The following is a 72,089-nucleotide window of genomic DNA, read 5'->3' on the forward strand; positions in this document are numbered from 1 at the left end:
ATCTGGAATTAAAGTCAATTAAACTACATTGCTTCTTCGGAAAGTGAAAAGGAAAACACACATAAGTAATAGAAATCAATTATTGTATATTCCCAGGCCTATTCTTATAAGCTGGAGAGGTAATCAATCACTCTAGAGATTTCTACAAGGTAATTACTGTTTATTCTTTAATGATACTACCGTCTTCCTCTTCTTCCTTCACACCAGCCCCCTGCAGCTGCCCCCTCACAGAAAGCAAATAAGCGGCAGTTTAAAAAAAAAAAAAAAAAAAGGCTGAAAGAAAGTTGGTGTTCTGCATAATGTGGACAATAAGCCTGCTGACCTTCATCCCTCTCTGTGACCTGAGGCTACAATACTTTATGGCCCATGCTGCATGTACACATCATAACTGCTTTTTAGTAATAAATGTGGCCATGGCTTTGAGAGAACACTGCTGCATGGGGGGAATTAGTGGGAAATATCCTTCTTGTGGATGTCTAGTCTCTCCAAAGAACGAAATGTGAAAATAATAAGCAGCTGAATAAGAACGTGGACCAATTAAGAATTTAAAACAACTAGCATCCAACTAAGAATCTTCCCCCCTCTTTAAAAAGAAGGGGAGAAAAATAAAGAGTAAAAATAAATGCTTCTCCTATTATCCAGAGCCAAAAGCACTAACCAAGAGATTTCACAGCACTTCAGTCAGAGCTAGGCTAATGAATATAAGTTACCTTAGCTGGTTTTAGCTGACTTTGAAATTAAAAGTTCCAAACCCTTGCATGCAGGGAGAGCTGGATTTGAGCAAAATGGACTTAATAAACTCCATTGTGCGGTTAGATCCCTAGTGAGATTTCCTGCCCATCCATGACCAATCGGTATTATTTTTCAGTGACTGGTACTTTTGTGAGCAAGATTGGGATTTCTGGGAGTGATTAGCACTTTTCACCATTGATTGACAGGTTCAAACAGAAATGAGACAATAGGAGGAGTCATTAGGAATTCAAATGTAAGGTTAGTGTTTGCAGGCTTTGCGATTGATTTTAATAGAAAAAAAAAACCTGTATATAAGGAAAGGAATTAATGTTTAAAATGTTAACTTAGGAAGTATAAATCAATCTCTTCAATTTCAAAAAAAATCAGAATTGAAATTAATCAAAACTTATAAGAAGATGAAATAGCAGTGTTTTAGGCATTCTTTCCAGAAATTTCTAATGTCGGCCATGGATATATTTAGTTTTTGCTTTGGATATTTAGGACCCAAAGATGTAAAATCTTAGAGACATCCTCAGTAGCAAAGATTTAGATTTGGTTTTCTCATAGATGGAAAATCTTGTAGAAAAAAATAAAAATTGTTTTGCTAAGAAAAGAAATATGATGAAACTTTCCATTATATCCAGGGAAGATTCCTTAGGGAAATAATTACGGTGAATGATTCTAGCATTGACCAGTAATTGATAATTGGCCACAAATAATTAGGGTAGAATATCTTTACTGGTGTAAATTATGCTAATAGCTCAGCCTTGTCCCTAGGTGCTGATGTTGGTTTCTTATAAGTAATTTTGTTTTAAATTCACATTATAAATTTAGCATACTATACTTGAAAATTTAATCTTGTTTGGCATCAAAGCAAAGGCAGATAATACAGAATTAAGCAAGCCTAATCAAAGAAGAAAAATAAGATGCACGCCATTTTTCAGGATGTTTTGCTAAGGGTTGACTTCTCGTGAGAAAAGAAGTTTTCTATGACAAAAATGCACACGAACTGTGTTTTTAAAAAAGCAAAACCAAAGCGGAGCAAACTCTGTGACTTGGAGTCACCTCACAAATTTGGATAGAAGCATTTCCAATACCTCATAAGTTGTTAATATTTAAAGGACGATGGCATAAATCCAATACCCGGTGAACAAAATAATCACTGCATCAGATTTTTATGCATATCCTGTGTGCAGCTCAGCATTCAACCTGCATTTTTTGAATATGTTGTGACTAATTTATGCCAAGTTTTCATCAACCTAGCATTTTTCATTTTTCAATTGACATACAAAGTTCTGTAATTTGTGTGCTCAGTATGTTAATATACTGAGATAGTAAGAGAAAATTCAATGCATCACGATAACAAAAATAAACTGTCAGGGAACCTCGGTAGAAGTGAGAGGTCAAGAAAACAAGCACAATCCAGTGAGTGGCTAGTGTTATGATGTGTGCGGGTCATTAATAACGCACACTTCCATATCACGAGATGATTTTGGTCATTCTTTTTTAACCAACTCACTCACCATCTGCTCTTCAAATTCCCTCCAAACGTTCAGGGCATGCTCTATAAATAAGTGGTTTTCACACTTTGCTGCAAATTGGAATCACCTGCCGATCTTTAAAAAAATGCAGAGGCGTGGCTCCTACCCCACACACTCTGATTTCTTGGTGTGGGGCGCAACGTAAGCATCAAGGGATTTCTCTAAGCTCTCCAGGAGATTCTAACATGCAGCCAAATTTGGGAAACACAGCTCTCAAGGGTTTCTGCCTCAGTTTTCTCTAATTTGGTCCAAAGAGACACCGATGTCTTCTCTTATACATGGTTAAAAAAAAAATGCTTCTCCATCTTGCTGTTGATTTCAGGCACACAGCTCCTTGATCTGCTGTCTTTTGAGAAGGATCACATCACAGTGCTCCATGCTTCTGGCAAACTCACTTACAGCCTCTCATCTGCTCTCAACTTCTTTCTTATTTTCCCTTTATACTTTTTCATCCCCCAAACTACTACAGATCAACTGTGATCCTTCTGAGTTTTCAGTTCTTATCCAATTTCCTATCTTTAGCTATCTTTGGTATCTCATTGCCAGTTTAAGCACGAAAACATTTCCTTTTCAGCGTTACCCATTTCTTTCTCGTTATCTGAAAACCCACAGGCAGGCTCTACTCCTTTCTTCAATCTTCACCCAAGACCGAAGTTAAGACTCTTCGTGATTTTTTATCTCATTAGAGTGGACTTCTCTGTTTCAGACTGCAGTTTTCTGTCTGTCTCGTCCCAAAATGCTCATTGTTTTCCTGTACAAAACGCTACTGTCAGACTTCTTGTTATTTCTTTGCTCATTTTGAACACCTCGTCAGTGTGTTTCTTAAACACATCCTATCCAATTGTCTCCCTATTCTCTTTCCCAGAGCCTCCTTTGGTTCCAAGCGAACCTCAGAATTATAGATCTGGAGGAGCGTCTGCCTTGGGAATTGATAGCGATACTTCCTAAATGCTTGTATACCAAATGGATGCGTGCAGAGGACTGTTCCACAATGGGGATGACCAAGAGCCTCTCTAGATTTCCTAGAATTACTGTAATCCTTAGAAACACAATTGGTCCTCACCCCTGTTCTTCTTCCTTTCCTCAACTCATTCCATCCAGACTCCCACTGGTAACACTGAGTCAGGATCATCCAAAGGGCTGCGAAGGAATACATCGAACTGAGAGTTATATATATCTACGTCTGGGCGAGGGGACTTAGCACGAAGCTGTAGCAAACCAGCCGCTGTAGCCACACTGTTCTGTCTCCAGCTTCAGGATGTTTCCCATGGCCAAAAATGCCCTAAGTTGTCTCTGACTTCAAAGCATTCAGCAAACAATGGCAAGGCAGAGCCACCAGAAACGGACTCCTGATTTCCATGACAAATATGGTAATGCTGTATTCGCTAGTGGAGACACTTTCTGTGTTGCTGTGTGGGCATATACAGCAACACAAACTGGAGTAGAATGGAACCTGTCCCCTATTAGCAGAGGCACCCCAAAGGAATGGAGAGACCAGTAATCTGCGCAGCTGGTGTAATACTGAATTGTTTCAAAACCAACCCATAATTGATGCCAAATAAAAGCACTGTGCACCCATTAAAATATGGCATGATTGAAGAAATAAAGTGCATTTGGATCCTTAATATATATATATATATATATGTACATCTATGTCTGTGTTCTATTCTCTGTCAGATTATGCAGATTATACACTTACATAAAAAACTGTAGAAGGAAGGGATGTCCTTTGCCTTCCACCTAAGGGCCTGTTTCCGACTTGAACTGAGCTTTGTAAAACCCATTGTTATCCCTCTTTCTGTCCCCCACCGCTGCCACCCACCATTTCCCGTCTCGTCAGATCCTACACTCAGCTTCTTCCTGGCCTCCCTCTGCCCTTTCTTGTCTCCATTACCCTCTTTCAAGTTCTGCATTCTCATTTAGCAGGTCACCACTACCTCGTATCTCTCAACTCCCTCCTCTAAATTTACTTCTTGCCATGACATTTTTCTATGACAGCTTTTCAAAGAAGTCTTCTTTCAGAGGAAAAGAAACAACTTTCTTAAGTCAAAGAATCTATACCAGTGAGAAGAAACCTATCTTCTTTCTGGATGCACTTCGTTTCAAAGTTATTCACTGCACACGTGTCACATGATTATGAACGTCAATGCCGGATGTAGAAACAAACTCAAAGTAACACTCAAGAATAATAATGGTTCAAGAATCAATAAGCACGATTCGGTTATCACAAAATCACAGAATGGGTTTTTTAAAAAGTGAGTTAAATGATTAATATGATTATTTTTAACTTGTTAATTTTAAAGGGAGTCATTAGCATGTAGAGTTGGGTATTAATAGAAGTGTGGTTTCTCTGAGTTTGGATTTGGGAAGCGGATAGATTGGTTTCAAATCCTGACTTCACTTGTGACTTCAGCAAGCAATTTAACCCCTCATGGTCTGTTTCCTCATTAGTAACATAGAGGTGTAAGATTTATCTCATTTGGAGGATATTTCCGAAATCTAAGTGAGAGAATACCTGTTAACCACATTGCAGGGCTGGGACATGGGAGGAGCTCTGTAACGGTTGTTGTTGTGCCTTAGTTGTTACTTAGGTGTTACTGTTGATGTGCCTTAGTACACCTATTACCAAGTATCTAGGTGTTTTTCCTATTTCTTGAGCAACTGTGATATGATTCTTTTTCAGACCATCCCGGATCCATCCCTGGCTTTTAACGTATCAACACAGATAAATTTTATACTTTCTTATCAATACCTCAGCATTATTCAGTATTAGGTATAGTTGGCCCATTTTTCATTTAAGAAAATTTTAAATGGAAAACATTAATACTCCATGTGCTTTTAATATAGTATATCTGTTATCAGCCTCTATAGCCACTAGATGTCAATACAATGTTTATCTCGGAAGTTTAATAAAGACTCATTAGTATCCTATTTAATGATTAAGTAATGTATTTCTTTTGCAAGATATGTTAATATTGAAGGGTTTCAGAACATTTCACTGTCATATTTATGGAAATCACTCCACCAACAAATGAAATGCTTCACCTCATCCAGTTGTAAATAGTTGTTGAATAGAAAGAGTTTTAAGCCTGAATCAAATTAAAATTGCTAAGAAAAATGTATATAGGCAGAATATAATTGCCCTAATTGGATGTTCTCCAGGTACTTTACTTGCAGCAACACAAGGAGATCTTTATTTTTCATAACTGGATAAGACCTACATTTTATATTGCATTTTAAAGGCAGCTTCTTAACTTTTCATAGTTAAAATAGTAATTCTGAGAGAAGAAATAATCTAAGGTATTTCTACAATCATGTCCTTCAGGATATTGGCTCTTTTACTATTTGGCTAAAGATCATTTAAATTCCTGTCAAAACTCAGCTTTGGAAGCCTTGAGTATTTACTCTTCAATCTTTAACCCTCAAATTATAGTCAATAACTTTTTCCTGAACATACTAAATAACTATTATTTTTTGAAGCCTCTTACTGATGTAGAGAAATGTAATTCAAATCTCCTTTACTTTGACATTAGAGTGTCATGACTTATATGTAAATTAGAAAAGGATCTCAAAACAAACAAAAAATAAAAATCAGATAAACAAAGAAGAAAAGAAACCATATTATTTTTATCTGGGAAAATTATTAGATGTCTTTTTTTTCCCCTCAACTTTCCATGTTTTTTCTTTCAATATGTCATATAACCTATCTGCTCATTTTAGGAAAAAAAAAAAGCTAACAAAAACTTGGAAAATCTATTAACCTAAGACAAATTTTGAGTCTAATCTTTAGTCTCAATATTTCTTGTTGTGTGTCCTGGTAGTTTCCTACATTGCTAACCCCCAACCCTAAACAAAATTGTACTGTAATAACATTTTAGGACAGGAAATGAAATTTTAGTACAATATTAGGAAGCTTTCATTTTTCTTTGCCTGTCTTTCCCCATCCACACTGCAAGTTGGCAATATTTTACTAAGCTTATAATTAACATAATAAATACTTTAGGAAGAAAGAGAGAGTAAAAACAGTAGGGAGGGAGGAAAGAAGGGAAATGAGGCCAAGGGGGTCCATCTGAGACCACTCATTAACTTCCCAGCCATTTTATGAAAATCCTCTTTACGATGAGGAGCCCAGTGCATGTGTTATGTGATCACTGTAGGCAGAGCAGACACAGGGAGAGTGGAGAAGGAGGAAATGGGGATGTGGAGCATGTGAGGAGTGGCAGAGGGAATGGCATGGTGGGCAAGAAAGATTTGTGTAGGTTCAGAATGCTCAATTGACCTATCTAATTGCCCCAGAGTATTGACGGCGATCCAAAAGGCAAGAACAAAAAATGGTACCCCACTTTCAAGGGAGGCACTAGCCCGTTGTTGTCCACCATGGTAGGTACTAGGTACATGAGCCTATGGAGCGCTTGGAATGTGGCTAGTTGAACTGAGATGTACCGTAAGTATAGAATACACACTAGTGTTCAAAGACATGGTATGGAAAAAAGAATAGGAACTATCTCATTAATATTTTTGTATTAATTATTCATTGAAATACAATTTTGGATCTATGTGGATAAATAAAATGTAATAGTAAAATTAATTTCACTTCTTCTTTTTTTATTTTTTAAATGTGGCTCCCAGAAGATTTAAAATTACGTATGTGGTTTGCACTGTATTTCCACTGGACAGCACCGCACTACACCATGCAGGAAGGCCTTGCTAACAGATAGCAAAAATGGTTCTATGACCTTTATACCATCACCCACCCCCACCTTAACATTGTAAGATTAATTAGAAAGCAAAAAATGCTTTGTAAAGGAAAGACTGAGGCCTGTCAGGAGTAGCACTGTGGCATCTTCCTTCCATTGAGCGAGGGCTGTGCTTTCTCCCCACTTCAAGTCAAGCAAAGAACTTCAGAAAACAAACCATTTGTTTAGATCCCCTCCTGAAGAGGAGACAGACACCTCTCTCTAGTGTTGCTGAAACGCTTAGGCAACTCTCCCCCCTGGTACATGGAACTGAAGGTGGTAAGAGGGCTCTGAGAAAAACCACCCAGGCTTCTTAGTTTGATGACGTAGTGATGGGAGGAGAAGGGAGAGCGAGGAGGTAGAAGGAAGAGGCTAGGTCTCCTGTCCCTTGTGGAGGTCCTGGCGTGGGCAGGCTTGAGCTGGGGAAGAGAAAGGAGCTTTGAATTGGATGTGAAAGAAACATTTTGGCTTGCGCAGAACTGTACTTTTTACTAGCTGAAAGTGACATGTCTAATACATGTAAAAGCAACAAACTATGGAATATGTCTGAGTTCTGAAGCAGGTAAAGATCTACTACATTTCTTGTCTGTCTCCCCTACTAAAATTTAAGCTCTGAGAAGGCAGGGTTACTGTGTCTGTTTTGTTTTATTTCCACTTGCATAATCTAAGGGGCCTAAAATAGTATTTGATCACATAGTAGATAGGCAATAAATAGTTTAAATGGATGAATAAATGAATCTGACATAATATGCTTAAAGGCAGTAATTGGAGAGAAAATGTTTCCTTTTGTACCTATAGAGTCTTGCACATTCAATAAACTTGACACTTTGTTAAGAAAAGCATGCCTATGCCATTTAATGAGCATGAAGTGGCTATTGGATAAGGGGAGGGATTGCTGGTCAGTTCAGCAAATGCAGTCCATTTTAGAAATTATAGAGTATAGTTAAATCACTGTGTGATGCTCTACTATCAAGAACTCTTTTAAATTTTCCTTACCAACAGTCTCACATTAAGGCTTGTGGTGCTTAAAATATTTCCAGTGTTTTAAAGTTATTGAACTTCTTTCAGTCAGTAAGATCCTTAGTGAAATTCCTTCCATCATTCATGGCCAATTACCTTTGTTTTTTCAATTACTGGTCATTTTGTTTGAGATTGAGTTTTGAGTATGATGAACACTTTTCATCATTATTTTATGTAGATTCAAGTAACAGTGAGAAAGATTGTAACTTTGACAAAGATAGATGCTGCCACCTGCACGGTTCCTAATCATCTCTAACAAAACACCTTGTTAGGTGGCATGTGATTGCTGCACTGAGGACCCGGGGCTTCAAACCAATCAAAGTAGGGGTGCTGGGTTCTTAGGTTTCTAAGACTTTAGTGTTCTATTTCTTTAGTTTTTTAGAACTCACTGACATCAGTGTTGTACTTCAAAGTCAATAAGGATATGATAAAATGTTAAACTTCTGTTTGAAAAAAGTTTGTGCCTGAAGAGTTTTGAAAAATATACTTATGTGCATAAAAATATACTCATGTCATATTCATCGCTATTATATTTCAAAGTATGTCTAAGATGGTTATGATTGTTTTACCTGGGTATGGGAACTTAGCTAAAAAATATGTGTGCATAATCAGCCCCTCCCCCGAGCACAGGTTGACCATCACGGTTTCCATGACTATGGTCCATGTCCTGACATCTCTTTCTCTTTCTTCATCGCCTAATATTTTTGTTGAAAGGTAACAACTGGCTTTTAAGCGATAAATATGTGATGTTTCTCCAAAGATTTTAAAAGCATTTATGCATATTTTAGAATATTTTATGAAAGGGAATTAGGAATCTCTATTTTTCTATTTATTGAAATAAAAATTTGGCCAATTTTAGTCTAATTGCCATCCTTTCGTGGACTGTGGGAAAAGAATGTTGTGATCTTTAATAATTCTGGAAATGATTTCATCTTTCTTAAGGAGAAAAACCACAGGGAGCTGTCACGCTGGAAAGGATAATCTATGAGAGGAGATGGGCAGAGATGTATAAAAGACCAGGACAGCAGTAAGGGGTAGAGACTGGGGCAAGGAGATCAAATGAATAGAAGAGGAAACAAGTGTAGGGATATCAAATTGTCATCAATTCAAGCATCAGCTTGCATTAAGAGTGGCTTTCCTGGAGCAGGTTGTTTAGAAAAATTTTAAGACTATTACAAGCTGTGTAGGGAAGAGAGTCTTGATCACAGTGTAGGAAGGGGGAGTTGGGTCACAAAAGCCATGTACTTCCAGACTCACCACCGATGTTAGAGAATCCTAGCTATGTCGACGTTGGAGAACTAGTTCCAAATGTACCTTGTTCACTGAGAAAAGTCTTCCCACTAGGCATTTAAATTTAAAACAAATCTATGGTTAGAAAGAACATAAACCAAAAAAGATGAAGAAGGAGGAGGAGGGAAAAGGGGGGAAGGAGGAGAAAGAGAGGAAGAGGAAGAAAAAAGTTCTCTCAACTACTGAGAGAACTTGAAGAGATGATTGGTGGGCCACTGGAAATAAAAAGAAGGAGAAAGAAAAGAAAGAAAGAAAGAAAGAAAGAGAAAGAAAGAAAGAAAGAAAGAAAGAAAGAAAGAAAGAAAGAAAGAAAGAAAGAAAGGAAGGAAGGAAGGAAGGAAGGAAGGAAGGAAGGAAGGAAGAAAGAAAGAAAGAAAGAAAGAAAGAAAGAAAGAAAGAAAGAAAGAAAGAAAGAAAGAAAGAAAGAAAAAGAAAGAGAAAGAAAGAAAGAAAGAAAGAAAGAAAGAAAGAAAGAAAGAAAGAAAGAAAGAAAGAAAGAAAGAAAGAAAGAAAGAAAAGAAAGAAAGAAAGAAAGAAAGAAAGAAAGAAAGAAAGAAAGAAAGAAAGAAAGAAAGAAAGAAAGAAAGAAAGAAAGAAAAAGAGAAAGGGGGAGAGAGAGAAAGAGATGAAGGAAGGAAAGAAAGGAAGAGAGAAAAAAGAATTATGGAGAGTAAGGAAAGTGCTACAAATCTAGGTATAAGGCAAATATTCTTCCAGTGCTCAAAAAGAGGAGAAAGAGATGAATTGTATTTACCATGGAAAAATGGCCTTTCTCCTCTCCAAAGTGAAAACTTCCACCTGTGTTTCCTCTTGTTGTGCCAAGATCCTTCCTTCTTCTCTAACTAGACAAATTTAGTGAAAGAATAGTTTGCCCAGTTACCTTCCTTAGATGAAAGATGGAAATCTTCTATGACCTCTTAATTCCTTACAGTGGATTCCATTTCATTCCACTGGAATCTCACAAAGTTCCTACTTAAAGAATTGCTAAATGTCCGGTTTGTAGTGCATCATTAAATATCTTTAATTACACTTTCTTTCAGGTAACAGTGTGTTACTTTAATGTATGAGACCATATGCTTGCCTGTAGTCACCCTCTACCTTTCTCAAGTTCCTCATCTGGCCTCTCCTATTCTGACTATAAGTATTCTCTTAGACTCTATCCTCATTCAAAAGTTTGACCTCAGAAACTATGTTCATGACAACCATGAATTAAACTATATTTTTATATCACCAACACTCAAGTCTACTGCTTAGTCCAGACCGCCTAAATGTTGACCTTGTGTTTCAGCTGCCCACCAGAAATATCCACGGTTGTCCCACACATACCTCAGTTCAACTTGTCCAAAATCAAATATATCTTCTGTGTTCACAGACCCGCTTTTCCTTTTGTTCTCTAGATTGGTTGACCATTTCTGGTGACCTACTCTTGAACCAGTACTCTGTACCCCATGTGCCCTTTGCTAAATTTGACTTGTGACATACCATAGAATAAGCACAACCACCCTGTGAGATGGATTATGATAACCATGTTATGGATAAGGAAATGGAGGCACTAACTGGGTAAGGAACTTGCCCGAGAAAACAGTAGGCTATTAGGTTGTAGTGTCAGAATTCCTACTGACAATTACTATCTCCAGAGACAATAACATTGTTGTGTGACCCCGAAGGAAACAAGTATGAGCAGAGGTGGGTTTATTCTGTTTCTACAGAGGGCAGAACTGGAACAATGAATAGAAATTATGTGATTACAGACTTCAACCAATTTATCAAAGAACTTCTTTAAAAGTGGCATTATAAAAAAAATAAATAAAAGTGGCATTATAACACAAAGAAAAAAAGTTTCTGGCAAAGTCCAGACTTAGGACTACTGCAAAAAAAAAAAAAAAAAAAAAAAAGTCTTTTGGATAGAGAAGAAATTTAGATCACACAAACTCCTAAAGTTCACAATAAAATAATGTTCCCTGCCTCATTTGGATAATAGTTTCAATAGTTTGTTTACTAGTCACATGAAAAACTAAACAGATGCACACGAACATTTAATGAAAAGAATGCATATTGGATAATCAATGTACTATGTACTCAACAATCTTAATAATTTTAAATAGGAAAAAAGTGGGTTTTTTTCTTTCTTATTTCAGTGGTTCAGCTGCTCTAGGTCATGTCCTGCTCTCTGTCTTTGAAAAGCAGCTCCCACGACTGCTGCAAATATTTCTAAATGCTCCATCCCTATAATGTAGTTCTGGCTGGAGCATCGCACTGTGTGGTTCCAACAGGAAGAGGGGTGAGCAGGGTGAGGGGAACAACCCTGAAACTGTGTTGGGAGATTGAAAAGAACATTCCTTATGTGTTTGGGTATGATGTTTTCCCCCCATAGGTGCAGTACATCTGCATTTTATGTAGTTTGGGTTTTCATTTGTTTGTTTTTGTTTTTTCAAGACTTTAATCTAGTTTTTATTGTTTTAATCTCTGCTTTCAGCAAGGGTCTATGCTTAACACTTTGCATCATGTGGATCATTATCACTCAGGAGAACCGGTAAATAGGGGCAAGGGGCGAGAGGAGTCATCGTTTCCAACTAAAACCACAGCGGGGAAAATATGAAAGGTGAGGTGCCGGATGAGAAATGCTGGAATTCATGCGTGGTTCCCGTGGCCCCGCAGGCAGGGCGAGATGCCCAGGGCTCTCGCTGATTCTGCGGAGGCCACTGGCAGGTGCCTACAATAAGACTGTTCATCCCCTTTAATTAGCACCTCATCACTTTCAGCTTGGTGTCACCCAGCTGGCTAGAGCACGGTGACACCTCCAGCTTGAACTGGGCTCCATTCCATTTTCTAGGGGCTTAGGGAGACATGTGGTGCTTTCTTCAAGTACAGCTGGTGCTGGCACTTTCATTGTAAATTTAAATCTCTGTTTGGAAAAAGGTGATAAGAACAGTTTGTTTCAAGTCCCTGGTGTTTAAGCCTTAAGCAATTCCCAGCAAATACATTCAAGGCTCCTTCTGGTTTAATCGGCTACAATTTGTAGTCTTATTAATAGTAGCAGTGTTCAGATCCTCCTTAAGGATATGCGCCCCAAAGGAAGTCTCTACACAGCCATCACTGTTTCTCTGTGGTTCAAAGTTTGTGCTGATTGCTTTTAGCATTTTTGGTGGTTCTCGTTGATCAGTGCAAGTTATGAGAAAAATGCTGGCATCTACATGCATTTATTTGAGAATTTTTTTTCTTGTTTCAACGGGACAAAAATAGGAGACTTACTAGGCACGCTCCATTTTATTGCAGTGCTTCTTCAATAACACAGGTGCTGATATCTAAGAAGGAACATGTAAGAACTTTAGGTCTTCTACTTTTCCAAACAGTATTGCACCATCAGCCTTTAACTCCTTTCTTATAAATTATCTTGATGTGTATTGTGCTCGAAAGTTATTACACAAATAGCATTTTTTATATATTTTATAATCAACTGTATATCTCTTGGCTTTGGTCCCCAAGATTGGAGTTGTTGATTAAAACATTTGTCTTTTCTTTGATTTCTTCATAAACCTCTTTATATGCTTTTTAGGCATCAGGTAACTGAACTTTGGAGATAAGGAATGAAATCGCCAAAATAAAGTTACTTCAATTTTTTATATAATATTCTAAGCCCCCTACCAGATGTCTTTATTTATTCTCTCAACTTCACGATCACTCCTTTAAAAAATTATCATTGCGTGTCATAATGATACCTTAAATTGTATGCATAGTGTTTTCTGGACACTATTTTATTTGGTTCTCATGACAGTTCTGAATGTTATGGGTAAGGAAACAGAAATTCCGACAAGCTAAGTTGTGGGCTGTGGTCACCCAGCGGATGACAGATTTGGCAGATCCCAAGCCCGGTGCCTGTTCTATAACACAAGGCTGAAACCCACTAAGTAGCTCTGAACGGACCTACTTACGTTCATCCAGAATCTCTTACCTAGTAAACCACCAAGGACAACTAATTAGAAGTCCTTACGCATCAGGAAGGGCCTCAGACAGTATCAACCATATTACTTTGGCCTAGTAATTGAAATTTTCAGACTCTAGTTGAGTATTTGTAAAATAGAGAAATGCTGTACTCACGTAACTATTATAAAGTCTAAATAAAGTAAAAGGGCAAATATTTAGCTTGCTAACTGTTAGTTAACTTCGTTTCTCTTTTATATCAAAAATCTAGATGCCCAACCTAATATTACTAGGTGAAACTGAAATTGTCTCAGTTGTTCAGCTAAGAACTGTATGATATTCAACTTGACAATTCGTCCTGAGGCAGCGTGAAACATATTTTATTTCAAATAGAAGATTTATTTTAGAACATATAGTGTAAGACTACCCTGCCTCTGTATAAAATAGATGAGAAATATTTTTCTAAAGAGTAGAAGGTATAGATAAACATACTGGAGAAAGGAAGTACATGGTTTTTAAAACTTTACATAATTAATAATAATAATGATAGACTAGTAGCAATAGCCAACATTTATTATGTAATCACGAAGTTTTTTATAAACTTATTTTATCCTCACAACAAAATTATCTAATGTATAGTTTTTATTAAACCCATTTTGCAGATAAGGAAACTGAGGCACAGAGGTAAGGCCTTCCAGTGCAGGAATTTACACCAGTCTGATGATCATGCCTACATCCAATCATTGTGATATATAACCTTAAAATAAACTATGACTTTTTAAGAGTAATAACTCTTTGTCAACATATAGATTACAGTAATGAAGAGATGCTGTGAACTCTTAAATTCCCAGATTAGAACTTTTGTGTATTTCAGCATTTATGTCATTTCTTTACTTGTTAACATCAGTCATTGTTAATAGAACTACTCATTTAAGTTGAAAATAGATACAAATTGAAGACATTTAATTTGAACTTTAGATAACACTAAAAATATTTGTTCATTAAGTATTCCCAGTTATTTCTATCAGTATCTGGTGGCAGTTATTTTAAACATACTAAAAATAACTGCAGGTATTAGAAAATAATTTGTGAAAATAATAAAGGAGCTAACTGAGATTTCTAAACTGAGAAACCCAATAAACTGTCAATAGGGAAATAATTTCACAAAATTCAAGCTTTAGGAAACACAACTTTCCTATTCAAATTTTCTGAGATGTAAAATCCCATGAGACATATTGTCCCCATGGAGGTTATGCATTAAGTCCATAGAGAGAAATTGGAAGAATGCAATATTCAACGTCACTTTCAATGTTCTAGTCATCATTTGTGGTTGTTTCCACTGTTATTGGTGAGGTTGCGGGGAGCAGTGTGGTCCTTAGCTCAGAAGCCCCTGGGCAAATGGGCAATTGCCCAGGGCTGAACCAGCTCTGTCAGCCAGGAGCCTTCCTTCCCCTGATTTGGAGGAGAACCAAGAGTTGTGTTTTGTCAATCTGGGTAACCTCATTTTCTTCTCATTTAACTAGTGGGAGTTAATTGCACTACCTGCTGAGATCTCTGGCACATAGCTAAATAAGGTGAAATGAGGTTACAATGTTCCCTAACCCACTTCTGGCCCCATTTACAGTATGGACTGGTTTTCAAAGAGGGTCAGAAAACACTTTGAAAAAGGCAGATCCCGTCCAACTACTTCATAGCTATGCCTATATAGACTCCTTGTTTTCCTCCTTAACTCCACCCTCCACCCGAAATATTTAGTCCTTCCCTGTTTCTTCCCCCCCCACCCCTATCCACTTCCCATCTTTCCAAGTCAATTACCAGCGAATCCTTAGGACCTTCTCACATCTCTGTGTCCCACTGATGTTTCCAGACACCCTGGGTCCACGGCTTCTGTTTTCTGCAGCTCTCTGTCCCCTGACAGTCCTTACTAACCCTTCCTTCAGCCTGCAAAGACTGTGTCCATACAAGGTTGAATGTTGCCTTGAGGAAAAAAAAAAATCTAACCCGTGTACTGCTTATATTATTTGAAATATCAAGCTGTTAGATATTTTAGCAGTGTTATGAGTGCATTCATCAATTATCAATTACTTGGGGTTCAGTAGAAAGAGATACTGGTTATTTCTGACATCAAGAACAGAATATAGTGTGTGGCCAAAAAAAAAAAAAATGTTTGAATAAAACATTGCATGTTTCTGCCTTGTTTTCCCTTGGGAAAGCGCTAATGGGGGATTCATTTCAGTATCTCCTTAAAAATGTATATTCTCCTTTTACTACCCAAGTAATGCACGTTTATCAGAAAAAATATTTAATTAAAAATACATAATCACTATCTTTTTTTCTTGTCTTGAACTTGCACATATAAACGGTAGAAAGAAGTGAGACAAATAGCCATTTATACCTTGTTTGATCTGTGTGATTCTGAAGATGAAGACAAAATGCCTGAAATTTCCAGAAATTTCCACCTCATACTGTAAGCATTCACTGAGTATTCTTCCTTTACTTAAAAAAATTATTGAAATATAGTTGACATACAATGTTATATTCATTTCAGTTCCTTTACTTTTAACTTGTGTTTCCAAGCACATCACTTGTGCTTTTTGCTAGTGGAATAGTAGCAATTATAAAACTGTTGAAATATATCACAGCATGAATATATCTTTACTTCATATTTATGAACCAGCTGATATTAGCTAGTGTTCTCTTTCTAGATGTGACATAAATAATTCCTTCTTATGAATGATAATTTTAAGCCTTACACCTACATTATACACATCCTTACCTTTTATATTAAGCACATAGAGACTTATTGTATACCATTCTATTTTTATTTAAATTGGTCACCATCTCCTCCTTGACTTCTGCTCCCTCCAAAATATATGTGTGCTTGAATTTACCCAAATTTGTGGGTTTATTTTGCTTATTTGGCTTGTCTCCAGACTTACCATAGAAAGTTGACTACCACATGACACCACAAAGGGAAACGAACTGTCATCCTCAGGACCTGGACTCGCCAATAAAACAACTCTCCATCAAGTGTTTTATGAAACCTGAACCCAAACTAATGGGAATGTCATAGAATTGTTCCTAAAACTATGTCTGTTTTATGCAGCCTCCCATGGAACAATCTTTAGACCTTTAAGTTCAAGTTAGGAGTGATCAGTGCCTTGCATATTGAATGCTATTTAACCCATTCAAAAAACATTCATGGTTGTTACATCCTAACAAGATAGGACAGATGAAGCCATCAGGAAGAGTAAAGAGCAGCCAAGATGAATGCTCAAGCACCTTTGTGCATTTAGAAACAGAGAAATATATTGACAAATAACAATATTCCTGGGGTAAATTTAAAAGGCGAAGGGTGGAGGGAGGGAGAAGTGGGAGCAGAACAGTGTATATGGAGCCAACCATAATCTGATAAATAGCTATTTCTATTTCAGGGTAATTCACTCTTTCACTGATAACCCTAAGTAAAACCCAAGCCTGCACAGGAATAGATATTCTTCTCCAGAAGAAAAAAATAAGTCTTAGCAATGTGTAAACAGAATCAAGAAGCCAGGCATAGTGGTCTTACTCACATTTCCACACATACTGTTAGGCACAGAATGATTAGAGTATAAAAATAAGAGAGATGTTGACCAGGTTATTTTTCACATTGGATGTGACTTGAAGTTTGAGCTTAAACAAGGTATTTTCAAGCGTATTTCCTTTCATAAAACTTTTTAAAGACATATGGAAAGACACACGTTTAACAATTACAAGATAAGTTCACTTGAAACTCTTTAGAATAAGACTGAACTTCTCTAAATCATGGTGTCTCTGATTTTCAAAAGACTAAATCAAATCCCTAAAAGAAAGCAATTGTGATGGACTTAATTAAGACAACTTTGTGGCTATATTTGATCATTTTTAAAGAGTGTAAGTTTCTAAAGGGTATAGATTTTCATGTTTTAAATTGTGTGGGTCTTCAGTATAAAAGGGCCAGTTCCCTCACCAGATGTTTGTGTATCCCTGCCGGGGGCTACTTATACACGCATAATGTGGGGGGACTAAATCCCCTGATGATCTGGCTTTAATAAATTTAAATTTAAAAATAAATTTAAAGATTAATTGATCAAAATCACACAACAAAATAAAAAAATGCATCTACATCTCCTTGTTAAATCTGATTCTTTAAAGAGCTTTTTTTTTTAAAGAATACATTCTTAAATCTTAATCTCTTTTCTAGTTCAAAAGACTGATTGGACTACAGAGGAATGAGACAGCTTGTCCATGTCATCAGATCATTTTATTTGGGCTCCAGGTTTCTGAATGAACTTCCACACATGCCCTTGTAGACATTTGAACTCCATAAATCCACAGGTGTTTAAGGAGCCCTAAAGCCTGGGTCAGATAGCAGACATGCTCCACTATGACTCAGTAAGGATTTCATACTGTGTAAACAGCACTTGCAAGGATTTCTCTTTACTGCTGGATAAAATCAGTAGCAGGAAGAGCCACGTTTAGTTTTTCTTCCTTAACTATGATGTGGTTCGGTTGAATTTCCATTATGAACTCTGTAGAGTAGGTTATCTTGTCCACAGTGCAGACACCATTTTCATTCTTTACTTCACAAAGAGGACAGCCTGGCACAAAACCTCTTAAAAGGAAAAAAAATAGCCATCTTAGAAGAGAAAATGTATTCTGTTGCCATGATTTTCCATCTTTCCACGTACTATACTAAGAAAACAATTTTGAAATGCCCAAATAGCATTTATTTGTTCTTCTTTAAAACTGGAAAGTTTGCATATCTCAGATACCCTTTCCATAATGGAAATTGGAGTAAAGTCAGTATAAGCAAATGACAGATTATACCCATAAAATGTCTGAAAAATCTAGTTCTGTTTTGTTTTAGTAATTACACCCGAAACCAAATCTAGAGGACAAATTCAGAAGAAAAACAGAAAGCTTCATAAAAGAATAAATATACAATATGCCCTGAAAGATATGACAAACTATAATATCCAAATGTTCCTCAATAAAACAGTGTTAGTTCAGCTTAGGCTAAGAAATTGAGTCTAAAGAAGAAAAGCAAGGAATTGAAATGGGGAAAAAATATGCTTGAAGAATGAAAATAAGTTTACCTACCTTAGTGGCATTCAGTCATTAGAAACTAGGGAAAAAAGAAAAATCATTAGGGAATTCTCAAGATCAGAAGAATTTAGAGGGGGAAATATAAAGGTCTATAAGAAGAGGTTACTTGAAAAGGCATAATTAGGGGCGCCTGGGTGGCTCAGTTGGTTAAGCGACTGCCTTTGGCTCAGGTCATGATCCTGGAGTCCTGGGATCGAGTCCCGCATCGGGCTCCCTGCTCAGCGGGGAGTCTGCTTCTCCCTCTGACCCCCCCCTCATGTGCTCTCTCTCTCTCATTCTCGCTCTCTCAAATAAATAAATAATCTTTAAAAAAAGGCATAATTACCTCAAATAAAAAGCCTAGAGTGTCCATATTGCTCCTGTTTTAAAATTTTAAGTAATTTCAGAAATCTGTTTATGATAAAAGTTTTCTGTCACATATTAAAATGGTATACTTTGAAGTGTATTTGAAAATGAAGCAGAATAAAAACATGAACATCAAAATGTTCCTTTATATGGTCTAAATGGTATTTCTGTGCCTTGCTTTAAATGAAATATTTTTATTTTTAAAAAGATGTTTCTAGGATGCCTCAAGAGCAATGAACGCAAGTCTCCTAGGGAAATGATAATTTCTTAGACAGCATTGCTGTCGAGTACACACAGGTATCAACAAGTACTGAAGAGTCTTGTGACCTTTCAGCATTAGAAGGTTGCCGAGAAACACTGCCCTTGCTTCCATGATGAATACACAAACATTTGGGAAAGAGAGAATCAGATCCACTCAAGTAAACATTGATTAGCAGTCCAGCCTGATTCACCTATCAATGAATCATGTATAAATGATGAATCAAGTGAGTGACTGAAGATCAAAGACCATCAGCACGTAAAAGTAAAGACTCAGAGTTAACCTCCACGTGAGATTAGACATCTACTGAGCCAGCACCTCTCCCCTCCGTACAACACCCTCCTCATGCTACGTGAGCATGTGCAGCCTCGATAGTTTTTTAATGCCCTCTGTATTTAAACCACTGTGCTAACTTTCTTAGGAAAACATGCCAAAATCTTTCCTTTGAACATCCTCAACGGGAGGAGATTGTAATTTCTGAGAGGACTTTGGTTTTGAAAACAGGTAAGAGTTACTCGTACCCTTGTTCAGTGAATCAGATGAAAAAACAAACCAAATGATGCATGTGTAACCAAAACCCATATGTGCACATCCTTGTCTTGACCGTCACTGTACTTTATTGGCGTCATCTGTTTATAACGCTGATCTTCACTCTAGACCATGAGCTTCTCAAGGTCAGGAATCAAGCTATTGTCATCATTCTGTATCAATTTCTAGCACATGGCTCATTGGTTGAAAAGAACTGATCTGGGGCATCTGCTTGGCTCAGTGGGTTAAGCGCCTGCCTTCAGCTCAGGTCATGATCCTAGAGTCCTAGGATCTAGAACTACATCAGGCTTCCTGCTCAATGGAGTCTACTTCTTCCTCTGCCCTTCACCCTGCTCGTGCTCTCTCTCAAATAAATAAAATCTTAAAAAAAAAAAAAGAACAGATCTTTTTGTATGGTTCATAAATTGCCTCTGAAGGCAATCCAAAAGAGAATCATAAAACATGAACATCTTTGTAATAAGTATTAGCTATTTGGATGAAAAAAACTATGCATGTTCTGAAATTTTAAAAGTGAAGTCCAATTATTTATAGATCAATGCAGAATATCTACTTCAAATTGATAAAACTTCCATAAAGTGTATAGTGCTGATGCAAATTATTTAAAATGCTATCAAGTTATATATCATTATTTCTTTTTTTTCCCAAGTGCCATGTATAACTCTGAATTCATTTCTCACTTCCAGAGTTATAGAAATCTTCCTTCATTGCCTTTTGTTCCTTTAGTCAACACAGAGATGTGTTTCTCATGCTTTGCCTATCTGAGTTAGAAAACCTACCTCATGTTTGGCAGATTTACAAATGATAAATTTCTAATTTCATTTCTAAATCTCATTTAGTTTTTAATTCTAGCTTGTGATTATTAATTCAACAGGGGGAAAGTAACTTCATCAAAATGTACACCTGTTTGAAAGTATCTTAAAACTTTTGGGGCACCTGAGTGGCTCAGTTGATTAAGCATCCAACTCTTGATTTTGGCTGAGGTCATGATCTCAGGGTTGTGAGATCGAGCCCTACATGGAGCTCTGTGCTCAGCCTGGAGTCTGCTTGGGTCTTTCTCTCTCCCCCTCTCCCTTTACCCCTTTCCTGCTCTCTCTCTCTCTCAAATAAATAAATCTTTAAAAAAATAGTGTCTTAAGACTTTAGAAAGGAGGGGTGCCTGGGTGGCATAGTCAGTTAAACATCGGACTCTTGCTTTTAGCTCAGGTCCTGATCTCAGGGTTATGAGATCAAGCCCCTGGAGGGGTTCCACGCTGAGCCCGAAGTCTGCTCAAGTTTCTCCCTTTCCCTCTGCCCCTTGCCCCCACACACTCGTATGCACTCTCTCTCTCTAAAATAAATAAAGAAATCTTAAAAAAAAAAAAAGACTTTAGAAAGGAAGCAGGATGTGATAAGGTTACCAGATAGAAGTAACGGGGAGGAAAAAAAAAAAAAAAGAAGTAACGGGGAGGGCTAATAGTTATATCAATTTAAAGCTGAATAAATAAATAAATGAAAAACAAAAGGGGCTTAATCACATCTGAAGTTCTAGCAATATAAGTCCATTTAAAGATATATTAGAAAATAGGGAATATTGCTGAGGTAAAAAGGAGCTGAAGTTGTATATTCCATAACACTGTCAATTCCTATGATCATTTAAGGTTATACTCCAGAGTTGAGGCAGAGGTTTTCTGAATAAACATTTACTTGAAAAATGGTCAGGGTGTAAGAGATACAGAAAAATGTACACAAATGTCAGTATAAAGTATTTTCCCTCACAAATACTTTCAAATTGCTGGGGTTTTTCTAGCTACACATGGTAATATCTTTATTCAATTCAGTGAAATATTTCGGTAAAGAGTCCATGCGTTCTGTTTGTTTCCAGGAGGATATAAAACTGCAATCTCCAGTGGTATTCCTTCCATCTTTTCCAATAATATTTTATTATTTACCTAATAGGTTGAAAACTCTCATGACTTTGCATAGGTGGTTTGAACTAATTAAAAAAAGGGAAGAAAAAGATAAATGTGGAAATACATAAAAGGCATTTTTACATAAATGTCTTTGTAAAATGACCAAAGAAGTGAAGAACAGTTTAAATTCTACTCACTTTTTCTTATCAACTTTCAAGTAGATTTGTGTATCTTTCATAAGTTCAAAATTCAGTTAAATGTAAAGAACTTTATTCTGATAATGACAGTCTATTGACCGAGAGCACATGGGAATGAGAAATGTAATACAACCTAGAAATACTTAGATTGTTGCTAGAGAAAAATGGGCTGTAAATGAGGGCTTCTTGGGCCCAGACGTGCTATAGTATGAATGTGTTTCTAATCATTGAAAATCATCACTGTGCGATATTCAGACTAAGAATGCTTCGTTTCTAAACTTGGAAAAACTGATTTCATGTGAATAAAATCATCCTCAAAATTGGATATAATGTTCAATAATCTGAGTTCAGAAAGACATTTTAAACAGCAAGGCATTTAATATTGCCATCCAGATACTGTTCTGATGTGCTGAGTGCAGTGGATAGAGTGCGCTGCTGACGTAGATCCAAAATTTGCTGATGTAGGAACTGATGAATAGACTTCCTTTCTGGATTTCTTCCTCATCCAGAAACAGAACAGGAAGGGCATTGGCGGGGGGCGGGGAGGCACAATAGAAGAGTATGTGAGTAGTATAAAATGACTTATTTGGATTACGATCTCTTCTGACATTGAATATGTAATGCATATTTTTTAATCTAGAAAGAAATATAAAATATATGTAAGTGATAAAACTTGCAAAAAAGAAATAAAAATTCATTTTAAACAATATATCTATATATATAAGCCTACCGCTAGTGAGAAATAACAACATCTAAATGTTATATGCTCTAATCATTACAAGAGGCAAAATCATCAACATCAAGGAGATCTACAAACTGTATTTCAGGAGCAAGCAAACAAACAAAATCCTAAAAAAGTAAATGCCATAGCTTGATAGCTAAGCAGATGCAATATCAGGTTGCCCAGCATGTCACAATTATAAGACAGTGTATTACAGTAACCAAAAGCTGAACTACTAGCGAAAAAATATTTGCTGTCCATCAAGCATAGGCCGAGAAATAAACATTTCTCTCCATATATCACTGGCTACCTGCCTATCTTTAATTTCAGGCCTTTGAAATATTATCTCATGAAATATTAAGATATGCTTGTGCTCTATTTTTAGTCCTATTTCTCAAAAGCGTTCTATTTGTATAATACATCAAAAAAAAAAAAAAAAGAAGACAGTGGCTGTATGTTTCTTCCCTTTGTTGGGATATGTGGAAGGAAGGGAGTGGAGATTATTTTGGGCATGAGTTTGTCTCTGGTCAGCTGAAACACATCAGTGAAGTAATTTCTATTTAAGTCTTGGCTTTGCCACTCAGTTTATAACACGCCAGAACTATCCCACAGAAATCAGGACACAAATCAGTAATGTTTGCCAGAGAAAACAGACAGAATCAGAAGAATTACATTTATAAGGTGGAGGGAGTGGTCAGTGGTCGTTCACAGCACAAGCCAGCAGGCTCATCAGAAGTGAGGGTCAGTAGATGCTATATACTTGTTCAAAAATCTCATAACTGTGTAAAAGACAGGGGCAGTTGGGTTGTTCTCCACCTCATTCTTGATGTGGAGAAAATAAGAGGAATTATTGGGTGAGAAGGACAAGACTGAGGAGCTTTCTGAAACTATTTTACATTAATAGCTCTCTTCACTTTTAAATGAGCTGAATACCAAGAGAGTGTCAACATTCCCAAACTCACGTCTCCTTCATGTTTTGACAATGTTCACTGACCTAATATCATCAAGTTTTGCAAACTCTCTTGCCTAAATGGCAATTCTGCATATTAAGTTAGCTCTGTTTTGCTAGGGGTGTCAGAATCTTGCTGATTTTCACTCACTGAAGTGGAAGACTTGCTTCTATCAATCAGCAACATCCTTAGCAATTTACCCAATCCATGTAAACTGAAGCAAGATATGGTGTCCCATTTTTAAAATTTCGTGCATACTCATCATGTTTAAAAGTGTAATCAGAAGCCTCGGAGCCCCTCTTCTGAAGGTGAATGATTTATTTTGAAATGGCTTTTCCCTGGGCAAGATCAAATGCCCATGCGAAAACCAAATCCATAAAGTAACTTTCCCATCACCTGCAGTGTGTTTCATGGGAATAAATAATATGATCACACAATTTTACTGGTGGAGGAAACCTTAAATATCACCTCTGACATTCATTTCATGTCACTGCAGAGGAAACAGAAGCCCAGAGAAATTAAGTAACTTTCCTAAGAGACAGTAAATCACACTTTGGTGGCGGGGTATGAGCGGGCACCCAGAAGTCTTCATTCTTTTTTTTTTTTTTAAGATTTTATTTATTTATTTGAGAGAGAGAGCATGAGAGGGGGGAGGGTCAGAGGGAGAAGCAGACTCTCTCCCGAGCAGGGAGCCCGATGTGGGACTCGATCCCGAGACTCCAGGATCATGACCTGAGCCGAAGGCAGTCGATTAACCAACTGAGCCACCCAGGCGCCCCAGAAGTTTTCATTCTTAATCTGGAATTCTAGTCTGAATTCCTACAAATGTTACCCTAAAAAGTGTACATCATGACTTTTTTTTTTTACAAATTTGCTCTCTTCTCACTCTCTCTCACTCTCTATTCAGTTCCTCAGTTTTACTTTTTCTTTACCTTGAGAAATTTAGAATCAACAATTCTTTTCCTGGAATACTTTGTTTTAATACAAAGTATTAAAGTTACTTTTTTTTTCAATGCCTGAGCTCAAGGCCATTAATAATAAAAGTGTTCAGAACTACACATCCCATATAATGAAGATGCTAACCTGCGTTACCATTTTTTTACTTAACAAAATTAATCTGCCCATGTAAACCCTGGGTAGGCAAGTTTGCACTCAGAACACATCAGAGAACCACATTTGTGACATAGATAGATAACTATTAACTCCTTTTAAGCTTTCAAATGCCTCCGAATGTCAGAGCAAAGGATCTAAAAACTGCAGATCGTATTCAAATGAATCAGGATAGAGCAGATGGTTGAAGAAGGCACACAAGCAAGAAAGAAATCTCCTGTTCTCCCTTTCTGATTGCTTTGCCCACAGAGGAATAACGATTCAAAGAAAATCAGTAATCATGGCGGATGTCATTAGCATATTCCCAATAAGGGAGCTTACATAAAAATTCCCAGAGAAATGGAATGACTGCTTGAAGATCAATGTGCAAAGAGCACATTTCCAGCTGCCTGCCTTCTTCCAAAATGTGAGATATTTAAGACTTTAAAAAAAATTAAAGTTTGTAAAAGGTATGGGCAAATACTGAAGGTTGTTTAAATTAATAATGATGATTATAAGTAAAATAAAGCAAGTATAATTGCAAGTTGGTCAATGCAATGATTAGAATGCTTTAGTACCTTATCCTTCACATCTCTTGATTAAATTCCATTTGGGCTGCAGCAAAGTCCAAAGACTTATTAAAATATTGAATATCCCTTTTCTTCTCACCCTTGTGTAATGGAGGATTAAACGAACTAGAGTGAAGCACCTTCATTGCTTTATCGTGAATCCATGTGGTAAAATGTGTTTTTCCCCCTCTTGATTGATGAGCAGAAATCATTAAAACAACACATCTACTCTAAATAAAAACTTGCATGAAACAATTTTAAAAGGGGAAAAATTCTAATTCAGGTAACTATGGATCTAATGTGCCAATATTCAGAAAAAAACCTTTTGGGAGATGTGCTTTTAATGAAATGCTAAGCAAGAAAACAATAGGTGCTTATTTAGAGTCCTATGCTACACACCTGATCAGAGCTTGTCATTGGTATAGATCCCTTTTTGCGTTCTTGTACTGTCCATAGATTTTTAGTTACTAAAGGGATACAAACAGCCATTTTTTTGTCAAGCTGAATATTTAACCCTCAAACACGAGACTAAAGTTTTTCCCCTTTATAGGAGGAACAGCAGTCACTAAATATATAAACACCTTAATCAATAATAAATCTCCTCGTAAATTAACCATGAGACACCATATTGGCAGGTCTTCTTGTTAACTAGAGAGGACCTAGGTAATGTTATCATTGATTGGACCAGTAGGAGGCAGATGGTTAAATAACACAATAGGAAATGTCACAATAGTTTTAATTTTATTATTGAAACCCAAACTTTCAATGTCGGTAGACAGATTGTCTTCATTTTTCACCCATAAAACAGCCATCTTGAACATTTCATCAAAAAGAACTTTTCTTACACTGGCATTGCAACCAATAAAACCTTTTATGCATGGCAAGTTGGCAGAAACTATTAATAAAATGTCTGTCAACTGCACATCTCTCTTTTTTCTCTTGAGCAAAAAAGGGGGGAAATCATTAATTACAGTTTCTGTCACACACAAAAGACGCAATGATTGTTCTGGTTTCTTAACAGCCTGAATTCACCTAGTGACCACCTCTTCTGTTGCATTTGAAGAGGGTTAGGTCCTTATCCATCCAAACAAAAAGCTACAGAGCCATCGTAACACATTGCCTGTGTCTGCCTGGGCAACAAATGTGGTATTTTAGGTTGACTCTGAAAGAAGATTATGAATATGGATAGAATGCAAATACTTCATCTATCTTAATCAGAATACAGGAATTCAAGCTGTTGAGGAAAAAAAAAGACCTTAGAATTCCCATACAAGGAAAGAAATTTTATAGTGCTTATTGAATTTAGAAGACAGAGATTAGAAATGAACTTAATGAATCCGTTCATCAGGAGGCAAGCAACAGACTTAGCAACAAGTGTAGCTCAATTACCCTGATGACAAATAAATATAATGAACTTTCAGAGAGGGAAACAACTGTTTAGCACAATTAAAAAAGAAAACAATTTTTTTCCCGCTTTGGCGAATTTGCTCTGTCCTTGCCTTTCTACCTGACACAAAGTTCTTTTCTTCTATTCACTATTTTTAAAACCCTCTCCATCCTCCTAAAATGATCTTTTCTCACACAAGTTTTGCAGCATGTCGGTAGAAAAGAGAAAGCACAACTATGCAATTTCTGTAACAAATATAGAGAACAAAAGGGCCGGGAATGACTTGCATAGGTTCTTTCTGAATTTGCAACAAGGTTTTAGTAATAACAGGGTGTAGAAAGCTGCCAGTTTTCTTTATTATTTCAATTTATCTGCTCCAAGTAAGTCAACAAAAAGGTCTAGGTAGCTAGGTTCAACCTGTCTGGGTTCCCCATTTCCTTCACATTTAGTGGATACATTTGCTCCAGGCACTGGAGTATTGAAATGCAAGAACTTTTTCTTTCCTTTTTTCTTTTTTTTTATTTAAAGAAACTTTTCGGTTCAGTGCACTTCTTAATATGAGCACTAATAATTATCGGTCCATAATGCTATAGGTTTTTAAAATATACACTATAATTATTTTATGAATTTTAGGAATCAGTCTACAGTTTGATGACAACTTTATGCTGTAACAGATCTGTATTCAATTTCCAGCTCGATTTGTTATTAGCTGTGTAACTTTAAGCAAGTTGTTTAACCTTTCTGGGCCTCAGTCTCCTCATCTGAAAAGGAGGAAAATACTAGTAGCTACAGCATGTAAAGATGAAATGATTTAAAGTGTATAAAGTGCTAGAACGCTACTGGGACATAGTAAATGCTATATAATTGTTGGCCATTATTATGAACCAGTCCATTTTCATTTGATCCAAAGCCAACAATGAAAAGATGTGAACTAAGTTTAACAATAACAAGATTAGTGCATACACTAAATCTTTTCTCATTTTTGACTACTGACGGAATAGGTATGGTAAAAATCCAATAAGAATTTTACAGAATAAAAGTAGGGACTACGTAACTTGAAGGGGATATTGTGAGCAGCTATTACATTGGGAGACTGAAGACCACAGAGGACGATAATATTGGTAATGTTCAAGGATGTGTTGTTTCATTTCTATTAGAAAAAAAAAAAACAGCTGTAAAAAGCTGTCCAGTATCAGAAATGATATTATCTTGTTTATAAAATTTGAATCCAAGGTAAGAGGTGACCGTGCTGTTTCTTACTCTATGTAACATATGCATAGGTACATATGATATATGTTGATACACACACACACACACACACACACACACACACATGCAATGTATGTCATCCCTATAATCTTTTTTCAAAAACCTCTGTTGAATAGAACTTTATTACCATTGGTTAAAAATGTCATATCACAAGAATCTGGCAAGCATTCAGAACCGTTTAATCTTTCATCAAGGTTTAATCAGAAGAGGTTTATATCTCTTCTGTGCATTGTCAAGTGCCCACCACAATCTGTCTCCCCCATACTGGACTGGCAGATTGAGCGAATAAGCAAAGAGCCGGAACATTCAAATATAATTGCAGTGTCAGCACTGTTAACTGTATTTATGAGAAGAGAGTTAACACTATGACATTAATAATTTCATCAGATTACACATGTTTGCTTGACAAACAAGCAAGCTATTCTCTTTAAATTATCTGTGACTAGTGCCATTCTCAGCTGGAGAACAGCCATGAATTCCAGCTTAAAAAGAAAAATAAACTCACCAAAACATCATTCAACTTATTTTGTTATGTTTTGGGAGAGGGAAAAAAAATTAAGTCTTTAAATATTTGCATTGAGCCAGACTTCATAAATCCTGGTTTCCTGTCAATAAGAATGAAAAAAATGGCTAGGAGCGTACAATAAAAAGGAAGGGCCAGGAAGTATAATAATTGTGTCTAGCTGCACTGTAGTTCAAAAATAGCTTCAGGCAGACACATGAAGTCTTTTAGTTTGCCTTGACTTTTTAAACCACTAGATGCTCACCTGCAGTGGTTTCTGTGATTTGTGGCAGCTTACCAAAGGCACAGGATAATAAAGACAGTTTGTTACCCTCTAATTTTGGAGGGGCATAACACATGAAGCTTGTACAGCAATCTCTTACCTACATATTTCACTCCATAAGGGGAAACAATAAGAGAGAACATGACATGTATTAGAGAAGTAAATTACAATGTTATACTCTTTGGTCCAATAAACCATTGTGGGCTGTCATGCTCCTGACTACTGAAGTGTTGTTTTATGCTACAGCTTAATCAGCTGGGTCTAGGCTGTGCTTTCATATGCCAGCACCTTAGGCAGCATAAATGCTATGATTCACACACATGATCGCAGGAGCCTATGTGGTGAGGTCCGCATGACCTGCCATGAAATTATTGGCCGGGGTGATGAATCTCCTTGCACTTAATTTAGAAGAGGGAATGGACTTGACCCCAATTGTTAAAATTATCACAAAACGTCAAGCTACCTGTTTGTCTTATTTAACAGGAGCATCTTGCTGGTGTTGGTTCTAACAAAGGTAATGTTTCATCATTGGAGCCTAGAATCTATGCCCTTGTGAGAACCTCGCAGGCAGAAAGCATCCATATTTATAAAGCTTGTGTGAGGCAGCATAATGTTGACCTGAATGCAAAAAGTTAAAAAGAGGTATATTGATTGCATCACTAGTGAGCCCCAAAACAAAACCCACCACTTCTACAAATACCCACAAAATCAAGTGTTGAAAGAAAGTGTTTGGACTACCTTTTTTATAATTATGATAGTAGTTTTATGTTCACTTTCATTATTCTTATGCCAGTAAGTATTGATAACATACCAAAAACAAGTAACATGATAGTAATCAATTACACACACATACACATAATCCCTGTTACGACACATAGAGTATTACTATGCTGTCTTGAACCAAACTAATAGATCTGGTGAGAAAGACGGAATAATATGTTTTTGGACTGAAAAATAATCTCAATTCAGTATCGGTAACTTAGAAATCATATCTAGAGTTTTAGGCAAAATGAAGAAAAATATTTATGAAACATAAAGGTGAAGCAAGGTTTCCCACTAAAATGGCCATTATCAAACAACAACAACAGAAAACAAGTGGTGGCGAAGATGTGGAGAAACTGAAGCCCTGTACATTGTTGATGGGAATGCACAATGGCGTAGCCACTGCAGAAACAGTATGGTGGTCCTCAAAAAACTAAACACAGAATTACTATATGATCTAGCAATTCCATGTCTCAGTATATATGCAGGAGAATTGAAAGCAGGAACTTGAAGAGATATTTGTACACCAATGTTCATTGTAGCGTTATTCACCATAACCAAAAGGTGGAAACAATATCCATCTACAGAGAAATGGACAAACAAAATGTGGCATATACATAAAATGGAGTATTATTCAGCCTTCCAAAAAAATAAAATTCTGACACAAGCTACAACATGGACGAACCTTGAAGACTTTCTGCAAAGTGAAATAAGCCAGACACAAAAGGACAAATATTGTATGATCCCACGTATATGAGATAACTAGAATAATCAATTCATAAAGACAGAAAGTAGAATAGTGGTTATCAGGGGCTGGGAAGGGGGTGAATGAGGAATTATAGTTTAATGAGTATGGAGTTTCAGTTTGGGTTGATGAAAAATTCTGGAGATAGGTTGGTGGCGATAGCCGGCAGAACAATGAATGTACTTAATTTCACTGTACACTTAAAAATGGCTAGAGTGGTAAATTTTATGTTACACATATATATTTCACAAAAATAAAAAAGTAAGTTTCTTAAAAAAAAATAGAACCCCTACCCCCCAAAACTAGTTGATATTCAGAATTAATAATTTAACTCTATCAGAAGGGAACTAATATAAACATACTAACTTCAATTATAGTAAAATCTCAAAGTGGTGGGTCTTCAATTGATGGTAATATGTTCAAGCTAGATCAAAAATTCCTATGTATTGAAGTCATACCCTTTGTCCTAGAAACTAGAGGTGCTCATTAGTACCCTCAGGATTAGTCTCTGGGGCAAAGTTCACTGCTGCTTCAATGTTAATTGTTCAAGGATAGATTTGATGCCCATATTAGAGAAATGCCAATATGAAAGTATTTATATTTATAAAATTTATTCTGTTCACTTCTTTACACAAATGCAGCATTTTAGCCCTCAAATTATGAGTAAATTTTTGTGGGTTTTAGCAAAGACATCTGATGATTTGTCTAGAAGTCCCTCCTCATAACTTATTTGTATACCATTCTGCAATATTTCTGCTATATTATTTTTACTAACTGTCTGGTTCAGCTTCTGTGTGTGTTGAGAGTGCAATGCAAGTTATTTCGGCTGCTATAACTTGACATCTGGCTTCAGTAATAGTTCACACTCTGTTCTGAGGGTGTACTGTATGCCTTACCGTGTTAGTATTTTGGTTCACTCATCTAGGTACAGAGCATGTCTCTGTTTCAACATGAACATCAATTACAACAATGGGATCCTGAAGCCTGGAATTGAGAAATCCTAACTTCTCATTTTATTTTATTTTTACTTTCTTACATCTACCTCAGTTTCTGTTCATTAATATGGGATCAATATCATTATGCCATTTTCATTAAAATCATTTAGAAAGCACCACATTATGCACAAGATGGGCCTTAATTGTGCTAAAGATCATTACAGGTGGAATGGGTCCTTTCCTTCTGCCTGGGGGAATTTCTGTTGCTATTCTGAGAGATGCAGACTGATGAGCATGCAGTTATAGGAAATGCAGAAAACAGTAGGGCACAGTAACCAAGACTGTGGCATTTGTATCAAATACAGGTTAAGAGTAAACTTCTTTTAGTGTGACAGGAAGAATATAATGAGTCTGGAAAGAGCAGGACCCCAACAGCAGCACCTTTCTAATCAGCCCAAGAAAGGCTGGTTCATAAAATATTAAGAACTTGAAGGGAAGAGGTAGATTTACTCTGGTAAAATGTTCATTTAAAATTCTGTGAGGTCAATAAATTACCACTTAAGATGACATTTCCCAAAATGTCTTCCAAAGAATACTTGTTCTAAGTGGGAAAAAAACATGTCCTAGGGTCCAATTGACTTGTACATTCTATCTCTGTTAGAGATTGACAATGAACATTGACCTATCAAAGGCCTATTAAGTCCTGCAATAAAGAAGATGGTTGTGTTTTGTTTAATCTAGTCTTTCCCGAACTTCTTTGACCTTCAACCATTCCTTCTCTTCTCCCATCCCCTTTTCATCAAAGATGAAATAATTTAGAAAGCTGAAAAGTTTACCTTATGGTACTTGGGGATACATCCCATTTCCCATTTCCCTGTTAGAAATATTTCCTAATTCATAGAGGACCTATGCCAGTCAGGCAGTGTTCTAGGCTCTGGGGATACAGCAGTGAACAAAAAATGAAGACTTTGCTTTGGCCAATTATATTATTAGGAGAAGACAAGACACTGAACAAAACAAGTACCATATATAATGTGTCAGAAAAAGTTAAGTGCAATTGAAAAAAAAATTCAGATAGCAAGGGGAAAGAGTTGCTTGTTTTTTTAGAGAAAGTGGTCAAAGTTGAGATGACAGGAGGCACAGGTGAGATGTGCTGATTTGATCAGTTGCTGGGGGACCAATGGCAGAAGCTGAGGAATATGAGAACTAAATACTCCCCTGGAGAGGGAGCCCCTCTGCATTTTCTCTTCAAGAGAAAGAGGCTTAATATTGATAGGAAAGTTCTACACGGACACACTAGCATTAAGAAATTCTATTAAGGGACCGATTTTACCAACGTAGGTGGGTAAATGGCTTATCTTCTAGTGGGTAAATTAACTATTTGGGGCTTCTAGGGCATTGTTCATTTGCTAATTAATTTACAAATTGTTTGTTCCTTGGCTTCTAATTAGTGACATTCTCCTCAGTGACTGCATGTTCTGGAAGTGTGCTTCTTTCAAGTCCTCCCTTTCACATTGTACGATGGCCATTCATCTTGTTCCTCACGAAGGAGGTAGCACATCAGAGCAACTGGTCATACATTATTTGTCATAACCAGAAAGGTAGCTATCAAGTTACTGAGCTGTGTTGAGTAGAACAATGACAGGGCACTGACATGTTTGCTGCCTGAGTTGATTCTTGAGACCAAAAGAAGGGGTTCCATTTACTGTTGTTGTGATCAAGATTGAATGACTCCTTCAAAGATAAAAATAATTTAGAAAGCTGGAAAGTTTGCCTTATGGTACTTGGGGACACATCCCATTTTCCATTTCCCTGGTAGAAATATTTCCTAGTTTCAGAGCCAGCTACATAGTTTGTGGAGTTCTGTGCAAAATTAAAATGTGGGCATATTATTCAAAAAGCAGGGGAAAGTGGTATTAAAGGTCCTAAAATACACAGATTTCTTTTCCTTTCCTCCATAGCCTCATTCTTGTGACTTACGTTGGTGTTTATTTGCTATTTCACGCCATTCTAAGTAAATTTGAAATTAGCATGAATTTTACCATTCAATTTTATATTGTGCAATGCCCATTTTAAATGCAAATATAAGAGCATTTAAGTCACATGGAAACACTGAAGTCACATAATTTTTATTTTGTAACTTAGATATGTATATGCATTTTATTGTTACCAGAACAGTGGAAGCTAACTCAATTATTTTCATTTCACTCCTTGATACATGCTACAGTCTGTATCTTACTGAAGAGTAGGAAGAGTTGAACAGGAAAAGAACTATGTGTTGCCCTATATTTTAGTTCCATTCTCTGTCATCATCGTCACCACCACCTCATGTGACATAACCCCTTACCTTGTGCTCCCTTTGAAACCCACTGAACTCCCACACATTACAGGTACACTGGAATTCAGTGCCCATTGGGGCACCACAAATGCTCTACATGCATGGGAGATAAGGAACAACAGACACATGTACTGCATGCATCTCCTCTGGTTTTGTTCATGCTCCATCATTGTGGCGGAGTTCACTTCAAAAACAAGTTTGAAGATAAAATTATTAAGACTTTCATACATCAAACTAAAAAGTTTCTGCACAGCAAAAGAAACAATTCACAGAATGAAGAGGCAGTGGGAGAAAATGTTTGTAAACCATATGTCAGTAAGGGTTTAATATCCAAAATATATAAGGAACTCATGCAACTCAATAACCATTCTCATCATCATCATCTGAGGGAAAGATAGACAGGCAACTTGACTAGACATTTTTCCAAAGAAGACACAAATGCCAAGAGTACATGAAAAGATGTTCAACATCACCAATGATCAGGGAAATGTAGATCAAAACTGAGATTTTGTTTGAGATATCACCTCACACCTGTTAGAATTCTAGGCAGTTATCAAAAACAAGACATAACAAGTGTTCACGAAGTTGTAAGAAAAGGGAACCCTGGTGCACTGTCCGTAGGAATCTGAATTTGTATGTATATTAAGTAAAACAGTATGGAGGTTCCTCAAAAAAGTAAAAATAGAGCTGCCATATGAGCCAGCAATTCTACTTCTGGGCATATATCTGAAGAAAATGAAATCACTATCTCAAAAAAAATCTGCACCCCTATGTCCATGACAATATTATTCATAAGAGCCAAGACATGGAAACAACCAAAATGACCGTGGAGAAAGAAAATGTGGTATCTGTATATATGACAGATAGATATCATATCTACATAAGTACATAGATATATGTGGAATACACATTGGAATATTACTCAGCCATAAAAAAGACAATCCTGCCATTTGCAACAACATGGATGGACCTTGAAGGCATGATGCTAAGGGAAATAAGTCAGGCAGAGAAGGACAAATACTGTATGATATCACATATATAGGGATCTAAAAAAAAAAAAAAAAAGCCAAGCTCATAGAAACAGAAAATAAAATGGGCTGAATAGGCTGGGGGTATAGAGAAAATGGGTGGATTTTGGACAAGTGTACAAATTCCCACTGAGAAGATGAATGAGCTCCGGGGATCTAATACTCAGTGTGGTGACTACAGTAAGAATCCTCTATTATGTACTTGAAAGTTGCTAGGAGGGTAGGTCTTAAATGTTCTTATAAAACACAATTATGTGAGGTGATGGATGTATTAACTAACCTTATTGTGATAAACATTCCACAATAACATATCAGATTATCACATTGTACATCTTAAACTTACACAATGTTCTATGTCAGTTATATCTCAGGAAGAATGGAGTGGGGAATGAAGTTTACAGAAAGAGGCTAAAAAGAAAGCCTAATTAATGGGAAATATGTCCTGATAAATCAAATTGATTCCAATCTTAATGATCAATTTAAATAATGGAATTGGTTAATAGCATCAAATTTGGGTTAAAGAAAGGGAGAAGAAACAAGTTATTTCGGTACAAGACATTCACTGGCTGATGCCATATTATATCATCTGATTATACCATTCATAATAAAGCATAGTCCACAATTATAAGAAAAAATTAGGAATTTCAAGACTGCGACAGCATAGCATTAAATGCTGAGGCCATGTGCCCAGGTCGTATACCCCGGAAGCCGGCCCTGCCAACTTTATCCAGCGCAATGTGGGGACCACAGATGAGGGTACAGACACCTCACAAAAATGTTACAAACTCCGTTCCTTCATTTATTTTCCAGATCTACCTCTGACATAACCTTTAGAAGGTGAAACATTCACCAAGAATATATATTAAATATTAGTTTCAAAATAGCTTCAGGACTTAGTTTGAACAACTAAGCTCAAAATGCTCCCAGCCCATGTGCCCTTTTTCTGGAGGCTCAATTCAAGAAATTTTTGATCCACTAATGGAACAATTCTTCCACCTTTTAATGTATGCAGTATCATAGCTCCTCTTTCCCTCTTCTCCCGCTAAAATCACATTGTGATTAAAGTCGCCCTTTGCTTCCTCCTTTCTTTCAACCACTGCCACATTCCTTGGGTATCAAATCCCTGTGTTTCAGAATGATTAAAATCTAGAGTAATGGAGGGCCACAAGTGCCAAAATGAACCGGAGATCGATGCGCAAAAACACACAAAGCCAACAAGCCTGCTCGTAATTCTGACACCCCATTAACTGCTTCTTAAGGTCTGGCGGCCTATGCTTCTCTTGGGGACAACATAGCCCTCGTTCAGCTCAAGGTGTATTGTCTTCCTTTCGTGGGAAATCACTTAGAGAAAAATACACCAGTAACATGGCCAAAAAAAAAAAAAAAAAAGATGCCGCCTCTCTTAGGAACAAACAAAAAGCTGCTTCCCGGCTCCTTCTTCCCCACTCCATCTGCCGTCCGACACTGTATTGACCTTCTGCCCCATTCACATATGCGCTTTCTCACCAAAGCAGAAGAGACAGCATTTTGACAGACAGTTTCCTATGCATTTACTGTAAATGTGGGGCCTGCCTGCATTGTGGTAGAAATCATATTACCAGATTCCCAACAAGAAGCCTTACGAGGTTAAAAACTGTTAAAAAAAAAAAAAAAAAAAAAAGAATGAAAGAGGACTCCTTTGCACGGAGCCCGAGGACCGAGTTCACGTAACAAAGCCCTATTTTCCATCTTTTATGTAAAGCAAATGGATTAAGAACGGGCACGAAGCTGAACTGCCGCCCCGACTCACTGTGCCAGGCCGGCTCTCTATGGGATTGTTTGCACCAGCCATTTCTTGTGTGCAAACAGGAGGAACTTGTCCAGGCAGCAGCCACTCTGAACGGTAGGAGAGCAGTTAACGAAATACGTGCCCGGGACCGCTTTCTTAATCCTTGCGAGTCTTCCCGACAGAGGCAGTGCCAGGGTGACGGCACATGAGTGAGACCCCGAGTCTTTCTTGGCACAGACTCTCAAGTCCAGAAAAGAAAGTTCTTGGAGCTTTGTGAGATATTCAGCTTCTGTTCACTCAACCACCACCACTGTGAGGAGCAAACGTGAAACGGCTGATGTAATAAACAGGCTGGTACTACCCACTGATGAGCGTGTCGTGATGCCTCTTTGGAAATCGAAGGCGTTATCCTGCTAATGAGCTAAATTAGACTGAACTAGTATTCATGTTAATAATTATTACTTACAGAGCTAAATGTGTTTGGCGTGATAACAATAATGTGAAGGCTGAATATAATACTATTTCTCAGGTGCATATCCTCTGGTTGAAAGCAGATTCGACAAGGACCCGCGCCGCCCAGGTTTGCAGACTGGAGGGGATTTGTTTTCAGAGTATGGACGGTAGATTAGGTCCTAGGTGAGCAACGAAAAGAGGGCTGAAAAACAGAATTCCTTATTAAAACCAGAAGTGTTAACCTGACAAACACACTCATTCAAACTCTTTTAATACTATATATGAAATACATATGGTACTCATTTTCCCTTAAAATGAGCCATGATAAAAAACAATTTTATATTCTCAAGGCTAGAACCAGAGAAGATATGCATTGGTGATAATATTGATTTTTTTTTTTTTTTAAGTTCTACTGAAAGGCTATTACCAGACATAGGTTATAGTTACAGTGAAAACCAAGAGCTGCTTTTAATCTGCTGGGGTGGGGGGGGGGCGGTTATGTTGGCTCCTTTTTGTCACTGTCAGGGTGTAGAAAGAATGAAAAATACTTTGGTGGATTTCATTATTAGTACACATGAACAGTTTGAACTCTCCATTATTGGGTTGTCTTTTTTCATAGTCAGTGCCTTTTTCAGGCTCCTTTTAAAAAACTATTTGACAAGGAAAAAATAGCTTTCTGGGTTTGATATGTGAGTACATACAAGTTTTCACAAGTTTTCACAAGAAAGTAAATGAAGAGCATGCCCTGAAAATTTAATCATATTAGCTCGGAACACAATAAAAGCACCACATCTTAACCAAATCTCAGTGCTTCGTGTGAGTGGTAAACAAAGACTGGATAGAGCTATTTCCTGATCTTGGACAAAACAAAACAAAACAAAAAATTAATAAATAAAATAGATCCCTACCCTTCAAAGTAAACATTCTATTAAATCTAAGATAACATGAAATGTCTCAGGTAGCTAAAGCCAAAATAAATGATCATTGGCAAGCAAAATGCTACCGGTACCCTTTTGGCTAAGGGCACCACTAAAGAAGACCACAGACTTTTCAATACACAGATGACTAGGGACTTCGCCTCTCAAGTCCTCTAAAAGCTTTGCTGTTAATAAGTATAGGGACCCTGCACCTTTTACTTGCTTTGCGTAGGGAAAAGGGAATTTTTTTTAATTATTAATCTTGCTTTTTCCATCAGAGTTTGTTTGATATGATTTTACTTTCCACATGTTTCTTCTGTGCTGCTTTGTCTTTTAAGGCAGGCAAGGTGAAGCAAAAAGAAAAACATATTTCATGTGAATATTTAACTTTGACACTATTTGGACCAAATTATAGAGAAAACAATGTTCTGGAAATGATTACTTTTTGTTACACTTATGAAGCATCAGGATAAGCCTTAGTGAATCAAGCAAGCACATTTTTCAAATTATTTCAGTAAAGGATGGGGAGCTGTAAAAACAACTTCTTAAATCTCCACACTTTGGGATAGCTTTTTCCATGTTTGTTGTCAAGGAATGCTATCTCTTTAATATGGCGGTGTTTGTCCATGATGCACGTCTGTGTGAACTTAGCATGGGTTTTACCTCATCGTGCTAAAGGAGCAAACCTAGTGATTTTAAACATGTGAGCCTCCTACGTTTTAATATGTGAGTCTCCAGCCTGCTGTGGGTAGTCAACGGTTTATAGTGTGATGTTTCACATCAGTTTAAAAAAGATTAGAGAATGGGTTACTTGAAGAGTTTGTTTCCTTATAATCAACCGTAAAGAGACCAAGGTCATGTAACAGATTTCTTCTTTCTGTCTTAGCCAGGAAGACTATGTGAATGCAAATTGCTTTATTGGTGAAGGGAATTAAGATTATAAAAAGCCAGGCTTAAAGAAGTGCAAAATCAGGGCTGTGTCGGAGCAGGGACAACATAATTGTGGTATGGATTCCCATATGGGACTAAATTATCTAGATTTTAGTAATGTCAGCAGTTCTGTGGAGTTGCTGGAGTGCGGCCAATGTGCCATATTTGCTTCATTTTTTAAGATGGCTCTGATTCTACACAATTTTAAATATGCACAAAGCTAAAATTGTTTGGGTGTTTTGGTGGCACTTCTCAGATACATGTCTATGCCTGTCAGGAATTTTATTTCGTTATGAAACAGGAAGTGACACTGACGTGGCTTTATTTTTCTAAACAAAATGCCATTTATTATCATTTCTATCTAGGCTATAAAATCTTCCCAGTAGGGGAAAAAAATACCCACTTCTGTGAGTACACATCAAGGTTGTCTTCCTTTACAGTGTACCATTCAGTGATACTGTTTTGTAGCAACTCAATAAAGCTGATAGTTTTTCTGGGTAATTACCCACAGCCCCCTGCAGAACAAATTAGCATTCATGACCTGAATAATGCTTACTAGAAAGAGTTCAATGGAATTTACTTAATCAGAATCATTGCTTTCCCTTGGCTAATTTTTTTTACCTAGTCCCCAATGCCTGGTAACAGCAAATATCTCTCAAGCCAGTGTTTGATACTCGATAGAGGAAAAAAAAAAAAAAAAAGCCTGAATCTTTAAATTTGACATGTAATTGTGGTCTTGGAAAAAAATGTATATTTTTATATGAAAAATTAAAATATCTACCTTCCTTAAAATTTTCTATTTTCTCTTTTTAATGCTTACTGGTTTTGGAAAGGGGGGAAGGTTTTTCATTTTCTAATTATTCCTCAACAGTTTCTCCACTTGCTGAGGAAAAACCTACACAATTGGTCATGATTTTGAAGTGGATGCTTATAATAGCTCTGTATTCCTGGACATCAAAAATCAGACAATTTCCCAACCGACTATGGGTGTTGTTTTTGATGATTTAATTTTTGCTCATTTTTGATTATTCCGTTTTTGAAATCCCAGACAATATGGTTATTAGAATATTCAAAGAAATGAGAAGGAAGAAGTCACACTCACTGAGCTTCTACTATGTACAAAACACTGCCAGGTAAACTGTTCATTCTATTTCTTATGCTTGAAACAGTGCCGTGAAGGAAGCACTAGTAGGTCCATATTTACAAAGAAGGAAAATGAGCTTCGTAATTTAAGGTACTTCTTCCAGTTTTTACGTAGAGTTACCAAAATGTGATCCAGAAACTTCCTGAATCAAAAGCTTCCACTTTGTTTTGTTTTTGTGTTTATGTGTAACAGTTTTGCATTTTTAGAAAGGCAAGCAAAAGGCAGTCTTAAATCAATTCCATGTACTGAATCTCTAACTTGGAGAAGATTTCTAACCTGAAGAAGGAGATTTCTAATATGCAGTTACACATCAGTGTCTTTGAAGGACAACCACAGTCCAATAAGGGTAGAGCAGTCCACAGCAGTGCAACCGTCCTGCAAAGGTTATGTTAACCCACTTCTCGCTTTTACCTTTTGTGAATCCCCTGACCCAGCAGAGTCCCGGAAAGGTGTGAACACCTGGAACACAGTTCCTCGATGGAACTTCACTGAGGGTTGGAAAGCAATGCAGTTAAATCAAGCAAAAGGTTTCGGGTCGGAGATAAGATCCCAAATAACAAAGCAAAATCAGGGTGGTCGTCAGTGTTTCTCTGTACTTGGTAGAGATACAAGAATTTCTGTAGGATTGGGGAAACTTGTCTGGAGGCTCAGTTTGTGTAACAACCTTGAAGTTTTTACTTACGTGGTGTAGTTGTTTGGGTTTGCATATTATGTTTGTTTATTGTTTATTTATTATATGTTTATTGGAGGTGACTTGAGGGGAAGCTGATGGAGATGATATGAGGTAGGTAGAGTCCCAGAAAGAAACCTCTTGGCTCCGCCACTGATTAGATTCCATACTTCCAAGGTACTAAAACCGTTCACAAGAACTGCAAAGGGAGGGTTCACTCATTCAGGCCCCTGTGCCACACAGTGCTGAACTGAATTTGGTACCTAATTAAGTTTCCTGGGGTGCAAAATGGTTGTCCCATTTCTACATCTAAATAAATCAAAATGTTTTTTCAACTTTGGGGGTTTCAGAAAACCCGCAACACATTTCTGCACAGATTTTCCTTCCAAACACTAGAATATTGCAAGGAAAATTCAATCCATATGTTTCAGATTTACTTAGAGTTGTATCAAAATCTTGTGTTGCAATTGACATTTGATGTTCATGAAGCTTTCTGAATGCTTTTTATTTGCCTTTAACTCAAGAACAGAAAGTTGATTTGTCAAGCTCATATGTACCAAAACCCTAAAATATTAAATTTGGGTGGACGACAACAAACTTAAAATTCGGCACCAGGCATAAAATTTAATAAAGCATTTGTCTTGCCATGTCTCCAGTGTTGGGGACTTGCAGATAAGCCTGTCCCTGGCCATGTGCAGTCTATAGATATACTTTTGATATTGACCCGGTGGAATGAAGTGGGACAAGGAAAAGAAACAAGGTCAAGTATACATTTTTTTTTTTATTTTGGTATTCCTTCCTGATTTAAATATTAACAGTATATTATCTGTAATGGGAGACAAACTATATATGCAGTGACAGCCTTTACCTAATTTTCTTCCGTCCTTCCAACAATCTCCCCTCAGTCTCTGATTGGCACTCGAGCTCTTCGTCTCCCGCCCGGATGTGGGAGATGCTAGATTTTCCGGTCAGTGGTGTTCCTCCCTTCACCAGACAGATAAAAATGGGAGGAAGACAGGCAGGAGTGAAAATAAATAATTTAAACTGCAGCATTAGTGTCTTAGGGAAGGTAGTATAAAAGAATCTGCATTTGTGGCTGATAGTGCTATTTTAAGGGCTTCTAAAATGATTGCTTCCCTTTATTCAAGGCTCATAATGTGGTTCTGCCTCTGCTTAGAACATGACAATGGGCCTTCCAACCAGAAGCCATTCTGAAAGAGGCATTCTGTTTCTAAGGAGCCAAGCACCTCAGGAAAAGAAAAAAAAAAAGTTTTCTGTTAGCAGAAAATGAATCACCATCTTCTGGCATTTGTTTATGGCGGTGTCTACAGACAGTGTAGGAGTGGGCCATTCGCTTTGCTATGTGATCTGCATGTGCGCCATCTTTCATAGTTTTCACTATTTTTACTTCCAAAGTGTCCTCTCTTAGAACAAAACTGATATGGAGAAAAATAATTTTTCAGTGTAGAAAAATAATATGTACGCAACCAGATGAAAATAAAAAATTCCCGAAACCTCTCTTCCCCAAATAACTGTTGTTTACATTTGCCATATATATGTCCTTCTATCGTATTTTCTATACACAAGCATGCATGCATTCTGTTTTTTACAGAAATGATATCATATAGTGCATACCACCTTATTCACTGGCCGTACAGGGTAATAGATGATTATGCTATATTTTAAATGTCTCCCTGGTATTCCACTGTTGGAATGAACTATTTAATCATCCAACTATCCAAATATAATTATTCAAATGTAATGATTCAAAATATTAGTTTTCAGGTTGTTCCAATATATTGGCTACTGGTCACATAAATAGCACGACAAATACCATCTTTACTTAAAATCTTTGCTTATGTCAATAATTATTTCCTTAGGATAAATGTCCAGAACTGAAATGATTATTCAAAATGTTAAGGCTTATGAAGCATATTTACAAAAATAGCATGCACTATTAATTTTTTTCTCACAAAATGACAATGGATGTAGGGGCCTGTCTCCATGACTTCATCTGATCCTTGTCCCGACCAATCACCCACCTTTGCAAGATGGCCAGAAGGTTGGGAAGGTAGAAGGTGGTGGGTGGCCATGAAAGTCCAAAGGGGGTAACACAGTGTTGTTCTGACACTCCTTGTTGATATTCAGATTCCTGTATTTCCTTTCTTCATCTTCCTTCATTATTACTTTCCTTTACCCTACTCAAGACCATTATCACTCCTTTAAAGTATTACCTGACCTTTAGGGTCTATTTTAAGCCTCCCCAAGAGCCCCATGTGTTGTCTATGAATACAGACCATTTTTATAGTGAACCTTGATGGTTTGATAAAATAATAGTTAATTGTAAGGAATGTTTTCAGTGTTCATAAAAATTCCTTTTTTTAATTTTTTTAAAGATTTTATATATTTGAGATAGAGAGAGCATGAGGGCAGGGAGGGGCAAGAGGGAGATGCAGAGGGAGACGCAGAGGGAGACGCAGAGGGAGAAGCAGATTGTCCTCTCAGCAGGAAGCCCCATGCGGGGCTGGATCCCAGGACCTTGAGATCATGACCTGAGCACGACCTGAGCCGAAGTCAGACGCTTAACTGACTGAGCCTCCCAGGCACCCTCATAAAAATTCTTTTAAGTCCAGCATTGACCAGCTTCCATGTAGGGGCGTAATCCTCTGTGACATCACTGTGGAGTGAAAAGGAATGAAGTGATCAGGGAATGCGATCACTCTATCCCTGCCTAGGAGATGGGACAGGAGAGCCAGTGGAGACATATATATATATATATATATATATATATATATATATATACCTTTCAGAAAAAGACCCAGGGTTTACACTGTGTGACTTTAGGCAAAAGGCACAAGCTGTCTGAGCTTCAGCATCCTCTGTCAGAAGCTAATAATACAATCTTCATATCATTATGTAAGAAGTCCGTGGTGCCAGCAAAACACCTTGTGTGCAGTGAGTGCTTAATCAATAGTAGATCCTTTAGATATATTTAGACAGGCAAGGTGCAAGGTAGTCATCGAAGGCCATTTTAAATGCCTTTAGCCCATTTCAGCCAGAGGTCATATTGATTAAGAATTGTGTTCTGCTACAAGGAATAGAAAAAGAGTAACTTAAATAAATAAGGGACTTATTCTTTCCCACATAATCCCACACTTGGAGGTAGGCCTTGTTGGTGTTGATTAGTGGCTTAAGGATGTCAGAACCAAGCTGTTTGGGATTAATTTAGCCTTTTCCCTCAGCCATAACATGTGGTTGCTGCTGCCGCTTTAATCCCACATCCTCGTTTCTGAAAAGGAGAAGGAAGAAGTGACCAGGAGGGAGGTGAAGAACCCACATGAGAAATCCAGGGCAGACTGTGACTATCTCATCGGCCACTGCCACTACTCACTGCAAGGAAGGCTTGGAGAGCTGCCATTTGCTTTCCTAAAGAAAACCAGCGTAACTGTCTGCCTGCCAAGGATGTCTCTTCCCCTCCCCCCACTCCATCGGTTTTTTTGGAGGGTTTTTTGTTTTGTTTTGTTTTGCTTTGTTTTTACCATATCTCTTTCTTTTACTTGTTTCCTGTCTGAAACAGAGTAGGCTCAGCTGCATGAGTTGAAAGGTATTGCAAATCCCACCCAGTAATCTTTCCTCACCCACCAGTTTCTGTTAATGCCCTAAATTTTATCATCTGTGAATTAAACTATCACCCCTGTATGTTCAGATGCATTTGTCAGCACATTGCTTCATTTCTGTTATTAATACCTTACATAGTCAATAAGTTCATTGGTGAGACCCCTTTAAAGAGGGGAACTAATAGAAACTGGGTTTTTAGCTAGAAGAATGGAAAGCTTACTTCTGAGCAACAAGCATGAGCCAGGCCGGCACAGAGCAGGGAAGAAAGCAGGACGGGAGATGTGAAGACACAGAGGGAATGGAGCTGCTATAAAACATTAGATAAGCTCATCAAAGACAAGTGCCACCTTCTGCACAATTGGTCCTAAGGATAGACTGATTGCTCTTTTCTCTTTAGTCCTCAACACCTGTGAATATATGTGATCACACACAAAAGAAAAGCAGCCCAGCCTACATCAGGTATCCCCTGAGCCCCTGTTTCAAGTTCATGTGGCTGCACTCAGAACCCTCTGTCCAGGGGAAGGGGAAGTGTGGGCTACTCAGGTGGCTACTTAGGTCAAAGTCTTCTGATTTGATGTTAAGGTATTAGGAAAGAGGCATTCATCTTAGCATTTTTTAAAAACACACAGAAACAGTGTAGCATTGTGGTTCAGCCTAGGCTTTCTGGAATCAAACTGCCTGGGTTCAAATTTATAGCAACTGTGGGGAAGGTATTTAACATCTTTGCACCTCAGTTTCTTCATCAAAATGGGTACTATGAGGATTATATGAGGTAATAGCATTGAAGTCCTGAGACCTATGTCTGGAAGGCAGAAGTATTTGCTTTATTAAGTTGAAAGCATTCTTCTTCTTTTTTTAAATCTCTGACTTTTTCCATAGGTAACTAATAGTCATCTCTATATCTAGATTCCTTTATAATTTCTGAAGTGTTGCCTTATATATTTAGTCCTTGACATGTAGGTAGGCTGTTTCTATCATCCCCATTTACAGGTGAGTGAAAGGAGTCACAGAGATTATGCTTATGGCCAAGCTCACACAGATGGTGACAAGGCAGAAATCTCAACCCAGAAATGTGAAGACAAGTTTAATGAACTTTCTGTTATGCCACACTGATTTCTATTTGGGAAGGGGGAAAAAAAAAAAGGTTTGAAACCATGGCAAAATGAACACATCTCAGGATTGATTCTGTTTGAAGGTATTAATGATTCCCAGAAGCTGAGTCTTCCTATATGTGTAGCCCAGTAGTCTTGCCAAGAAAGTGTAAGGAGTGTTTGACTTCCTGATTTCTATGTAATTTTTGTGGCATTCCAGAAGGGCCACAATTTATTCCACTAATATTGAATGACCCAGTAATTACACTTCTAGTAGTATACCCAAGAAAAGAATGCTAAACAGGGCGGGGGTGGGGGGGAGGTAGTTGTACAAAGGATGTTAATTTTTAGAGTTACATATAATAACCAAAAAAGCAAAAACTAACCCTAAATATCCTTGGCATAGGATCAGATACATCAACTCAAGGAAATAATGATAGTCAGGATAACTACCGTATATTAAGCATCCAGTATGAGCAAAGCATTCTACTAGCTCCTTTCAAATAGCATCTCTTTTGATTTCCTAGGAGTTGGGCATCATTGTCACCCCATTGCATAGATAATGCTACAAAGTCATGGTCATATTTCAAGTGTGACAGATGAAGCTAATGACTCATCCTTCAACCATTCTGTATCTTTATTGCTAATGGAGGTCTGATTTTGTTTGAGAAGAAAGGTAAATAGCTCCAAGAGATGAACTGAGAATAGTCTAAGCTGATTAGAGTAGTCCCAACCTCCTAACCTCCTTTGCAAGTAGTAAGTCTAGGGTGGGCATATGATATAATTCTGGTCAATGAGATTTAAGAATAAATTTGCTGGGGGCTTCTTGAAAATAACTTCCTACAACCTTTTTTTCCCCTCTTTTCCTTTCTGCTTCTTTTCTTCTTGCCTTTATACATTTTTATGTAAGTAGATGATGTTAAAGTCTGAAACAACCATTTGGGGATCATGAAGGGATTAGAGAAAAAAGATGAGAATAACAAAGTAAAGAAGGAAAATAATCTAGGTTCTTGCCAATTGCAGTGAGCTGCCAAGCCACACTGGTATTGCCTGCCTTTGAGGATTTTTTGTTGGTTTTGTTTTCTTTTGTTGTTATGGGAACAATACACATCCTTGTGGTATAAACCACTCTTCATCTATTATTTGGCACTGAAAGAATTTATCAGCTAGAATTAGATAAAGCTATGAGTGACTTAGAACTTGTCCAACTTAACTGGGACTTAAACATGTATAAAAGTCTCTGTCAGAAAAACTCATGGTGGTAGGCAGTCTGGGGTAAATATGGCCTTCCACCAAGTCCTCAGAGACCCAAGCTTTTCTAGCTTTGCTCTTGCCACCGGGGTCAATATGGCTGCTTGAGCTCCAGCCTTCATACATGCATTCCAGCTACAGAAAAGAGGAAGGGGCAAGAAAGAGCATGCTCATCCTTGCTTTTAAGACAAAGTCTTACTTCTAAGATAAAGCCAGGAAATTTCATACACCATTTCACTTACATCGTAGTGGATAGAACTGCTAGCTATAAGAAGGCAAGAACGTGTCATCTTCATCCTGAGAGGTCATATACTCAGCTAAAAATCAGCAATTCAATCAGTAGGGATAAAGTGAAGAACATATAGAGGAAGACACATATGGGATGAACCCACATCTGTCTGACTCCTAAACCATGCTATATATTACTGTCTCCCATAGCTAATTAGACTATATAATGATGGGAGAAGTCTGTTATTTTGCATGCTTTATTTTTAAACTATTTTACCATTCAAATGTACTATAAAAAAGAAAATGCCTTTAATACGTTATGCAGGATAAAGTTTTATGTAGAATATATATGGGTAAAATTATGCTTTCAAAATATTTGAAAGAGAGGTTGTGTTGGAATTTAGGAACATGAATGAATCAGGGATTTGTTCCTATACCTCTCTATTTTTAAGGCTTCTTTAATAAGCAAGTAATAATTTCATAATAAAAAGATCTTACACTCATGTATGTATATACCATATTAAAATCATATGAACCACACAGAGAATGTTTTTATATATAGCCACTAAGCAGAGTATGTAAGTGATGAGTTTTATGAAGAAGAAAAATGATAAATAGCGTGTCGTTTGATGCTTCATAATTTTTGGTTTGTAACTTTCTGGGTCACTGATTCCTCAAAGAGTTTTCATTCTTTCCGCACATTAGTTAGGTGATTGAGGAAGGTGTCAGGCTCCTGAGACATGGGAAAAGATGATGTGGAGGAATTAAATTCTTCTTTTCTTTTGGCTGAGTATACAAAATGCGCAGTGTGATTTAGCAGTCCTTCCCCTGTGTGGGTTCACCTCTGTCCGCTGTGGGCAGTGTTGAGAAGACATTGTCATCGGCACCTAAATGAGATACATCTTTTTTTTTTTTTTTTTTAACAGACTATGTGCTGATTTGATAAAATCAAAACTAAGGTTTGGTGGAATGGTAAGGACCAATAAACTTGAGAAAAGTTAGAAAAAATTGCTGGTTCATTGTGATTAAGGAGTACGTTGAAATAGGAGAAAGAAGAAACATTATTGGAGGAGCGCTGGGACTATGATAAGTCAGCTCACGAGATCTTCATCTCCGCTCAGTTTGGGCACGCGCGAGGTTGCCTAAGTGGTAGCAGGGGCGGACAGCAGCACATATCAAGAAGGAATAGAATCCCCAGACTGACCTGTAATAAAAGTGATACACACCTTAAAAATGATAGGTATGTGTAGTTTAAGCAGTGCTTTTCTTGTCTTCTGTGTTTGCTTGCTTGCTGACTTTTTGAGGAAAAAAGGCACAAAATCATAACATTTAAAATGATTAAATGAGTGAGTTAGCATGTAATTATAAGATAGATATAAGCGCTTTTTTGCCTTGTAAGGTGAAGAATGATAAAGCTAATTCATGTGTGGTTTGTATCCATTTTCCAGTCCAACAAACTGAGTATAGAAACCTGACTCTTATCCAACGAGAAGTCTATGGCTCATTTCTAGTCATTCATTTACATTCAAAGGCTCAATAGAAATTTCATCTCTGGATATGTTCTGGGGAAGATGTCCTACTTTTCAATTTCCAACTATGTCATTCAAAACCTGTAAATTGTAGTACAATACAAGTTTGGCTTCTCAATAGCAATAGAAAAAAAATCCAAAATATCCGGGAAAAAATTTAACCAAAAAAATGAGCAAACATCATATGATGAAACTTTAAAAGCTACAGAAGAACAGAAATGACTTGAGTAGATAGAGAAGCATACAATCTGATGTTCTTTGATAAGACACACATCATGAAGATGTCCATTATCCTAAGTTTACCTATAAATATTGATCCTAATATAAAATATCAATCCATGCATCTTTGAAACAAGATAAGCAGATGTCAGAGTTCATGTGAAAAAAATACACAAATAGAGCCATGAGAAGTCTTTTTTAAAAAATATTTATGTATATATCCATGTATGTAAGCTCTATACCCAACGTGGGGCTTGAACTCACCAAATCGGGATTCTACCAACTGAGCCATCCAGGTGCCCCACATGAAAAGTCTTAAAAAGAAGTCATGAGAGGGAACTCCATCTTCCTGTTATTAAAAGGCCTTGTAATGCTTTAATAACTAAAGCAGTATAATACTGGCATGCACATGTATACACACGTAAATACATGAACATATGCAAACATAAATAGAACAGTTTTAAAAGTCCAGAAAGATACAAAAGCATAGAAGAATTTAATATGTAAAGAGGGCACATCAGACCAGTGGAAAAAAGAGTGATTATTTAGTAAAGGACATTGAAAAGGTAGGATAGTCGTATGAAAAAAATAATAATTTGGATACATAACTTATCTTCACCATATATCAAGATTTAAGGGGCGCATAGGTCGCTCAGGCAGTTAAGCATCCAACTCTTGACTTCAGCTCAGGTAATGATCTCAGGATTGTGAGATCAAACCCTGCATCAGGCTCCACACCCAGTTTAGGATTCTCTCTCTCCCTCTCTCTCTGCCCCTCCCCCCACCTCAGTGTTCTCTCTCTCTAAAAAAAAGAAAAGAAAAGAAAAGAAAAGATTTAAAAATTGTCCAGTAACTCATGGGTAAAGGAAATGTACTGAAACTTCATAGAAAAGCAAGCACTTTTAAATAAAACAAAAGATGGTCAGTATCATTCATAATCTGGGAAATAAAAATCAAAGTCATCTTGAGATTTTTTTTCCACATATAACATTAGCAAAGATCCGAAAATTTGATAATTGAAATTACACATCTAGGAATTAATCTGAGAATGTAAAATAGACTATACATATACATGTGTAAAACCACACGTATAAAATGTCATAATGGGAACTTTGTGCATGTGTAAAAGCAAAAAATAGGAAATAACCTAAATAGACCCACATCAATAGGAGACAGCCAGGCAATTTAATATTTATGCAATTATAAAAAGAATAAGGAAGGTTTTATCAAACTCAACACCCAAAGAACAAATGATCCAATCAAGAAATGGGCAGAAGACATGAACAGACATTTTTCCAAAGAAGACATCCAAATGGCCAACAGACACATGAAAAAGTGCTCAACATCTCTTGGCATCAGGGAAATCCAAATAAAAACCTCAATGAGATACCACCTCACACCAGTCTGAATGGCTAAAATTAACAAGTCAGGAAACGACAGATGTTGGCAAGGATGCGGAGAAAGGGGAGCCCTCCTACACTGTTGGTGGGAATGCAAGCTGGTGCAACCACTCTGGAAAACAGTATGGAGCTTCCTCAAAAAGTTGAAAATAGAGCTACCATAGGACCCAGCAATTGCACTACTGAGTATTTACCCCAAAGATAAAATTGTAGTGATCCAAAGGGGTACATGCACCCCAATATTTATAACAGCAATGTCCACAATAGCCAAACTGTGGAAAGAGCCAAGATGTCCATCGACAGATGAATGGATAAAGAAGATGTGGTATACATACACAATGGAATATTACACAGCCATCAAAAGGTATGAAATCTTGCCATTTGCGATCACGTGGATGGAACTGGAGGGTATTATGCTGAGCGAAATAAGTCAATCAGAGAAAGACATGTATCATATGACCTCACTGATATGAGGAATTCTTAATCTCAGGAAACAAACTGAGGGTTGCTGAAGTGGGGGTGGGGTGGGGCGGATGGGGCGGCTGGGTGATAGACATTGGGGAGGGTATGTGCTATGGTGAGCACTGTGAACTCTATAAGACTGTTGAATCACAGACCTGTACCTCTGAAACAAATAATATATGTTTAAAAAAAAAAGCTAGTAGGAAGGGAAGAATGAAGGGGGGAAAATTGGAGGGGGAGACAAACCATGAGAGACTATGGACTCTGAGAAACAAACTGAGGGTTTTAGAGGGGAGGGAGGTGGGGGGACGGGTTAGCCTGGTGATGGGTATTAAAGAGGGCACGTACTGCATGGAGAACTGGGTGTTATATGCAAACAATGAATCATGGAACACTACATCAAAAACTAATGATGTAATATATGGTGATTAACATAACATAATAAAATTTTTAAAATGTAAAGAAAAGAATAAGGAAGGTCTTCATATATAAATGTAAAACATTTATCAATATGTATTAACAACAACAAAAGGTGAAAAGGTATAGTGTGTTACCATTTATGTTTTGAAAATGAGGGGATGAGCTGTATACACTTGCATAGAATATTTTTGTGTAGATACACAACACAGATACAGAAACTGATGACATTGTTCATCTCCAGGGAGGAAAACTCGGTGGCTAGGATACAGAGGTGATAGACTTCTCACAACTTTTGTATCTTTTGAATCAGAATCTTTTGAGTGTATTAACATTCAAAAAATAAATTGAAATATAATAAACTTTAAACACCTTAGCCTGTGACTAACAGTTATACCCCAAAACACAGGGTGACTGGTTGCAAGCACATATTTTCTAATTAAAGGGAGAATGGCTCAGCGGCGTGTTGGAGCCAGCTCCCTTCAAATAGGTATGCTTGAAATCTACATACCAATTAGAGAGGCAGGGTTTAAAAAGCACCCAGAAAGAACCTAATATTCTATGCCTGGAAAAATGTCAAAATGGACATCCTAAGTATACTTTCTGACATAATTTATAAAATGTCTTCGCAACTCAGTGTTTCAGTGGCATTGTGTTGGTAGCTTGCAATCGACTCTGATGGAAGCATTTACCGCAAGGAAATCAGCAAACACTGCAAATCAGTGCATCATGAGCACTGGGGACAGGGAGAGTCAGTGGTTAGACACTTCCCAGCACAGCTTCGACTCAAATGTTCTAACTCTTGCCATGATTTTCTTTGAGACTTTCTAATTACTTGACATTCTTTCCTAATAACTGGGTTGATATTTACTTGATGATGAAGCTGGTAAGGAAAGATAAGCATGGAGTGCTAATAATTAGAAATATATCCTCACCTTGATGCACAAGCAGGGGCACTCATTGAGAAGAATGAAAGCATGGAGATACTATTTGTTGTGCCTTACCAGTTTAAATGTACAGAGAATTTTCTATGTCTCATTTTTAAACAAGTATATAAAAACTAAAGAGATAAAATTAAGCAGATTTGCAAGCTTATTTTGTTTCTTTGTATCATATAGTGCACCTCATTTAATATTTGCTTGTTTTATTAATAATTGAAAGCAACTTTACAACACATAGGCGTGCAGAATAACTTTTGACCCTATGGGAATTAATGTCTAGTGACAGTGGCCCAGAAATGATACAAGTTATGATAATAAAAACCCTGCTCAGCTATTTTGCACTTTATGTACTGTAGATATTTTCCCTACAAGAATGCCCCCCTTCATATGGAATTTGTACAACTAATTTATCTAGATGTAACAGCTTGATAAGTAGCAAACTACTTGTAAATAGATAGATGGCCATAAAATAAAATTAACCTTTTTAAAATAAATGTGATGAAAGAGAAAGCAAAATGTCATATGCATCCTCAAAGGAAAATCACTTTGAATGTGTAAAAAAAAGGAAATGTAATGTTTAACATCATTCTGTGTTAAACTTTTATAAGCCCCAATTAGGACTCCCTTCTACTGAGATTTTTCTGAAGTAAATATATGTTCAAGAGGGAAAAAGATTTTGTTTTGGGCGAATGTTTGTATTTTTCTTGATTCAAAAACAGCTCCTGCTGATGTAAATATGGCTACCTTGCCATTACCTGCATCAGCACTGCCCAAAGGGCAGTTTATTTCAAATATACAAACTCTCCATATTTGAGAAATAAAAATTAAATCGGACCTTTTTTCTATTTGTTTGTTACTAAAATTCTGGAGTAAGTTTGCCTAAGGGCAAAGCTAATACAAGTCCACCTATTTATACAGCTTAATGCACATATTTACCTTATTTGAAAGAGTCGTATTGACCATTTTGAGACACCTCTGACTGCGACATTTCTCTGGCTATCGGGTTAAAGGCTATGTTTGGGGGGTATAAAAAATCAAAAGCCAATGGTCTTTCAATCACTTCCAGCTGTAAAAGTTGCAAAAGCAAAACCCAAAACCCACATACAAAAATCAAAATGTTTTTATTGAAGAAATTCAAATTGAGCACTTAACCTGTCAGGTACTCTGAGCACCACCAAAAACTCAGCTATCAGGGATCTATCTGCCCTTTAGGAACATTAAAAGACAAAGTAGGTCATGTATCAGCTGCACGAAGCTAAGTCATATGGCCTCCTAAACCTCAGTTTCCTTGTCTCAAAGTCGTGTTAATGGGATAAAATAAGCAACGTGTGTTTTGTACCAAAATTAGTGATACTGTGAATACTGTGGGGCTTAGGGGACAACTGAGATTCGTTAGAAAAGAAACAGAGCCTTGTTGTTCCCCATAGTCGAAGGCCTCAGCATAGTGCCTGGCATATAGTAAGTGCTCAGACCAATATTGCAGGATCCAAGCCATCAGCCATTCATTGTTGGTTGATGTAGAAAGAAAATCTATAGGGGCGCCTGGGTGGCTCAGTCGTTAAGCGCCTGCCTTTGGCTCAGGTCATGATCCTGGGGTCCTGGGATCGAGCCCCGCATCGGGCTCCCTGCTCGGCGGGAAACCTGCTTCTCCCTCTCCCACCCCCCTGCTTGTGTTCCCTCTCTCGCTGTGTCTCTCTCTGTCAAATAAATAAATAAAATCTTTAAAAAAAAATAAAGTTAAAATTTAAAAAAAGAAAATCTATGGATAAAATAGAATTTTAACTCCATCTTGAAAGATGGGCAGGATCTGTATTGATGAGGAGAATAGGAATGGATATCGTAAGTGGGGAAAATAGCAGAAGCCAAACACAGGAGAGAAAATGAGGAGAGTGTGTTACAAAGACAATGAGTAAGGTTTCCAGACTAGAATGAAGAGCACGTGGAGCTAAATGCAAACGGTGTTAGGAAAGGTGAAAAGAGATTTATGACGAGCGTTAAAAACCAAGCGGAGGAGTGTGGGCTTTATTGGGTAAGTAAATGAGCAGTGGGGGAAAGACAGGATGAAAACTTCTGTTTTAGGGAGTTAACCTAGCTGTGGGGTTGGGGAGGGGGAGGAATCCAGGAAGGAAGTTGGAGCTGCTGGCCCACCAGGGGAGGTTGGAGCAGCAAAACAGCTGGTGTGGAGGTGAAGGGCAGTGGAAATGACAAGGGAGGAAGAGATCTGGAAGAGATGCTAAAGTAAGAATCCAGAACATTTAGTGACTTGTAATATGAAGCATGAGGATGAGGGGCCAGGAAGACAGGATGCAACTGGTGCTAATAATGGACCGTAGCAAGAACAGACAGTACGTCTCAGATGGGTCCTGTGGCACTCTTCGGAGAATAACTGCATTATTTGTTACAATGAACCATCCAATATATATATTGGGCACAATTATGTATTTATTGGATGATTACTCTTTGTCCAGTCTGTACGAGGCGCTATGGGGAATATCAAGGAAGTAAGTCAATGACATGGATGTCCCCAAGATACTCATAAAGATGAATAGTAAGAATACTAAGAGCAGTGTGTATTGAGCACATAGTATGGACGAGCTACATCAGCTACATTAAACAGACTGTCTTTTATTTATTTATTTATTTATTTATTTATTTATTTATTTATTTATTTATTTGACAGAGAGACACAGAGAGAGAGAGGGAACACAAGCAGGGGGAGTGGGAGAGGGAGAAGCAGGCTTCCCGCGGAGCAGGGAGCCCAATGCGGGGCTCGATCCCAGGACCCTGGGATCATGACCTTAGCCAAATGCAGATGTTTCACCAACTGAGCCACCCAGGCGCCCCCAGACTGTCTTATTTAATCCTCACAACAACTTTATGAGGAGGTACCACAATTTATCCTCTATATACTTACACAAGGGGGCACCTGACTGATTTTGTCAGTAGAGCCATAAGACTCTTGATTTCAGGGTTGTGAGTTTGAGCCCCATGTTGGATGTAGAGAGTACTTAAGAAAAAAAATATATAATATATAAACTTACACAGAAACTGTGTCTTACAGTGGTGGGTTAACTTGCCCAATGTAACAAAGCTGGAAGATAATAGAGTCAGGAATAAAATCCCATCAGTGTGACCCCAAAGCTCACAATCTCGTCTTGTATAGAAGTCGGTAATGGATGACAAAAGACTGGATATGACTGAGGAACACCTGAATCATGAATTTTGTTTCAGGGCAAAAAGGAGAGAGACAGGGCTTACAAGAGAAGTTGCGTAAGCGATCGCACAGAAAGGAATGAAAAGTGGAAAGATTGGCCTGACTGTTGCATGAGAGTGAGTAATGAAGGGGAGACCTGGAAGGTGTAAATTGGGGCCACATGATGGCTGCAGGGCTAACTGCCTGGAACAGAGCTGTGGCTCAGTACACACTGGAATGCATCGACTCATAACTACTCACTGATCACCAGTCATCTTTCCAATAGAGGCAGGCCCAGGAGTTCAGGACAAACAGGGCTCTCCTCTCTCATTTCCTGGGCTTCCGCTTTTCCTGCACATCAGTGCGGGCTCAAGATGCAGTCCATCCTTACTTCAGATCAATTCAAGCTGCTCCTTTCTCTGGATGGCACCAACCCAAAAACATTCCTATAACTTTCTTCCTCACACTCAACCTCATTGCATTCAGCCTTATTACACTGGGACAAAACCTCCAGAGGAGAGGTGTTTTCAGTATATGGAATGGATCAGAGAGGAAAAAGAACAGAGTGGCACAAGTGCCTAGCACTTTATCTGAGGCATACCTGGTATGCAAAAAATATTTGTTGAAATAAGAGGAAAACTGAAAGAAAGGTTTCCCGATAATCAGAGTTTGAGGAGACAAGGACTTGTGCTAGCAGAAAAGGGGAATTAGGATTGAATCAAAAGACATTTCAGAGGGAAAATTCAATACAAGAGACTAGATATGTGAAGGAAAGAAAAAGGTCATGGCCGGTAGGAAGGTTTTGAACCTGTGTATTCGAGAGGAGGTGATGTAGCGAACAGAAATTTCAAGAATTAAAAATTTCTTTAGGGTAAATTAATCTCTGTGGTTCTGGGTTGTAATCTAGAAACTGGCGGCATGCTTAATACATACTGGACAGGCAATAAATAATTAGGGCATTGAATAAATAATACACAATACTAGTTTTTAGAAGAAAACCACTCTCATATTCCGATGCTGTGAGTCTCACTTTAGAGCAATGACATTTACTGCCAGGAATCCATGTCTTAATGAACCACTGTTCCGGAAGGGACTTTTTATATCCTCTCATAAGTTAGAGCAGAAAAAAGCAAAATAATAATAATAATCATTGTTATTAAAAAGTATAAATTATTATTATTATTATTATTCAAGTACCACCACCCTAAGGCCTAGCACAAATGCTTAGTGATATTATTGATTTAAGGTTAGGATGAGAATCCTAACTCGAATGAAGGGCCTGGGTTAGGTGTTGTCTGTATTCCTGAAACCAACTAACTCCAGGATAGATTTATCAGGAAGGTCAATGGACCCCTCACTTGCATGAGCTCCTATATCTCATTTTTTCAGTTTCTTAAATTTTTATAGGCTACAGATCCCATCATACCTGGACCCATCTTTGAACCACAGCCACATATTAGGTTCAGCTGGTGCAAGAAACTATTTGAATATCTCTGTTGCCATTTCATCATCCCAGATAACGGAAGTTTACACCGTAGACTTTGGGTTGAGTTAGAACTGAGTTTGAATTCTAGTTATGCCATTTATGAGCTCCATGGCTTTGGTCCACTATTTCTAATTTCCTCATCTGCAAATGGGAATACTAATAATTACCCTTCAGGGTTATTATAAAGCTTAAATGTGCATGAGAGTTCAATAAATTGCAGTTCTATTATTATTAATAATTAGTCCAGTGATTCTTATCCTCATTTTTCCCATTTAAAATTTTATACATAATTGACATTTTGTTATAAAGCCTTAGAAGCACATTAAATAAGATTACCATAACTTTTCCTTTACTTTTCAAGTTCTCCTACCAGGAAAGTTTCTGGATATGTTGACTTGCAAACGTGATGTAGCTAATTCAGAATGTATATTTCCTTTTCTTAAGTTTTTGCAATCTCAACATCCATTGAGCCTAAATCTAAGCTTTAGCACTAAACTTTTATGAATAATAATTTGGCCTGCAGATACTACCCTCGCATCAAGTTATTCCAAGGAATTTTCAGGCTGAACAAAAACTAAAATCACAAAATAATTTAGCGGTCATTCTTACCATCTGGAAACCCAAAAAAGCCATGTGAAATCTATGAATAAAAAAGTATAATTTGTATCACAATAATCACCAACTGAAGAGTGATTAGAATTATTTGCATAATCATCTTTTAAAGAAATGTGGACTACTCACACACTTTTTTAAAAAGATTTATTTATTTATTTATTTATTTATTTATTTATTTGTTTGTTTATTTATTTGAGAGAAAGTGTGAGCGGGCATGCATGAGTGGGCAGAGGGGCAGAGAGAGAGAGAATCTTCAGATAAGAGAAGTGAGGTTTAGAGATTAAATAGCTCGTCCAAGTTAGAGTGTCTGAGGCCCATACCTAGCGAGGTCTTCTGATTCTTGAAGTCATGAGTTTCTGGCTACACCCCATTGACCCCACTTCTTTAAATCTAGGATTCTAAGTCATGTGCCATCTTAGAAATACTTTACATGGTGTATGCCTGAGAATATTTGGTGTCTGGTAAGAACAGAAAAATGCCGCCATTCTTTAAAGTTTTTTCAAAGGTTACAGAATCAAATGCAAGTTTTTTTTTAAAGATTATTATTTCAGATACTGGGTGAAAGCCGTGATTTTTTTAAAAAATCTCATGACAAGAGTATACATTTGGAAAGCTTTTCTCTCTCTCTCTTTTCCCTTTTATCTCTTAACCCACAATCAGGACTTGCTGGTTCTAAGCTTTTTGGCATCTCTGGATGAATCTTAGTGATTCGAAACCGCCACTACTGAGCTGTTGCTTAGTCCTTGAGTTCAAGTCTGCTCTAAGTGTGTAGAGCATAGAAAGAGTTATTTTCTGAGGACTGGGACTCTAAGCTTCGAGAATTGTTGAAGGGTTTTGTTTTCCCAGAGCTGTCAAGTTTCTTTGAAAGAACTGAAAAGAAGCAACAAAGGAAGATGTGAGAGTGATTTTAAAGTATTTTGAATATCTCTCTGGTTTTCCAGTCCTTTTCAAATTAAAGATCTGTTATGGACCATTCCATAGGTAAATGTCTCTATCTTTGGCATATCGCTCTGTAATAATGCGCCTTCTTTACCGGACACGTGTGTGAGTGCAAGAGTGTGCGTGTTCTGTCCTGTCCCTTCTGTTTTATTCTTTCAGCCTTTTCTCTGAATGGTAAAGTTTTATCAGAGACCAAAAACTTATCTTGTCAAAGAATTGAATTTGTAGTAAAAATGGTTTGATCCAGACATAAAGATGGAGATGCCATGAAAATATATGTAACACTGGAAAAAGAAGAAGAAGAAACAGACAGCAGACCAAAATGGTACAGTAGACCATGTTTAAGTGATTTACTTGGGGTTACGTGTTTTTAAAATCAATATATAAATGCATAACAGGGTTTTGGCAGGTGAAATTGTGCTGTGTTTACTTTAAGGCACTCGACGATGATAAACAGTTATTTAGTACAAATAGTATGCCTATGGTGCAAAGAACACTGAATTAGATACAGTTCCTGCAAAGTTGGTTAAAATCTAGAAACAAATTGGAGAGGCAGAGTATAAAATACCCAGAAAAAGCCTAACATTCTACGCATGTAAAAACATCATCAGGGGCATTCTAAGTGTACTTTCAGACCTAATTTGCTAAATCCCTTCACTGTACATACAGACATTGTAAATAGAGTCATACTTACACAGATCTGATATGTGCACAGATGTAAGCACATGGATCGCAGACGTGCAACTTCAGGATGATAACGTTTAGCTGTTAACTACAGGCATCCACCTGATAATTGCTGTCTTTCCTGCGCATCTACCTTACATTTTTAATTCTTTCTAAATTCTTTTTTAAATTACAAGTTTGCATTAACATGCAAACATTTGTTGTTTTTGAATAATGTATGTCAAGCAGATATTTGAGTGAAATTTCCTCTAAATAATTTTAAAATTTTGTATTTCATCTCTGTAGTTGCTGTTTTCTTACATTATGAAATTATTAAAATGTTCTACTTTTTTAATTGGCAAATGGAAAATTGAAGAGCTGTTGAGAAAGACAAACCAAACTCTTCATGTGAACAATTGTTTCACATTGATGCCTTGAAACAAGAAAGATTTCTGCTATTTATTTACCAGAGATGAGTACAGATAATTTCATTGTACATCGATTTTCTCTACGGAGGGAGGAAGTGTGGTCAGCTCAAACAAAGCACTGAAATGGGGAATCGGCAACCACAACTTCTATTCTCATCTCTATCTTTGGAATTTGCTCTCTTAGAAACTCACTTGATTACCAAGATTCCAGTTTTTTTCGTTTCTTTCTTTGTTTCCTTTGGCTGTTGTCTGCATGTGTTTTTAATGGACAAGATCAGATTATAAATAGAATTCTTTGAGTTCTTTTGTTGGAATATTTTAATTGGTCTGTTCTATAATCAATATCATGATAAAATGGGAGCCAATACAATTGTATATCATTCAGGAATATAACCAACCGTTCAACATTCATGTAGCCAAACATTTAGTGAGTGCCTACTGAATGCAAGGCACTGAGCTAGGCGCTGCATAAATACATTTGGTCCTTAAATCACAACATAATTATGAAACTGTCATTATGCGAAAATATAAACTCCCCAGTAGGCCAATACCATATGAATTAAGGATAATTACCCCCCAAAAAGATCACTGTTCACTTTAAATTCAAAAGAACTTTATTTGTAAAAAATACTTGTTAAACACATAAAAACTTTCAAGTCCCTTAACCTGCTTTTATTCTGTTTTCAAATTACTGTTTTTAAATTTGTGAGATCTATCTATTGTATACATTTGGAAACTTGGCATGGTATTGTATCTATTTGGGGATTTCGGATGCTTATTTATGTATTTACATATGTATAGAAATAGAATAAAAACATCATGCTTATGCTTGAAACATGTGTCTGTACCTTTCTAAATTATTAATTATAACTCACAGGAACACTATCTCTAATTAAGATTATTTTATCCTTATAAGAAGTGAGCCTGTTCTTTTATCTGTTCTCAAGTTTTTTATGCCAGTTCCGTATTCTTGGTTACAGTAAAATAAATAAATAAATAAATTAATTAATTAAACATCATTTCCCAAGTTGTTGGTATTATATTTATGCTGGCTTTTTAATTTATCATTGAAAATGTTTCTGGGATTGGATATTTAACAAGAAATTCCGGGACTTATGCTACATTTTACTTATATTTTGCTCTTCATGCCTATATTAGATGAAAATCTACTTAAGCTGTTACAACAACAAAAAGGCCAAAACACAGAGGCTCAAACAATATAAAAGTTTGTTCTCTCTCACAGAACAATTTAGATGGGTAGCAAATGGCCGCTGTGTAGTATCGGGGACACAGCCTCTCTTGAATTGCTCTGTCATCCTCAACTGTGATTTCTGTCTCCTGACCCAGTATGGCTACTCCAGCCCCAGTTCTCATGTCTGCCTTCAGCCAGCGGGAAAAGAGAGAAGGGTAGAGGAATTCATGCTTTCCTTGGAGGGCATAATCTGAAATCTTCACACATAACTTCTGAAATGATTCAGGCACAACCACTGGAAGACACTATGAAGTAGTGAGACGTTTGAACCTATACACAGAATGTCTGTCTGTGAATACAGTAGCCAGAAATGCAGCCTCAAGACATGCTACTGAGTTATGTAGAGGCAGCATTCCAGTGGGTGATTTTCTAAGATGGTGTGCAATTCTTAGTAAAGTTTGGAATAAGGTAACACAAAAGCTCTCCTCAATTTACAATGTCTTCGCATTTCCGAAAAAAAACCCTGAGGGATGTAGATCAGTTCCTCCTGCCCGGGACCTTCCTCTACATTGCCAGTGGCCTACCATCCCTGGCCCTGACTTCAGAATTCCCTCCTCTACTTATTGTAACCACCCAAAAGGGCTCCACCAATTTCTAAAATGTCTCCAAGGGAGAGTACAACCCATAAACCCAGCTCTAAAACTACAGGTTGTGTTAGCACCTGGTCTAACTTCCCACATACCACGGATAGAAACTTTAGCATGTATTTTGCAATGGTCTGATGAAGGGTCATCAAATTTCTAACCATTATTATCATTGCCACCCCTCACCCAATGCTGCACAATCAAGACTTTTTTTAGGACAGCATGCCATCTATAGGTACCAAATCATGTACTGGTTATAGAAAGGACCCCTAGGGCGCCCGGGTGGCTCAGTTGGTTGGGCGACTGCCTTCCGCTCGGGTCACGATCCTGGAGTCCCGGGATCGAGTCCCGCATTGGGCTCCCTGCTCGGCGGGGAGTCTGCTTCTCCCTCTGACCCTCCCCCCATCTCATGTGCTCTCTCTCTCTGTCTCTCATTCTCTCTCTCAACTAAATAAATAAAATCTTAAAAAAAAAAAGAAAAGAAAAGAAAGGAGCCCTAAACTGGACAGATGTTTATTCCCCTCTCACGGACAAATTTTCCCAGGTATTCCAGGACTAATAAGGTGGATTGATAATTTGGAGATCCAGGATGCTGCTCCCTTTTTGCTCTGCCATTCTCAACATATATGATATTCATTTCATGGATCCAATGTGGCTGCTTTAGCTCTAGCCATTACATTTGTATTCCAACAGTGAAAAGGGAAAAGATAAAGGAAAAAAGCATAATTCTTCTCTTCAAAGGCAAATCCCCAAAGCCACACAGACAACTCCTGCTTTCTCCAAAACTCAGTATTTTTATTTTTGAGATTCTAAAATTATAGGTTGTTGGTAACTTTAAGCATCTAATAGATACTGTTCTACCAGACAGACGGCCTGGTGAAATGAACCCCAAATTAGACACTCTAATTCTGGCCATCCTGCTAATCAGCTTTGAGGTCCCAGGCAGATCATTTCACTTCTGTGATTCCGTTTCTCTATCGGCAAAATGAGAAAAGGGGAGTTGAACAGGTTATTTTTAAATTTCTAAAATCCAGAGTATACCATAATGCTTAGGACATCTTATAACTAAACTCAATCTTAAAATTTTCCCCCCAAATCTTCCAGTCCATTCATTGTAGGTCATTGATTTGTATTTTCAAAAGCCATGCCAGTTTTACAAAATACGTTGGGAAACTAGAAGTTTTGTTGTTGTTTTTTTTTTTTTAAATGGCCACAGCCCAAGTCCATTTTGATTGGTCAGCAGTGTGCTGGAGCAGCTACTAAATATACTTTAAGGTCATCACAGCTTTGTACCAGATTATCGCCATTCATCTCCAATAGGGGGCTGTTTTGTTTCTTTAAACCTGTTCCCAAACTCAATCTCTTCTCTCCTCAACTACAATCCTAGTTGGAATGGCCACTGTCTCTTTTCTGTATTACTGCATTAATCTCCTACTCGATTTCCTGCTCCTACTCTTGGATCTTCTTAATTCACACTGCACAAAGTGACCAAATAATCTTTTTTTAACCCATTTTTCCCACCTCTCACCCTGCCTCTGGCAACTACGAATCCATTCTAGCTATCTATTGGCTTGTTTCGTTCCTGCTTTTGTTTTATTGAAGTATACTGGACACACAATGCTACATTAGTTTCATGTGTACAACATAGTGATTCCACAAACTTATTCCTTATCCTATGCTCAACACAACTGTAGCTACCATCTGTCACGATGCAATGCTATTATAATATTATTGACGATATTCCCTATGCTATAATTTTTATCTCAGTGACTTATTCATTCCATAACTGGAAGCCTGTATCTCCCACTTCCCTTTGCCCATTTTGCCCATTCCCCAATACGTATTCTTTTTTTTGGATTCCACATATGAGAGAAAGCATACGATATTTGTCTTTCCCTGTCTGACTTATTTCACTTAGCATAATCACCTTGAGGTTCATCCACATTGTCACAAACGGCAAGATTGCATTCTTTTTTATGGCTGAGTAATATTCCATTGTGTGTGCATATCATATCTTCTTTATCCATTCATCCATCAACAGACGTTTAGGTTTTTCTATATCTTGGCTATTGTAAATACTGCTGCAATGAACATGGGGGTACATATATCTTTTTGAGTTAGGGTTTTCATTTTCTTTGGATAAAGACCCAGAAGTGGAATTGCTAGATTATATGGGAATTCGATTTTTACTTTTGGGGGGAACCTCCATACTATTTTCTCTAGTGGCAGCACCAATTCACATTCCCACCAAAAAGTGTTCCCTTTTCTCCATATCCTCAGCAACACTCGTATTTCTCGTCTTTTTGATAATAGCCATTCTAGCCATTCTAACAGGTATGAGGCGATTTATATCACTGTGGTTTTGATTTGCATTTCCCTGATGATTAGTGATGTTAAGCATCTTTTCATGGCCCTGTTAGCCATCTGTATGTCTTGTTTGGAAAAACGTCTATTCAGATCTGCCCATTTTTAAATCGGATTGCGTGGTTTTTTTGCTTTTGAGTTTATGAGTTCTTTATATATTTCAGCTATTAACCCTTACTAGATACAGGTTTGGCAGATATTTTCTCCCACTCAGTAGATTGGCTTTTCATTGTGTTGATAGTTGCCTTTGCTATGCAGTAGCTTTTCGGTTTAATGCAGTCCCCCTTGTTTATTTTTGCTTTTGTTCTTTTTGTTTTTGGTATCAAATTGAAAAAAATCATTGCCAACACCTATATCAAGGAGCTTATCACCTATGTTTTCTTCTAGGAGTTTCATGGTTTCAGAACTTACGTTCAAGTCTTAATCCGTATTGAGTCCATTTTTGTTCAGGGTGTAAAATAAAGCCTACTTTCATTCTTTTGCATGTTGCTGTCCCATTTTCCCAACACCATTTATTGAAGAGACTGTCCTTTCCCCACCGTATATTCTGCCTCCCTTGTAGTAAATTAATTGACCATGTATGTATGGGTTTATTTCTGGGAGTAAGACAGAATTTAATGAAAAAAAAACTTACTCTGTCTTTGTCGTACTTCCTTTAAACAAGTATGTATTGAACACTTACCATATGCCAGACACTGAATTACACACTGGAGATAGAATGGTAAGCAAGATTGGCACGATCTCTTCCCTTATACAGATAAATAGACAGAAAACAATGGTAGTTCATAGCAAGTACAATGAAAGAAATGGTTAAATGTCTAAACATGAGACTAACAGAGGTGACCAGCTTTACAAAGGGCAATCACAAAAGACCAAACAGAGAACTTAGATGAGAATGAGCTGGCTATGCAAATCATGGGGTTAAGGAGACCATTCCAGGCAAAGAGAACAACCTTTGCTAAGGTCGCAAGACCTGGGAGGAGGGGGTGGGGCTGTGGAAAGAAGGACCAGTGGGGCCAGAGACTAATGAGGGGAGAGGGAGAGGGCAAGTAACCCAAGAATGGAAAAATAAATAGGGACCAGATCATACCGACACTGATAGGTCCTAGTAAGAAATTTGGATGTATTCCAGTTTACTTCCAAGGAAAGGTTAAGACATTGAAGGGCTTCAAACAAGGGAATTAGGTGAATCAATTTTCTTTTCTTTTCTTTTTTTAAAGATTTTTATTTATTTATTTGACAGAGAGTGAGAGCACAAGCAGGGAGAGTGGCAGGAAGAGGGAGAAGCAGGCTCCCCGCCGAGCAGGGAGCCCGATGCGGGACTATATCCCGGGACCCTGGGATCATGACCTGAGCTGAAAGCAGTCCCTTAACCGACTGTGCCACCCAGGCAGCCCTCAATTTTCAGTTTAACATCACTTTGCTTTTGGTGGGACGGAAACAAAAGAGAAAGCAGAGAAGTCTGTAATCCAGGGAGAAATGGTAGCAATTAAGACAGAGAGGTGGCAATAAGAGAGAAAAAAAACCTTTAGAAAGTTTAATTTAAATGTTTAATTATACCTAATACTACATACAATCAACCAAAAAATAAGCACATTTTGGGGACCCACCATATGTCTAGCATGGAAGTGTAAAGATATATGATGTATTGTTCCTGCCCTCTGAGAACTTACAATTTATTGGGGGGGGGATTAACATATTAAAAAACCTCTATCTGACACCTTATAAAAGGTTATTTCTTTAGGTTAGCAGGGAAAATGTGTAGAAATCTGAAGATAATGTTTTTGTGTTAGGTCATTGCTGTTGCTCGGAATATGCGTAGCCTGATTTTCCTGTGCCAGTAACCAGAATGTGAGCAATGTCCAAGGAGGCTATTTTGCTATTTCCACTTCTCGTATTTTTCCTCATTTAGGCCAGGTTCTGGACATGGGGTAGGCCCCAGATTGCAGCAGGTGGTGGAAAGATTAAAAGAACATTCAATTTAGACTTTACCAGTATGTTCCAAGCTCTCACTCACCCCTGCCTATGGAAATCCTGAACTCTGGCTGCTTTGCAAGATCCACTTTTTGCAAACACTTCTGCCTAAATGGGAGACTGATGGCCAATATAAACTATTTGCTTTCTAGAAATTATAAAAAAAAAAACTGTTTTAATTGAAATAAGCTAAGATGATCAAAGGTAGCAAACGATCTCATTTAAAATCATCAGTGAGAGGTGTTAGGAATATCTTTCAAAGCAATACCTTGAAATAAACCAAGTAATTTGCCTCAGACTTAAAGGTCCTAGATGGAAAGGACTATACTTTTGCTGCTTGAATTATTCTTTAAGGCAAATTTTCAAAACTTACTGACACTGGAGAAATTCTTGTGATAGCCTCATGCCAACGGTGTGGGAAACTACCAGACTTTTGCATTCCTCACAGTAATACCAGTTCTCGTCCTCTGAGTCTGTCAGGAGCAACTGGAATAAGAAAAAGAAAAAGAAGCCAGAGGTCTAACACTTGTGACCATTATCATTCCCAGAGTGCCTTTTGCAGGAGGAGGGAATGGTAATTCTGATATCCTGGAAACGTTTGAAACTGAGTAATAACACTTTGCCTACTTAAATGCCCCCTGTAGTTTCAATTAGCCGGGCATGCTTCTGAACATTCTTTTGCTGTTAGGCAAGGCATGGTTATGGCCAGCATGTATTGCTTCAGCAGTGAATAAAAGGGTGTTCTCATCTAGAACCAACTTTTCAAACCTGTGCAAGGGCAAGAATATAATTTAAACATTTAGGTCCTCATTTGCAAGACATTTTCAGAATAGTAGGGTCAATAATACTTGCATAACGTTTCTACTCCTGGAAGAGGTGTAAAATCCAAGAATATAGTGGCCTATTATTTTGATTATCAATTCAGTAAGTGGAATCACGGCATTATTGCTATTGAATGCCTAGTTAATAACCACATGGTAATACTCCAAAGCTCAAAAAGAAATATGAAAGATATCCATATCAATGGATTAATCAGATTTTAGAGTAGATACCTCTCAGAAAATAATACCAGTTATAGAAATCATATTTTTCTAACTCAACATTTCTCTCACAGAAAACTGTTGTCCTTAGAGATCTTCGTAGATGTCCATCACAACAGTTAATGTTATCTAACAAGTTTGAGATGTGCTGGGTTAAATAAAGTTAAAAACACTTTATTTTTTTTTTCACAATGCTTTAATAATGTGCTAAGGCTTATTCTGACCTCCAAGAAAAGAGATACAGTAGGTAGGGCTATCTTTCCACAGTTCATGTGATTATAGAACCCTGGAACTTATGTTACCGTATCTGGTAGGTATTTGCACTACTTATTCTCTCTGCTTGGAAGGGTCTCTCCTTGAGGACCACTGGGTTTGCTCTCTCATTTCCTTCCAGTCATTTGCTCAAAGGCTACCTTCCCCATGGGACCCAGTCTCACTCACCTATTTAAAATACCAACATCTGCCCGCACCCACTTAGGCATCCTGATTCCCCTTATACTGCTTTACCTTTTACCCATTGTACTTATCATCTACATAAGTAAGTAATTTATTATGTTTATTTTCTGATGCCTTCCATTAGACAGGAATTTTTACTTTTATTTTCCTAGAACAGGGACTAGCATATACTAGGTTCTCAGTAAATATTTGTTGAACGAAGGAAAAAAAGAGAATGATTTCCATATGTTTTCAAAATCAAGATGTGTCCTATAAATGATACGTTTTCTTTTTTTCCTGCTAGAGAATTTATGATGTATGTGACAGTTATGTCTTAGAATCTAGGAAATATATATCAGGGGACCCTTGCATTGTTCTGAACTCATTGCTGCCTGAGTTAATTTAATATCTGGTAAGAAAGAAACAGCTTAATGTCATACGTGACTTTTCTTCCTCTAATTTTATCACTTGCCTTCCTCCACCTGAAATTAATTTTTGCCAAGCTGTGAAGGCCTTCCAACTGTATTTCAGTAATAACTTCCTCATTAATTTCCGTCCCTCCTTCCCTAATTTCCGTCCCTCCTTCCCTACTAGGAAAGGCACATCGAGGGGGTGGATGGCAATGGTCCCAAAGAGGAGGCCAGAACCTTCACGTACGTGAGTCTTCGAGGCAGTTAGACCTTCTGTGGGAAGTGACAGAGAGCCACTATCGGGAACATTTTTAGAAACATCAGAATTTGTAGAAAGATATCTCTGACAGTAATGTATCAAATGGCCTGGAGGTCAGCATGATTTTCGTTTCTAATTCCATACTAACTCTTGGTTTCCCTTCTTGTGATGCTCTTTCCATCGGTTTTGCATTTGCTTTCTCTGAGGCTACCTAATCCCATCCCAGACCCATTAGTTCTCCAAGAATGTCCGGATATGCAACAAAGACACAGGCTCAAAGACATCCTTATTGCATCTCTTCTGAAAGCTTCTGGGCTTCTTACCCACACCGACGGCAAGACACAGATCAAGGGAAGAAGGGGGAAAGTGATGAGCTTCACATGTATTTCTTATCATAATCTCTAAATACTCTCACATAGTGTGAGTTGGTCCCACTTTACAAAGGAGGGGGATTTAGTTCAAAAAAAACTTAAGTATTTTATGGAATTTCATGTAGGTAGTCAGGTTCAAGCCTAAAGTTGCGCCAAAGGATAAACGATTAAGACTGGCGGATGAACCCATTCTCAGTTCCAGATAGTGTGATGCATGCTTCACATGAATTGTCACATTTCACTTCCAACAGCCTCATGAGAAGCTTCAGTTCTTTCCCCCATTTCACAGAAGGCACAAGTTAGGAAGATTCCACAATTTGTCTAAGGTCACACAGCTAGGAGATGGTGTTTCTAAGCTATATGAGCCCATTTTATCTGACTGAAGTGAGAAGTCCCACCTGCCCTTTATCAATAAACTCCATTTCTTTCCAATATTTCATCTTGCCTCCAGTGGTAGGAAAAGCAAGGACACATGCTGGCCTGGCCCTGACCTGCACGATGGTCTGTCAGCCTTGGGTGTTGGTGAACCTTCTGCTCTCCCTGCTTGTCAACATGTCTGGACAGCCTTGGATCCTGCCAGTTGTGTGGGGGCGGGAGGGTGGATAAGAAGAGCTCTAGACAGATCAGTGCTCTGAACAGAGAAGGTCTTTTTTACTGTCTCTTTTCCTGTTTCATGTTAACAATTTATATCCCCTACATCTCCACCACCTTCTTCCTCCCCGACAACTGTGGGGAAAAGACTAAACTCTAAAGGTTAAGACACAAAAATTAGAGTTGAATTTCAATTGACTATCAAAGCAGAAAGGTCCTCTGCAAACTTAAAAAATTTACCATTATTTTCCTGTCCATCGCTGTGGATTACACTGGGACTGGGCAGCATTTTATATGGAAACCCAGAGACTGGCTTCCCCCCTTTTTTCCTTCTTTAATATTCATTTGGTGTTCGTTCTATAGTTGCAGTTTGTGGTAGAGACATCTAAATTAGTTGTTAATTTGTATCAAAGAAGCTGTTATTCAAAATACTCCATGACACAGAGACTGGGGCAAATAAAGACTTAGAAAAAGTCAATTCCCACAGATATAATGATACAATGCAATAATAATGATACATCAGAAAAATCTGAAAGGTATTTTCACTATGTTCAGATGTGCAGACAAATGAGGATTCTTTACTTCTTTTTAAATGATTGGGTTTTCTCCGCAATCCTACACCCACAAGGTAGTTTAGAAAAGTTGTTTTAGTTAAATTGTCAATTCAGTCTTACTTGGTAATTCAACCCATCTCTTTATGTAACCCAGTTTCTGCTTAGATGAGTCAAGGAAACGTTTGTCAGAGTTTTGCCCTCTCCACCTGGCTACCTGTAGGATGACTGAGGTGTTCGAAATCTTAGCGGAGGAGGAGTCCCGGAGTGCATGAGGTATCTTCCCAGTTCTCCTGGTTTGGCCTACTCCCACAGCTGAGACTATCTCAGGAGTGACTTGCCCATACCCTGGGCATTCTGATGCGCCCACTGCTAAAAACTGCTTTGCGCCATAATAATCGGTCATATTTTGTTCGCTCCACTCTGACAATGCTATGGAGATTGGGCCCTGTCTCCACTTTCACTGACAGCGTGGATCCCTGACGCAGGACTGTGATTCCCAGTGGGCCTTGGTCTGTGGCGGATGGCTTCATGCCCTAGGCAACCCCCTTTGGCAAAACTGCCAGGCAGGTCCTTCAATTACATTCAGCCAGATCCTTCTAGTTCATTCCACGGGATGCTCAGGAACTTCTGGACAGCTTCACACCATACAGGAGCTGAATGAGACTCTAAGAGGCTTAACCTTAGACCTTTCTGTACAAAACCATGTTAAGCCACTGAATTTAATTTGATGTAACAACCCCCCAAGTTTAAGCAGAAGCCTATGGGCAATAGCTTCCAATAGCCTCTTGGAGGGCAGCGGCCACTTTCTCTTCATCATTCCCCCTCAACTTCTCTAGGACATCTCTATACTTCTCCTGTCCCACTGAACCCTCACCTCCTGGAATTTGTGAAGAGAAGAAAAACTGAAGCCATGCTTTCCTACCCCTCTACCTTCTTCTACCCAGACTCCTGTAGGACCTGAGAAGCCAGCGTGCCCCACTTCTTCCTAACTTACCCTGTCCCCTTCTCAGTTAAGACTCTCTACTATTGTCTGTCTGGCCAGTTTCTCAATATGTTAAAGAAGAGACGAAGCAATTTAGAAAATCCTTTTCTTTCTTATAACCCAAATTTCATGACTGTTGTTTCAGAAGAGTCAGTTTATGAGATCTAAAACTGATAAATGGCTTCTTTGTTCTAACTTGGGAGAACCCGCTTCTTTCCTGGGGCTATATGCTCAGTAGGTAGAAGTTTGTAAGGGATCTTGATGTACGGGAGAAGAGTAAGTACTTTGATTTATTATTTCAAATGATTCAAATATGATTTCAAATGTAAATCCTACTAAAATAACAATGATATTTGTTTTTCACTATGTCAGATACTGTGCACCAATATTATTTTGTTTTCCAGTTAACTCTTACAACCACCCTGTTCTGTCAGTCTTATTACACATATTTTCAGAGAAGAAAACCAAGGCACAGAATGATACACACAGCTGGTAAGGAGCTCTTACCAGTGTAGAATAGTGCTTCTCAGTTTGACTACATCTCAGTAAGAAATACAGTTTATGTCACAATCAAAATACATAACCAAAGCAGAGTTTCATATAACGATACTTAACAACCACTCTTTTCCTATATTCCATGCAACTGTATTTCTCTGTCTCTTTCTTTCTCACTTTCTGTCCTTCTTTTCTTTTTAATGCTGGGCACAACCAACGAAATTGATTTTATAACCTACTAACAAGTTGGAATTGACACTTGAAAAATGCTGCTCCAGCACCTGCAGTATCAATATTACCGAATTCTAATAGAAATTACATCAAACTATTTAGTCATTTGGAAATAGGTTAAGGTAATTTTTTGTGTACATGTTGTAATTGGGAGAGCTTGAGTATGAAAGATTTAAAGCAAGTAAAGTAGTGAGTAAAATGTCAATTAAATACTGTTAAGTAGCTTTAAAACTACTTAGTAAGAGGAAATCGAGAAGCTGAACAAACATAGATTTGTGGTTTAAACATTTAACATTTTCACAAAGTCTTCTTCAATTTGGCCCTCAGAACTTATATCTAGATATTTTCACCCTTCACTTTGATCTACAGGGCTTAATTATTATGCCCCAGAATTTTAATTTTTCTTCCAAGGATTTAGATTAAAACATAGCATTCGTTCCTTCGATATTGTATTCAAAATCTCAAAATAGCTTCGAAAGAGAAAGCCTTCCTGAGTTCTAAATTCTTAGATGATAAATAATTCGAGTCAATGGACATTCTTTACTTAGAATAAGCAAGACAAACATGGGATTGAGGCTGCCAGTGAAGAATGTGGGGATGTATGAGTGATATTTCAGGGAAACAGAAGGTTCAGAAAGTGTTCAAGAATTTCAAGATCATGAAACCTAGAGAGAGTCAATAGATTTCTGCCTTTTTCAGCAGGAGGATCGTTAAAAGGTTGTGTGCTGGAGTACTTTGCTTTAGGCAACTTCCAAGTAAATCAAGAAATGAGACTTCCCCCATGTTTATTGCACTTTAGTTCTCACTAAATTATACCTTTGACCTCTGAGACATTTGCAATAGCACCAGGATGTGGTTACAAATTGGATTAGTATTGCCAAGCAGATCCTTTCAGCAGGCTAGAAGCTCTAATCCATTGATTATCTACTGAAGCTCATGGATGACATTAGTAGCTCTCAGGGTTAGGTTTTTGAGATATAAACAGATACTTTTGAAAATAGGGAAAAGAAGCTATTCAAAACACAGTAAAGGGTACTTGAATAAACCCTGGAAGACCTGAGTTCTAGCCCTGCAACCACTGCAAGTTAGTTTTGGAAGCCCTATAGTTACTTGGCCTTTTAGACTTCAGATTTTCCACCTATAAATGTCCCCCATAGCTTATCTCCTGTCAATGGCCTCATAGCAACCAACGTGAGGCCAAATACTCAGGATCCATTATTACCCTCACATGGCACATGAGATCGAAATCACCACTGCTGAGTCGTTTTTCTTGTATATTTCAGAGAATACTAGAAATAACCATCCTCCTGGATTCCAGCAAATGGAGAAAAACCTAGCACTAGTCTGTTTCAGGAGAGGGTTAAAAAAACCAAAAAGTATAAACAAGATTGTGGGAGGAGAAACTCATATAACCTGCAGGGGGCACTAAGGTACTTTTAGAGAAAGAATCATGAATGGGCATGAGAGGTACCTGTTACCCCAAGTGTAAGAAAGCATATGAGAAGAAAGGAACAGAGAGATATCTTCATTTATCATTCTTCATATGCTTCTGTTACTCCCCGCCTTCTATCTCGAGTAGACTGCCTAGACACAATCTGTGATTATAAAAGATAAACTGCTAACTGATAGGAGAAGGAAAAAATTCCAAAAACAGAAACTTCTTTCTAAGGGTTTGATAAATGAGCTTCTGCTACCTAATAACTTCAGGATTTAACATTTAATCAGGATTAGGAAATCCAAGGAGAAAATGTTCAGCGCTCATGACATATGATTATTGGCTGAGCTGTGGTAAATTACAGAGAGAATTCTAGGAGTCTTGATTCTTCCTTTATAGGGTAGGGTCAAAAGGATATCACAGATGGAAGACTCAAGTCAAGGCCTTTATATTGCAGGATTGCTTCTCAGGAAGGAAGGAATCAGCTTAGGAATGATGCCCAGAAATGCCCTTAACATTTGTACAATACTTAACAATTTGTAAAGCCCTTTTATGTAGAAATTTTC

General features: G+C 37.6%; 1 long non-coding RNA gene and 1 pseudogene across 1 annotated transcript; one reads left to right on the forward strand and one right to left on the reverse strand.

The window, feature by feature from the left end:
* Window positions 1-3,522: 3,522 nt before the first annotated feature.
* Window positions 3,523-3,774, forward strand: LOC113912180 (annotated as a pseudogene).
* Window positions 3,775-17,509: 13,735 nt separating this feature from the next.
* On the reverse strand, window positions 17,510-36,243 carry LOC113912201. Its single transcript, XR_003516746.2, has 3 exons — window positions 35,974-36,243; window positions 18,362-18,386; window positions 17,510-17,873 (listed from the first exon to the last, which is right to left on the reverse strand). It is a non-coding gene; the product is annotated as an uncharacterized LOC113912201 (long non-coding RNA).
* Window positions 36,244-72,089: the final 35,846 nt, after the last annotated feature.

This window comes from Zalophus californianus, chromosome 4 (assembly GCF_009762305.2).
Source record: "Zalophus californianus isolate mZalCal1 chromosome 4, mZalCal1.pri.v2, whole genome shotgun sequence".
Lineage (NCBI taxonomy): Eukaryota > Metazoa > Chordata > Mammalia > Carnivora > Otariidae > Zalophus > Zalophus californianus.